This window comes from Henckelia pumila, chromosome 1, assembly GCF_033568475.1.
Source record: "Henckelia pumila isolate YLH828 chromosome 1, ASM3356847v2, whole genome shotgun sequence".
Lineage (NCBI taxonomy): Eukaryota > Viridiplantae > Streptophyta > Magnoliopsida > Lamiales > Gesneriaceae > Henckelia > Henckelia pumila.
The window spans coordinates 129,635,169-129,699,180 of NC_133120.1; the positions used below are offsets into that span (position 1 = coordinate 129,635,169).

The 64,012-nt window shown below is 38.7% G+C and overlaps 1 protein-coding gene across 6 annotated transcripts; it reads right to left on the reverse strand.

Moving 5' to 3' along the window:
• Positions 1–7,204: 7,204 nt before the first annotated feature.
• On the reverse strand, positions 7,205–51,780 carry LOC140874512 (pentatricopeptide repeat-containing protein At3g56550). 6 transcript variants are annotated; one of them, XR_012148137.1, is made up of 14 exons: positions 51,660–51,780; positions 51,352–51,498; positions 50,933–51,141; positions 47,417–47,548; positions 47,191–47,239; positions 46,593–46,699; positions 46,441–46,501; positions 42,750–42,812; positions 42,224–42,308; positions 41,421–41,480; positions 39,959–40,266; positions 39,835–39,885; positions 39,662–39,721; positions 7,205–8,198 (listed from the first exon to the last, which is right to left on the reverse strand). XR_012148137.1 is itself a non-coding variant. In XM_073277818.1 (4 exons), the coding sequence occupies exon 4, from the start codon at positions 50,060–50,062 to the stop codon at positions 48,605–48,607; it is 1,458 nt and encodes a 485-aa protein (XP_073133919.1). In that variant the 5' UTR covers positions 50,063–50,219; positions 50,933–51,141; positions 51,352–51,498; positions 51,660–51,780; the 3' UTR covers positions 47,614–48,604. The 6 variants fall into 6 exon arrangements, 4 of the variants coding, with proteins under 4 accessions (XP_073133919.1, XP_073133907.1, XP_073133923.1 ...); XR_012148138.1 differs by lacking the exons at positions 7,205–8,198; positions 50,933–51,141 and having other exon boundaries at positions 39,415–39,721; XM_073277818.1 differs by lacking the exons at positions 7,205–8,198; positions 39,662–39,721; positions 39,835–39,885; ... (6 more) ...; positions 47,191–47,239; positions 47,417–47,548 and adding an exon at positions 47,614–50,219.
• Between the last annotated feature and the right edge of the window lie 12,232 nt (positions 51,781–64,012).

The window sequence follows — 64,012 nt, forward strand, 5'->3', positions numbered from 1 at the left end:
ATTGCAAGAGCACAAGACTGCTATTGGATGGACCATAGCAGACATCAAGGAAATTAGCCCTTCTACATGCATGCACAGAATTTTGATGGAGGAAGGAGCGAGTCCCTCGCGTCAGCCACAAAGGAAGTTGAACCCACCCATGATGTAGGTGGTCAAAGCTGAAATTCTAAAACTACTTGAAGTTGGGGTCATCTACCCAATTTCTGACAGTCAGTGGGTCAGTCCGGTCCAAGTGGTACCCAAGAAAACCGAAATTAATGTGGTGAAAAATAAGGATGAAGAGATGGTTCCCACCCGTATTCAAAATGGGTGGAGGGTTTGTATTGATTATAGGAAGCTGAATGCCGGAACCCGAAAGGACCACTTTTCTTTACCCTTTATTGATCGAATAATTGAACGTTTAGCATATCACCCTTATTATTGTTTTCTTGATGGGTATTCTGGTTATTTTCAGATTGCTATCGCGCCAGAGGATCAGGAAAAGACGACATTCACTTGCCCGTTTGGCACCTTTGCATATCGACGAATGCCTTTTGGACTATGCAATGCATCGGCCACTTTCCAACGGTGTATGGTTAGTATCTTTTCAGATTTCATTGAGCATATCATAGAAGTTTTTATGGATAATTTTACTGTCTATGGTGATTCATTCGAAAACTGTCTGTCTAACCTTGCGTTTGTCCTTAAGAGATGTGTCGAAACCAACTTGGTCTTAAATTCTGAAAAATGTCACTTTATGGTTGGGCAAGGTGTTATATTGGGGCATGTCATTTCATCTAAGGGAATAGAGGTAGATAAGGCTAAAATTGATATTATTCAGTTTCTCCCTTATCCCACATGTGTGCGGGAAGTGCGTTCTTTTCTTGGCCATGTAGGTTTCTACAGGAGGTACATTCAGGACTTCGCCAAGATCGCATCCCCCATGTGCAAGTTGTTGCAAAAAATGTCCCGTTTGAGTTTGATGAACCATCAAAACATCTTTTGATAAACTCAAAGACTCCTTGACATATGCACCAATAATCCAACCACCGGATTGGAGCAAGCCATTCGAGATTATGTGTGATGTCAGTGACTATGCAGTTGGCGTTGTTTTAGGCCAAAAAGTTGGGAAAGCATCGCATGATATATACTACGCTTCGCGTATTCTGAACGATGCCCAAAGGAACTACTCTACCACTGAAAAGGAGCTTTTAGCTGTAGTTTTTGCATTAGAAAAATTTTGCTCTTATTTACTTGGTGCTAAAGTCATTGTTTATTCTGATCATGCAGCTCTTCGCTTTTTGATGGCGAAGAAGGAGGCAAAACCAAGGCTGATAAGATGGATACTAATTTTGAGCGAATTTGATGTGAAAATCAAGGACAAAAGAGGGACCGAGAATCGAGTTGCTAACCACTTGATTCGCCTAGTTCATGTTGATGAGGAGCTGAATTGGCGAGAAGAATTTCCTGATGAGCAATTATTTTCAGCAAGCGTCGAATTACCCTGGTACGCAAATATTGTTAATTATTTAGTGACTAAAGGGTTTTCTTCTGAATTTTCTAAGGCGCAAAGGGACAAAGCGCGGAGCGATACAAAGTATTATGTATGGGATGATCCATACTTATGGAAACACTGCGCTGATCAAGTTATACGTCGATGTGTACCCGCGAGCGAGGTAATTCCTATCCTCACGTTTTGTCATTCGTATGCATGTGGTGGCCATTTTGGAGCAAAAAGGACAGCAAGAAAAGTGTTAGATTGAGGATTTTTCTGGCCATCTTTATTTCGAGACGCTTACGTGTTCTATAAGTCGTGTGCTCAATACCAAAAGATAGGTAATATCTCCCAATGTAAGGAGATGCCCCAGCAACCTATTTTAGTTTGTGAAATCTTTGATGTTTGGGGCAGCGACTTCATGGGGCCTTTTTCTAGTTCATATGTTTATATATATATATATATATATATATATATATATATATATTGCTTGTTGTGGACTATGTCTCGAAATGGGTGGAAGCAAAGGCCACCCGTACTGACGGTCAGATTCTAAAGTTGTTGCAGAATTTATCAAGCACAACTTTTTCTCTAGGTTTGGGATTCCACGAGCTATCATCAGCGATAGAGGTACACACTTTTGCAACCGAGCTGTGGCTAGTTTGCTTAAAAAGTACCATGTGACGCATAGGATCTCCACTGCATACCATCCACAATCCAACGGTCAAGCTGAGGTATCGAATAGAGAAATTAAATCCATCCTAGAAAAGACCGTGAATCCAACAAGAAAGGACTGGAGCTTGCGTTTGGATGATGCTTTGTGGGCATATAGAACCGCATTCAAGACGCCGATTGGAATGTCTCCATATCTGCTGATTTTTGGAAAACCATGTCATCTGCCAGTGGAATTGGAGCATAGAGCCTTTTGGGCTATCAAAAACTTTAACATGCAGATGGATGAAAGTGGCGAGCACCGAAAGCTGCAGTTGCAAGAATTGGAAGAAATCCGCAATGATGCTTATGCCAGCTCCAAGATTTACAAGGACAAAACAAAGGTCTTCCACGACAAGATGATCTCTAGACAAAACTTCGAAGTCGGTCAGAAAGTTTTGCTCTATCATTCACGACTTCGGTTGTTTCCAGGTAAGTTACGTTCACGTTGGAATGGACCGTTTGTTGTAACTAATATCTTTCCTCATGGTGCAGTCGAAATTCAAAGCTTGGACACATCCAAAAAATTCAAGGTGAATGGCCACCGGCTTAAACACTACTATGAAGGAGTCCAAGCGAACGTAGGAGGGGACGAGCATGATATCACTCTAGATGCTCCACCAAATGTCGACTAAACCGCGGCATGCAGTCGAGCTATAGACTGACTGTAAATTTAGCGCTGACTGGGAGGCAACCCAGTGGTTCTTTCCCTTTTGTTTTTATTTGATTTTATTGTTTTTTGGTTTATTTTTTCTTTAATTTGTTTTTCGGAAAATTTTGGAAAATTAACAAAAAAAAAAAAAAATTAGCATTGTGCGCTCGATCCTGCGTACTCACGCGATCGGGCGCACGTTATTTCCCTAGTTCTCTGCCCGGATTTTTTATAGGGCACGCTCGATCCTGCGTACTCACGCGATCGAGCGCGCGGTTTGACCCTTGTTCTCTGCCCCTGATTTTTATGAAGCGCGCTCGATCGCACGAACTCACGCAATCGAGCGCGCGCCCCTGTGCGTGTTATTTAATTTCTTTTCTTTCTTTTTCCCCCCACTTTTTTTTCCCCCTTACTCGGTTAAACTCGAACCCTAAACCCCCAAATTTCGAATTTGTTCAATCTTCACCAATTTTTCCTCATCTCTTGTAGGCATCATTCCAAGGATTGAATTAATCGTCCCTTCTCTTCTCTCCACTTCTCCATCGCACAATTTTGCTCAGAAACACCGGAAACTTTGGTGCCCCCCAAGTGTTCGATAAATTTCCCCGGTCAAGTTTCTTGCTCTTCTCACACCATTACGGGCCCTAAACGCACTCGGGAGCTTGGCGAATCTTCTCGCCAAGGAACAAGGGATGCCCATGAGTCACTCAACCTTTCCGGCCGATTCGTAAACCAAGCGGCTCGAGAAAGGTACGATCATGCGAAAACCCATCGCTCCCCTATTACTGAGAGGGGTTTTGATATAGCGGCTTACGACAGCGATGTGGCTAACCAAGTCGTGAACCGTGGGTGGGAAGAATTTTCTCGACAACCATCTCCGGCTATTGTCCCTATTGTGAGGGAATTTTACGCTAATGCTGTGGAGCGCGTGGATAGTAAGGCCATCGTTCGAGGCATTTTGCTTTCATATGCGCCCCAAGATATGAATAGCCTTTTGGAGACGCCCGACGTCCATGATAGTTTGTACCAGAGCATAGCCTTAACCCCGGATTTGCACGAGGTCATTCAGCAATTATGCATGGTAGGGGCTGTCTAGCAGGATCCTGTTACGTTCAAGTGCTTTAAAAAGAAATACCTACTGATGGATCCGGCCACTTGGTACATTTTTGTAGCCCGCTGTCTGATGCCCATTTCACACACGAGTGAAGTGCATATTGAGCGTGTCGTGCTCCTCTACGCTCTTGATCTCAATCTGCCGGTCAATGTGGGCCGAGTGATTCACGCACAGATGCGGTATTCCATCGCTACCAGGACATCGGCTCTTTTCTTTCCGATGATCATCACGCAGCTGTGCTTGCGTGCCGGTGTGACACATCGACCCGACGGGGAATGGCTGCCACCAATGCGCCCTATTGACAGCGCGACTATCAATGTCAAGCGTGCATATTGGATGAGCCAGTTCACGGTAGACGCTCGATTCGTGCCGGTCCCCGATCCAGTACGCCCTCCGCCGCTCCCCCGCCGAACTACTACTGTCACTGTTAGGGAGTTGGCCAACTATGCTCAGCACCAAAACATGTTTAATGCGGCGGTGGCCTCGAATTTTTAGGCCTGGGACTTCATTTGCCGAGGCATTTCAGAGCGACTCGGGATCGATCCCACCACGCTGCCACCAGCTACTCCATTCCCACCTATGTACAAATTTCCAGGCGCCGATCCTGTCCTTCCTCCCGAGCATGAAGAGGAAGACGCCGCCGACCATTGAACCAGGGGAGTTTCGTATTACATTTTCGCATAGCATTTTGTTTACGTTGTTTGGTTGTGTTTTGTGTTGGGATGCATTGGGGACAATGCTTAGTTTAAGTGTGGGGGGGTTGCATTGCATGCATTTTGTTTCCTTTGTTTGTATTGCATTTTCTTGTTTTGTTTTTGCATAGTGTTGTTGTTGTCGTTTGTATGTTTGTGTCTTGTATGCATGAGTTGAGAATGAAATTGTTAGCCTATGACGAGGTAGTTGAAAAATAATGAATTTTTGAAAAAAAAAATTTAACTCTTGATCGGATTTGAGAAACCGTAGGTTGTTTGTTGAATATTTCAAGCACATTTGTTTAACCGGTGAATTGTAGCGATGTATTAGATATCGTGGATGTCTGTTGGACCATTGCACGACAATAGGCATTTGTGGAACTTGATAGTGCTTGAATCTTGATGATTTTTTTTGATATGGCATACACTTTCTTGGGCGCGCCTAAAATATTTTGTTTTGAAAAAAAAGAAAAAAACAATTTTTGGAAACCAATTAACTCCATCCGGGTTGCGAGCAATATGTTTGAAATTCTATTCATCTTGTTTGTGGCTAAGTATGCGGATTACATGGGGTTAATCTTTTTAAAAAAAAATAAATAACTTTTAATTACATCCGAGCTTGGAAAGTGATTGAAATTCTAGTCACTAAACATAGCTAAGTTTGCGGACCTAATGGGATTGTAGTTCCATCCGGGCTATAGACGAGGGGATTGAAATTCGAATCCTATCTAGTTATAGCTAAGTATGCGGGTAATTATTGGGACTTTAAAAATGTCGGGTGCAAAATCCGATGGTGCGTAATTATTTTCAAGGAAGTTATGTTGTGTTGAAGGATTGTTGAGAGGAGGGTTCTTGATTGTGAGACTTACACTGAATTGTTTTAGGTCGGCGAACAGTCTTGAAGCTTTGTTTTTTGAAGTTGCATGTAACTGGGGTAACATGACACACACACACGTTTGCATTCGACTTAAGGTGTATCATTGATGATTGAGAGTAGCTATGAACTTGTTTTGGATGGAAGTGGTTTTGTCTGAGGCTATCTTATGCATGATCGTCCTTACTTATGTGTTTGTTTGTCGTTTCATTCTGTTTTTGCATGACTTGCTAGAGGGCGAGCAAGGATTAAGTGTGGGGGTATTTGATAGTCGTGTTTTGTTTGTGTATTTTGATGTTATTTTATTAGTAGTTTGCATGCATTTATTTGCTTTTGTTCATGTTTTATCTTAGTTTTGTCTTTTGCATGCATTTAGCTTCATAACATGTTCTCGGGTTTAATGTGTAGGAGATATCAAATTTGAAGAAAGAAAGCAGAATTTTGGTAAAAGTCCATGCGCTCGATCCCACGAACTCATAGGATCGAGCGCAGCATCTGAAGAAACAAGGCAGTGAGATAGCAATTTTTAGCGCGCTCGAGCGGACGAACTCACGCGATCGAGCGCGGCCATGGAATTTCAAGACAGTGAGATCGCATATTTTAGTGCGCTCGAGCGGACGTACTCATGTGCTCGAGCGTGCAAGTCTGTTCGGGAAGAATTTTGTAATTTTGGAAACTCTTTTATTTTGGACTCTAGGCTTTATTAGGCTTTTAATTCCGTTTTTGAGGGAGAATTATCAGACTTTGACATTCTCTCTTGGCGGCTAGGTTTTATTTTCCATCTCTCTCTCAAGTTTGCTTCTCTTCTTTTGAATTTTTATTGAGTTTTTGATGAATCGTTGTAGCTAAACTTTTATACTTGGTTGAGGGAGACGAAACCTTGATATAATTTATTCATGAGATTCGATTTGCAGTGTTTAATTCTTATTAAGTATCAATTTTTGATCTGTTTTATTTCATGTTTGTGTCCGAGATTTTAGGATTGGCCATCTTAGGATTTTGTTATACAAACTATAGCTAAATTAGAATTCAAATCCGTAATTGTTTGAATTAACTAATTTGCGAAGCAACTACATTTGATATTTTCTGCTGTTGAACTTATTAAATTGTAGGGTCAACTATTGACTAGGCTAAATACAACCGCTGGTGTTTGTGTTGTCTAGGTTCGTCAGTTTTACTAGTTTGAATGCTACCGTAAATTTAAATCTAGATCACTAGAATCTGGGTTAATTTATTGGTAAGGGTTAATTTAGAATGGTGTTTTCTAATTAGCTAAAATTAAGGTGAAATAGGAATCTGATTTCCAATGATGAATATTTGATATGATTAATTATTTTTAGGGAATCGATGATGGAATGAATATCAAGGGTGTAGTCGGCTGATACCAAGTCTCGTCTCTTATTGATTTCTCCTGTTGAATTTTCATTCTTGCATGATGGTGATAATTTTAATTTTAATTGCTTAAAATTTTCAGTAGTTAATCTCAAATCTCAAAACCCCCTTTTTTGTTTATTTAGAACACATTAATTTGGGTGCGACACGACTAAGCGTTACCAAAGTGAGTTGAGCAATTGTGATCCCGATTTAACTTGCTAACTGATAATAGGTTACAATCCAAATCAGGTACAAACAAAACAGAATTTAAGCAAACATCCTTAGAAAGATTTACAGTCCCGGAGCCAAAAAATTTGGAGCAAGAGCCATTTGCGATTCTGACAGAATGAGAGTCCTTGACTGGGCAGTAAGAATACAAGAGCTTAAAATTTCCCGTCATGTGCTCTGAGGCGCCGGAGTCAACTATCCAAGAAGAATATAGAGCATGCCGCGAGAGTAATGCAAAAGAAGAATTACCTTTATGTGCAACACTGCCAGCCCCAATAACAGAAGGATTGGGTATTGGAATGGACTATCCAAATAACTGTTGAAGCATGTCGAGTTATTCCTTACTGAAGGGTTGTGATTCCAGTACAACAGATTCTATTGTAGCATTATTTGCCCGTCTGTCACGAGAAGGTTTCCAATTGGCCGGTTTTCCATGAATCCTCCAGCACGTTTCCAAGGAGTGATTAGGCTTTTTGCACTTTTCGCACCAAGGACGGTCTTGCCGCTGTTGGCTGTTGGGAGGTTGTGAAGTGTGCTTCCCAAAGGACAAAGAAAATGGGTTACGTTTACCAGAACTTGGAGACGATGAATCTCCAATCTGTGGAAAGATAGCCCGCTGAGAAGTGAAAGCCGAAGCCTCCAAAGGTGAGGAAGAAGGTGAGCCAAGCATCAATTTACGTCGACTCTCCTCATGGCGAACCGCAGAAAAGACATCGCGCAGGGAAGCCATGGGCTTCATAGATAAGATGTGTCCCCTAACTTCATCCAGTTCATTATTTAGGCCCATCAAAAATTTGAAAACCCTTCGCTTTTCCAAGATGGCCTTATAACGGGCCTCATCATCCAAACACTTCCAATTATGGGCCTCGAATAGATCCAATTGCTGCCATAAATGGGTAAGAGAATTAAAATATGTTGTGGCAGGCCCATCACCTTGCTTTAGATTGTGAAGGAGACTTTCAACTTCGAACAGCTCCGCTGTATTTTCTTTGCAAGAGTACGAGTCACGGGCAGCCTCCCAAATTTCTTTTTTCATGGGATAAAGCAAGAAATCCTCTCCAATTTCATTCGTCATCGAACTAATTAGCCAAGACATCACCATATTATTCTCAGATTGCCATGTTTTGAAGCCTGAATCGGTTTTCTTAGGGCAGGCAGCAGTTCCAGAGATAAAGTCGTCTTTCCCTTTGCCGCAAATATACATCATCACGGACCGGGACCATTGTAGATAATTATTCCCGTTCAATTTGAGGTTTGTGATGGGAATAGAAGTATTATCTGAGATTTGAGTGGGATGCGAGGTAACCTCCGATGAGGAGGAACGATCTGATGCTGCCATGTCGTATTTAACCATGGATCACCGTCGTCTCTGATACCATGTCGTAAGTGATGAAAAACAGCATGGAAGAAAGTAAAAATAGTTTCTGATATATCCAAAAGTGACGATACTGTAGAAACTTTAGAGAGTTAATTATTTATCTATTATCCTAAGTCTAGATAAGATAAGATCTAGATACAAAATTTAAATACAAAGAAGAGATAAAGATTTGATATCTTCAACAGTTATTTTTTTGATTTTTAGCAGGGCACGGACCCCGTGCCTACATCCGTGCCTGGGTCCGTGTACCTTCGCTATTGAGATGGATTTATTTTGTTCATGCACGAACCCCGTACATGCATCCCATACATGCATCCGTGCATGGGTCCGTGTGAGTTTTTGTTGAGGCAGTAAGTTGGAAATTTTGATATGTTGTGCACGGACCCGAGCACAGAAGGGGCACGGAGTCCGTGCAGAAAACAGAGAGTTGGCTTTTTAGTGTATTTGATTAGTACGGACCCTGACACGGAGGTGGAACGGGGTTAGTGTACCTTGCAGCCGTTGATCCTTGGCTACAGATTAATGCACGAACCTGAGCATGGAGGTGTGCACGGAGACCGTGCATGTTTTATAAAAAATTCTTTGCTTTATGCCTTGACTCTTTGTTGATGCTTGAATGATTTATTCTTGATTAGATGATTAGAACCGAAGTCCTCACATTAAAAGATATAACAACTAACTCACCGACTCACCTGATCGATGTGGATGATGTATATCTCAATCCTCTAGAATCTTGAGAAACTATAAGAAGCATTCTAGATCTTGGAAGAACTCAACAACCAAGGTCACTCCGATATAGTCCCCAAATATTCTAATTCCAAAAGAAATCAAATAATTCGGCTCAAGATGAATGCATATGAAAATCGTAATACATTCAAGGATAATTCAAGTAATTCAAATAACATGCAAGTATGAGATTTTGGGAAAACTCAAAAATCAATTTGAATTCGAGTATTCGTCCCTTTTCAACTCGATGTCAACTTATACCTTATTCTCGATTCAATGTGCTCCACACTTGGATAATCAAATTATAATCTCATATCAAAACTCATTCAAATTCATATCAATCTTCAAAAAAAAATCAACACAATACCGGGCTTCAACTCAATCGGTTCGAATTCTAAATGTAGTGACCCTTAACGAGATCACCTACTAAATAGAACTTAGGCATGCAATTAACTTAATCAAACAGTAAACCAGAATAAGCTGCGGAAACAATAAATATTAATACAATCCCAAGGAAAGGAATCTGTAAATACTCAAAGTTATACAAACAAATCGAATAGTGTATAAACCCAATAACAACAGCAATAAAATCCTAGGCGAAGCTCCAGCTGGCCAACCACAGCCTAGCCACTCTTGGATCCACCCGCCTCATCCAATCGCAAACCTTCCCCATGGAATAGGGTGTCCAGAAATACAGAGTACGAGACGTGAGCATAAAACTCTCAGCACGAGAGTATGAGTATACATGAATGCAAGTGTACCGCCTACTGACTAGAGGTCAAGAATCAGATAACAAAGACAGACCGGGCCCTGGTATGTTGCACATTGTGTCGTCGCTTCAGGAGGTGGCTCACATACCGAAAATACCAGTGGATACGTCGGACCCAACTTGTGGCTAAGGGCCTTTATGACTCTATATGTAAACAATCTTTGTTTAATATAATTTACACTTTTATATTGGCTTTTGCTTTATCTTTTATCATATTATTATGTTGTGACGTACTATACGATGTTTAGATAAAGACCTTGAGTATACTAGAGTGCATGTAAGATGTGATAGTAGATTTGAATGACTGTCATGAAACACATCTTATAATCATTGTATATTCTAAACAGTTCCTAGTCAATTGAGCCGTCCGCAAATAAGGATAAGGATCGCTCGATATTGAGACTAGCATTTGCGATGCCAAGTACCATGTTTCATTGGTATGGAACATAGAGATGTTCGAAGCATGCAAATGGATATTCATTTGATGGATGATCGAACTACCCTATTCGGACTTTCCAAGTGGTTTTCACTAATTGAGTGGATAAGTCCGCGGTTTTGGTTGTACACCATTAGTCCTTACTACTTGAAACATCATGGAGACTATATATGCTAGTACTGTACTTTGACTCGTTTATCGACTCTATGAGGGTCAACAGGTGTCGAGATTGGGTACAGTTACGACACATATAGGATTCGATGCTTTGTTGTCAAGGATTCATCACATGCTTGCGAGTGTGGATATCCTATGCGATCTGAGGAGATATTAGTGTGACAAATCTCTGGCCAGAGTACATGATGTGCTTTAGGTTACTTGGTTTCCTAGTTGCACATGCGATGTCACTATTTGAACTTCAAGATGTATTGCATAGTTATCGAATCTCGAACGACTCTCAATATACCAATGGTTGTTGATTCGATCGGGATATATGGATGAAGGGACCGTACTGTACGCTAACCAAAACCTACTGGTTCTTGCAGGCACTATCAGTGATACCTAGGGAATCATGGGGCGATGTTGCTAGGCGCTCTTACCATGATTCGATGGGTAAGTCAAAAATTGTTGTTCCGAGTAACAAGGAGTTGTGGGCCCACGGCTAGCTGTATCCCTGAACCATTGAGGGTTACACAAGTAATAGTTTTCTAATCCCCGTTGAGATAATTAAATTTAATGAGTTAAATTTAGTGTATGAGAAGTAGAACTTCTTATTAATGAGTAGAGGGAGTGAGATTTCCTAAAATGACATAGGGATGTCATTTTTGGAAACCACTGAATTCGGATTCAGAAAAATTATCTTGACTTTAAAATATGCAGAAAAGGTTTCTGTACACATTGGTAAAATTGGTTTATCAATTTGAATCACGATGAATTTTATATTAATTTTTGAACATGCGGGCTTTGCTTGTCAGGCTTGAACTTATGACTAATGGGCCCTAAGCTGTTAGCAGCCCATATTATAAATAAGTTATTGCAGTACAGAAATTAAACATATTTAAGCTCATAATTTTCGAAAAACCTAGAGTGTTCTCTCTAGGGTTGGCTGTCCACCTCCCCTCTCCTGTTCGAAAATATCAGTCTGCAATTTTCAAAATTGCAGTCTGATTTAACAGATCAAATCTGTTCATTCTCTTCGTAGAAATTTCTGATAGACTTTCGAGTGCAGTCTGTCAGAGGGATTAAGAATTCTGTTCGTGGACCTGATTCAGGAGTTGATCGAGCGAGTCATCAGTTCCTGTGATATACAAAAAGAGCAGAGTAATCTGTTGGAGTCCATAACCTCAAGTTGAGACTTGAGAGGTAAAATTTAATTCTGTTTTATTTTACTTATTTGTTTTAATCGTTAGGATTTGATACCAATGATCTGGAATCGTTCCAGATCAGAAAATAAAAATTTTTAAACTTCCGCTGCTACGGGTATCACATCTCACTGATCCGAGAACGTGTTCCAACAGTGGTATCAGAGACAGGTTGCTCTCGGATCAAACGATTAAAATTTATCGATTGTACAAAGCCTCGATTTTTCAGAAAAATAAAACAAAAAAAAAATATTTTTCCGGGAGACTGCCCGGGCAGCGGGCAGCCGCTGCCCTGCGCGCAGATTGTCTGCGCGTAGCTGGGCCGCGGGTGCGGCCCAGCAGCCCAGCGTGCTGGGCTAGGGCAAACGTTTCCCTAGCCCAGCGCGCAGCTGGGCCGCACTCGGCGGCCCAGCGCGCAGGGCTGGGCTCCCAGCCCGACAGTCGGGGGGCTTCCCGGGATCGTCCCGGGCAGCCCAGAAAAATTAAAAAATTTTATTTTGAAAATTTTGAATTTCGGCCCGTTAATTGTTATCGAGCCCAGTTTTTGGCCCGATTGAAAATTATTTTAGTTGATCCACGAGGCAATGTGTCAAAATTGTTTGAGCCCAAAATTTTAAGAAAATTAATTTTTGGATAAATTTTGAATTTTGAAAATTTATAAATTTAATCCAATAAATTAAAATTTTTAAAATTAATTATTTTGGTACAATTGATTATAAAATATGATTTTATATATATAATTAGATTTTATATATAAAATATGATTTTATGGATAAACTAGATAAAATATGATTTTATATATAAAATAAGATTTTATGTATGAAATGTGATTTTATCTATTTACAATTATTGCCACTTTGAATTGCATGTTATCCAATCATTTAATTGAATTAAATAATTGAATAAAAGGATGATCGATTACCATGACCAAGTTCTTAGGTGTATGTTAGGTTGTTTACATTTGGTTTTTATTATAACTGTTGGGTTTATTATTGTGCTTGGTTTATGGCCCAATTTGATTTATCATTTGTAATAAAAGTGGGCCTGGTTCATGGCCCATTCCCACCCTTAAATATGTATCCCTTACTTGTCATCGAAATTTATTGTAAATTTATTAGACTTAGTGGGAGATAAAGATTTGAAAACAATGGTGGGCCCAGCAGACAATAAAGACCGAAAAAATATAAATTGGAAGCTGAATGTAATAGAATTGCATTGCATACTTGCATATCACCTAAGATTGGACTTAGACTCGTGATTGGCAACCACGGGACAAGTAGATCTAGGCATCGATCATCCTTTATATATAATATTTGATATTATTATTGTATGCATGTTTTGACTAAATTGCATGAATCCAGCAAGCATACAAATTTTATATGATGAGACAAATATTTTCAAAATTAAAAAATCCCTCATTTTAAATATGATTTAAAATTGATATCAAGATTAACAAAAGAATATTGTTTAAATGTTCCTACCTTCCATCAACGAACAATGTATGAGATGCTACCCGCGGGCATGGTCCGTCTCATAATATTGGGGGGCCCGTTCGTCGGAAAGTTGTACATTGAATCGACACATGCTGTAAGTTGGGTGGAACTCCCGTAGGATCGGCTCATATTATTGGGGGATCCATACGGCGACCGTCCATCACAACTTAATATTGGTCGGTCATCTTGGCATGTCACAATAAACAGCGTCATATTATTGGGCTCTTATTGGACATGAGGTAAAAACATGGGGATTGTTTTGGAAGCAATTGGGCTCTACATTTTGAAAAATATGGTTGGCTGATATTATTCGGGACTATGATTTGTCAATTGGACTCCATGTTCCCACTAAGGAAACCAATTTCTCGTTTTTACTAGAGGGTGGTGAAATCGTTAAAATAGTGGGAGTGTAATTCATAAAATTATTCTCGCCTTATTTTATGTCTTAGTAAATTAATTAAACAATCACTGATTATTGTCTGTTTCTTTTCAGTATTTCATTATGATGAATTTGCGCAATCCACTATTCTCTATTCTCGAACAAAACAAACTGACTGGCGCTAACTATACGGAATGGTTCCGTAAGTTAAAGATTGTTCTAAGTTCGAAAAAGGTTTTCTATGTGATAGAAAAGTCTCCTCCGAAGGAATCCCCGGCTAATGTGAGTCCGGAAGAGTTGGTCAAACTTGATAAATGGTAGGACCATGAGATCAAGGCCAAATGCTACATGCAGGCTTCGATGTCTGATGAACTTCAGAGGCGATTTGAGGATGCAGTGAATGATGCTGACATTCACAAGACCCTCAAGGAACTTTTTGGAGCTCAGTCGAGATCCGAGAGGTATGTCACTGTCAAAGAGCTCATGACTTGCCGCATGCGAGATGGGACTTCGGTCCGTGAGCATGGGGTACACATGATTGGGCTCATTGAAAAGTTGGTAACACTCGATTTGAAATTGGAGCACGAACTGAATGCGGACTTATTACTTCTCTCTCTTTCTTCGTCGTTTGACGATTTTGTGATGAACTTCAATATGAACAAGATAGAGGTCACCCTTGAAGAGATGGTCAATATGCTTGTCACTTATGAGGCCACATTAAAGAAGGATAAACCGGTACTTTTGGTAGGCTCCTCTTCTAACTCTAAGAAGGGACCAAGTGCAAAGGGTAAGAAACGTTCTGCCCCACCCAAGAAAACTGGACCCAAGAAGAAGAACAAGACAAAGGCTTCAAACGTGAACAAATATGAAGATGTTTTTCATCACTGCAAGAAACCCGATCATTGGAAACGTAACTGCAAAGAATATCTCGAGCAGTTGCGAAGTGCAAAGGGTATGTTTTATATTGAAATAAATGTTTCACTTAATACTACTTTTTGGGTATTGGATATCGGATGTGGATCTCACATTTGCAATGACTTGCAGGTGATGACAAGAAGTCGTAAGCTTAGGATGGGTGAGACCCAGTTGAGGCTCGGAAATGGTTCTAAAGTTGAAGCCAAAGCTATGGGAGACGTTTATTTAATTCTGCAGAACAATTTTAAGTTAATTTTGATAGATGTTTTATTTGTGCCAGATTTGGTTAAAAACATTATTTCTGTTTGTATGTTTGATAGAGATGGTTTTTCTTGCAATTTTGTGAATGAGATTTGCAATATTTACAAGAATGAATGTTTAATTGGATGTGAAAAACTTGAAAACGATCTATATAACTTGAAATTGAAAGACGTACCAGTTAATTATGTTGATAAACCGGCAACAACAATTAAAATGAAAAACGATAGTCAAACCCGGCAAACCTTTGGCATGCTAAGCTATGTCATATTTCCTCACGAAGGATGAACAAGCTAGTGGGAGAGGGAATGTTTGATTCGTCAGATATAAACTCTCTACCTACTTGTGAGTCATGTCTGAAAGAAAAAATGACTAAAACACCTTTTAAGGGAAAACCTAAGCGTAGTCAAAATATATTGGATTTGATCCATACAGATGTTTGTTGCCCATTTAGTATTGGTATTAAATATGGTCACATCTACTTCATTACCTTTACTGATGATTATTCTAGGTATGGGTATTTATATTTAATGAAATATAAATCTGAATCGTTTGAAAGGTTCAAAGAATTCAAGAATGAAGTAGAAAATCAGCTAGGTAAAAGTATTAAAGCACTTCGATCTGATCGAGGCGGTGAATACTTAAGTACCGAGTTTTTGGACTATCTGAAAGAAAATGGAATTCTTTCTCAGTGGACTCCTCCTGCCACACCTCAGCTTAATGGTGTAGCAGAGCGTCGTAATCGAACTTTGTTGAACATGGTTCGATCTATGATGAGCTTCACTGAGCTCCCACCCTCGTTTTGGGGCTATGCACTTGAAACGGAGGTATTGTTATTGAACAATGTCCACACTAAAGCAGTGAACAAAACACCATATGAATTATGGACTGGCAAAACTCCTAAGTATTCGTACTTGAGGATTTGGGGATGTCCTGCTTACTTGAAGCAGACAGTGGGAGATAAGTTGGATAATCGATCCACTTTATGTTATTTTGTAGGGTATCCGAAGAATTCGATCGGATATTATTTCTATCATCCTACTGAAACAAAAGTGTTTGTTTCTAGGAATGCCACCTTCCTTGAGAAGGAATTCTTACTTGATAGAAAAGGCAAAATGATGGAACTCGAAAAAGTTCGAGAAGAACCCGAGATACAAAATAGCAACCTCACACCTCAGGAACCAATAATTGACACGCCACCTCTTAGAAGATCCGAAAGGACTTCTAGACCTCCTGATCGACTTAATCTCCTACTTGAAGGGGATCAAAGTGAGCCCATCGTTGGATGTGATCCAAAAAACTTCAAGGAGGCAATTTCTGATGACGATTCAAATTTATGGCTTGAAGCCATGCAGTCTGAAATAGACTCCATGCATGCAAACCAAGTTTGGTCTTTGGTAGATCCTCCCGATGGAATTGTTCCTATAGGGTGTAAATGGATCTACAAGAGAAAACTTGAGCCTGATGGTAAGGTGCTGACCTACAAGGCACGATTGGTTGCAAAAGGTTATACACAAAGACAAGATGTTGACTATGATGAAACTTTTTCACCAGTTGCAATGTTCAAGTCCATAAGAATCTTAATTGCCATAGCAGCATGGTATGACTATGAGATATGGCAAATGGATGTGAAGACTGCATTTCTTAATGGAAACATTAAGGAAGAGATCTATATGATGCAGCCCGAGGGATTCACATCCATGGGAAGCGAGCCTAAGGTATGCAAGCTTCAGAGATCAATTTATGGTCTCAAACAGGCATCAAGAAGTTGGAACCAGAAATTTGATGAAACAATAAAGGACTTTGGTTTCATCAAGAACCCAGAGGAACCGTGCGTGTACAAGAAAGTGGTTAAGGATGCTGTGACATTCTTAGTGCTTTATGTTGATGACATCCTACTCATTGGGAATGATGTAGGGATGTTGCAGTCAACAAAGATATGGTTGTCAGGTAGATTCTCGATGAAGGACTTGGGTGAGGCATCCTATATTCTAGGAATACAGATCTATAGAGATAGATCTAAGAGAATGATAGGACTCACTCAAGCAACCTACATCGACACCATATTGAAAAGGTTTTCTATGGATGAGTCCAAGAGATGACATCTACCTATGTGCCATGGACTTTTTCTATCCAAGTCAATGTCTCCAAAGACTGACGAAGAAATAGAGAAAATGGCACACGTACCATATGCGTCAGCCATAGGTAGTATCATGTATGGGATGATATCTACCAGACTGGATGTAGCTTTTGCTCTGAGTGTCACGAGCAGATATCAGGCCAACCCCGGTCAAATGTATTGAAAAGTTGTGAAGGATATTCTTAAGTACTTGAGAAGGACTAAGAATATATTCATGGTTTATGGGGGAAGAGAATTGAAATTGAAAGGCTATACCGACTCTAGCTTCCAAAGCGACATGAATGACTCGAAATCAACCTCTGGATTTGTATTCATGTTCAATGGTGGTGCTGTCTCTTGGAAGAGTTCCAAGCAGGACACCACAGCGGATTCCACCACCGAGGCAGAATACATTGCAGCATCAGCTGCTGCTAAAGAGGCCGTTTGGATGAGGAATTTCGTCCAAGAGTTGGGGGTCATTCCTGAAGCTGTTGGTCCAGTCCCGGTGTACTGTGACAACACGGGTGCCGTTGCTCAGGCAAAGGAACCAAGGTCTCATCAAAGATCCAAACACGTACTGAGGAAATACCACATCATCCGGGAGATTGTGGAAAGAGGAGACATCACTATCGAGAGAGTGGCCTCTGCAGACAATATCGCTGATCCACTTACTAAGCCCTTGCCAGGACCATTATTTGACAAACATCGCGAAGCAATGGGACTGCGTAGTATGACTAGTTGGCTTTAGGGCAAGTGGGAGATTGAAAGAGTGGGTGCCCTGTTAGCCAACTTGTGGCTAAGGGCCTTTATGACTCTATATGTAAACAATATTTGTTTAATATAATTTACACTTTTATATTGGCTTTTGCTTTATTTTTTATCATATTATTATATTGTGACTTACTATACGATGTTTAGATAAAGACCTTGAGTATACTAGAGTGCATGTAAGATGTGATAGTAGATTTGAATGACTGTCATGAAACACATCTTATAATCACTGTATATTCTAAACAGTTCCTAGTCAATTGAGCCGTCCGCAAATAAGGATAAGGATCGCTCGAGATTGAGACTAGCATTTGCGATGCCAAGTACCACGTTTCATTGGTATGGAACATAGAGATGTTCGAAGCATGCAAATGGATATTCATTTGATGGATGATCGAACTACCCTATTCGAACTTTCCAAGTGGTTTTCACTAATTGAGTGGATAAGTCCGCGGTTTTGGTTGTACACCATTAGTCCTTACTACTTGAAACATCATGGAGACTATATATAAGAGTATTGTACTTTGACTCGTTTACCGATTCTATGAGGGTCAACGGGTGTCGAGATTGGGTATATTTACGACACATATAGGAGTCGATGCTTTGTTGTCAAGGATTCATCACACGCTTGCGAGTGTGGATATCCTATGCGATCTGAGGAGATATTAGTGTGACAAATCTCTGGCCAGAGTACATGATTTGCTTTAGGTTACTTGGTTTCCTAGTTGCACATGCGATGTCACTATTTGATCTTCAAGATGTATTGCATAGTTATCGAATCTCTAACGACTCTCAATATACCAATGGTTGTTGATTCGATCGGGATATATGGATGAAGGGACCGTACTATACGCTAACCAAAACCTACTGGTTCTTGCAGGCACTATCAGTGATACCTAGGGAATCATGGGGCGATGTTGCTAGGCGCTCTTACCATGATTCGATGGGTAAGTCGGAAATTGTTGTTCCGAGTAACAAGGAGTTGTGGGCCCACGGCTAGCTGTATCCCTGAATTATTGAGGGTTACACAAGTAATAGTTTTCTAATCCCCGTTGAGATAATTAAATTTAATGAGTTAAATTTAGTGTATGAGAAGTAGAACTTCTTATTAATGAGTAGAGGGAGTGAGATTTCCTAAAATGACATAGGGATGCCATTTTTGGAAACCACTGAATTCGGATTCAGAAAAATTATCTTGACTTTAAAATATGCAGAAAATATTTCTGTACACATTGGTAAAATTGGTTTATCAATTTGAGTCACGATGAATTTTATATTAATTTCTGAACATGAGGGTTTTGCTTGTCAGGCTTGAACTTATGACTAATGGACCCTAAGCTGTTAGCAGCCTATATTATAAATAAGTTATTGCAGTACAGAAATTAAACATATTTAAGCTCATAATTTTCGAAAAACCTAGAGTGTTCTCTCTAGGGTTGGCCGTCCACCTCCCCTCTCTTGTTCGAAAATATCAGTCTGCAATTTTCAAAATTGCAGTCTGATTTAACAGATCAAATCTGTTCATTCTCTTCGTAGAAATTTTTGATAGACTTTCTAGTGCAGTCTGTCAGAGGGATTAAGAATTCTGTTCGTGGACCTGATTCGGGAGTTGATCGAGCGAGTCATCAGTTCCTGGGATATACAAGAAGAGCAGAGTAATCTGTTGGAATCCATAACCTCAAGTTGAGACTTGAGAGGTAAAATTTAATTCTGTTTTATTTTACTTGTTTGTTTTAATCGTTAGGATTTGATACCCATGATCTGGAATCGTTCCAGATCAGAAAATAAAAATTTTTAAACTTCCGTTGCTACGGGTATCACATCTGACTGATCCGATAACGTGTTCCAACACTAAACGCATCCTTCTCTCAAGCTCCCAAGTAGCTTCTTCAGTGCCTCGACGCTGCCACTTAACTAAAACCAGAGGAATGACTTTATTCCGTAAGACTTTATCCTTATGATCCAGGATACGAATAGGTCTCTCAATATAGGTCAAATCCGCATCCACCTGAACTTCAGACGGTTGTAGAATGTGAGACTGATCCGCCACATACCGTCGCAACAGAGATATGTGGAACACGTCGTGAATACTGTACATATACGGTGGCAAAGCTAGCCGATTAGCCAAATCGCCAATGCTCTCCAAAATCTCAAACGGACCGATAAATCTGGGAGACATCTTGCCCTTGAGGCCAAATCTGAGAATCCTGCGGAAAGGTGAAACTCTCAAAAACACTTTCTCCCCTACATCGAACTGCAAAGGCCTACGCTTAGTATTAGCATAGCTGGCCTGACGATCCTGTGCAGTCTTAATTCGTTTCTTGATTTGATCAACAATATCTGCTGCCTGCTGGATTAACTCTGGTCCCTCAACCTGTCTCTCCCCCACTTCTTCCCAAAAGAGTGGAGTGCGACAACTTCGTCCGTACAACGCCTCAAAAGGTGTCATCCCAATACTACTATGATAGTTGTTGTTGTACGCGAACTCAATCAATGGCAAATGATCCTGCCAGGCTTAACCAAAATCCATAACGCACGCTCGAAGCATATCCTCCAAAGTACGGATGGTGCGCTCTGACTGACCATCTGTTTTCGGATGATAGGCAGTACTCAAACTGAGAGTAGTGCCCATCGCATGCTGAACACTCCCCCAGAACCTAGAAGTAAACTTGGGGTCTCGATCGCTGACAATGCTCACAGGCACTCCATGAAGTCGAACGATCTCCTGAATGTACAACCGAGCCATACGATCCACATTGTACTCTTGGCTATAGGAAATAAAATGAGCTGACTTGGAGAGTCGGTCCACCACAACCCAGACAGCATCACAGTTCCTCGAAGATACCGGAAAATGTGTCACAAAGTTCATCGTGATAAACTTCCATTTCCACTCAGGAATAGGCAGACTGTGAAGCAAACCTCTAGGTCGTCGGTGCTCTGACTTAACTTGCTGACACACCAAACATCTCGAAACATACTGATACACACTGCGTTTCATTCACTTCCACCAAAACCGAGTACGTAGATCCTTGTACATCTTATTGCTCCCCGAATGAATACTCAACTTAGTGCGATGTGCCTGAGATAAGATCTCCTCTCGCAACTCTTCATCCTCTGGAATCACAAGCCTACCAGACAAACATAGAAAACCATCTGACTTATAGTGAAATCCAGATGTGCTACCCTCGTTGGCTAGACGATCCAAACGCTGGGTCTTCGAATCAGACATCTGAGCATCCCAAATCCGCGAATACAAAGCTAGCTCAGAAAATATCGCAAACATCTGGATACTCTGCATACCTTTCTTGTGATTGAAGGTATACCCTGAAGAACAACACTCCCTGATCGCACTAGACATCGAACAAGTCTGAAGTGCGGATAGTCGCACCTTGCGACTCAAGGCATCAGCAGTGAGATTAGAAGCTCCCGAATGATACTTAATCTCACAATCATAGTCCTTAAGCAAGTCCATCCAACGCCTCTGCCTCATGTTCAACTCAGCTCAAGTGAACAAGTACTTGAGACTCTTGTGGTCGGTGAAGATCTCAAATTTCTCGCCATACAGATAATGACGCCAGATCTTCAAAGCGAACACAATAGCTTCCAACTCCAAATCATGGACCAGATAATTGTCTTCGTGCAACTTCAACTATCTAGAAGCGTACGCAACATGCCCATTCTGAGTCAAGACACAACAACCCCTGAAGAGAAGCATCTGTGTAAACCACATACCCTCCAGATCCTGATATTTATGCCAACACTGGCGCAGAAGTCAACCGTCGTCGAAGCTCACAAAAATTCTCCTCACACTCAGAGGACCATTCGAAATCAACACCCTTGCGGGTAAGTTGCGTCAACGGTCGAGCTAACTGTGAGAAGTTCAAAATGAAGCGACGATAATAACCTGCTAGACCCAGAAAACTACGGATCTCGACAACCGTCGTCGGACGTGACCAATTAAGCACAGCTTCAATCTTGCTTGGATCAACAGAAATCCCCTCCCTGGATATGATATGGCCCAGAAATACCACTCGATCCATCCAGAACTCACACTTGTTCAGTTTGGCGTACAACTGCTCATCCTGAAGAGTCTGCAGTACCAACCGCAAGTGAGAAACATGCTCGTCCGCATTACGCGAATACACCAGGATGTCGTCAATGAAGACCACGACAAACTTGTCCAAATACTCCCTGAAGACACGGTTCATCAGATCCATAAATATAGCCGGTGCATTAGTCAATCCAAATGGCATCACTAGAAACTTGTAGTGCCCATAGCAAGTACGGAATGCAGTCTTGGCTATGTCCTGATCTCGGACTCTCATCGGATGATACCCAGATCTCAAGTCAATCTTGGAGTAAACCGACGTACCCTGCAACTGATCGAACAAGTCATCAATACGAGGCAAAGGATACTTGTTCTTCACAGTAACTCGGTTCAGCTGTCGATAGTTAATGCACAACCGCATAGACCCATCCTTCTTCTTCACAAAAAGAAAAGGAGCTCCCCAAGGAGATACACTAGGACGAATGTACCCCTTGTCCAAAAGATCCTGTAACTGGTTCTTCAACTCTCGCATCTCTGATGGAGCCAGATTATACGGTGCTTAAGAAATAGGAGAAGTATCTGGCATCAACTCTATGCCAAACTCGACTTCCCTAACAGGAGGAAAACCCAAAATCTCATCAGGAAATACATTTGGGAATTCATCCACAACCGGAATACTCTCTATCTCAATGCTCTCAGCGGACAAATCAACTGCATAGATGAGGTAACCTTCTCCGCCAGACTCTAGAGCTCGACAGGCTCTCAAAGCTGATACCAATGGCATCAGGGATCGCGCTCCCTCACCATAGAAAAATCAGCTATCACTCCCGTCCGGATGAAAGCGTACTAATCTTTGATAGCAGCCCACTGAAGCTCGATAGGTAGTCAGCATATCTATCCCCAGAATACAATCGAAGTCGTTCATCGCAAGAACCATGAGATTCGATATCAGAATGTTTCCTTCGAACTCTAAAGGGCAACCCATCACTAGACGTTTGGCCAAAACAGACTGACCCGTATAGAAACAGATACACTACGTCTAGTGCAATGCATGGTAATTTATGTCTCTTAACAAAATGTGCATAAATGAAGGAATGAGATGCACCAGTGTCAATAAGTACAAGATCAGGTATGCCATATAACAGAAATATATTTGCGATGACCTTCTCATTCTCCTCCACTGCCTGATCATGCCTCAAGGCAAACACCTGGCCAGAATCCCGCGGCTTCAAGTGAGAACTCCCAGCAGACTTTCTCTGCGACCTATGCTGAACGGTAGCCTGAAAACCTGATCCTGAACCACAACCGCCTCCCCCAGCTAGTGGAAAATCCCTCCGAAGATTACCAACCTCTCCACAACGGAAACATGCCCCAGAAGCTTTACGGCATCTGTCGGTCAGATGGTTCTTCCCGCAATGGTCGCACTTCTCCTTCTTCCCAAAACGAACAACACCACCGGAACCAGAGGAAGAAGAAGTAGATCCGGACTTCTTGAAAGACTGAGCACGGGGACCCAAAGAACTCGCAAGCCTAGACTCAGAAAAAAACCTGTTACGACGAATTCTATCCTCCGCCTGGTGACAACGGCTCACCAAACCCTCGTAGGACATATTATCACCGACCGCCACACGGTCATGAATCTCCGGGTTAAGGCCCTGAAGGAACAGATTGTACTTCATCTCAGAACTATCAGCGATCTCGGGGCAATAAGACAACAGATCAAAGAACTTCTGCTGATACTCCTCAATAGACATAGAACCCTGACGCAAGCTCAGTAACTCACCCGCCTTCGTCTGACGGAGTGCAGGAGGAAAATACAGCTTCTGAAAAGATGTGCGGAACTCGGCCCAGGTGGCAACTCCTCTCGCCACAACAAAGGGTGCAGAAGTAAACCTCCACCACCTACGGGCTCGCCCATCCATAAGATAACCAAGCATCTTTATCTTCTGCTCCTCAGTACAGTGGAAAGTCTGAAAATTAGTCTCCATGCGATCTAGCCAGTTCTCCGCATCCTCCGGAGTCTCGCCTCCAATCAAGGGATTAGGACCAATAGATAAGAATCGGCGCACACTGAAACGCTGATCATCATGACGACGATGATGGCGTTCCCGACGACGCTCCCGGTCAGCATCGCCCCAATGTCCACCTATACTGCCATGGCTACTCTGATCATCGCGATCTGCCATCTACAAAAATTATCTCGCGGTTATCTTATGCAAAATCTAAATCCCAAGAATACTATGCATGCTTTGATACCATAAATGTAGTGACCCTTAACAAGATCATCTACTAAACAGAACTTAGGCATGCAATTAACTTAATCAAACAGTAAACCAGAATAAGCTGCGGAAACAATAAATATTAATACAATCCCAAGGAAAGGAATCTGTAAATACTCAAAGTTATACAACCAAATCGAATAGTGTATAAACCCAATAACAACAGCAATAAAACCTTAGGCGATGCTCCAACTGGCCAACCACTACCTAGTCCCTCTTGGATCCACCCGCCTCATCCAATCGCAAACCTGCCCCATGGAATAGGGTGTCCAGAAAGACAGAGTACGAGACGTGAGCATAAAAATCTCAGCACGAGAGTATGAGTATACATGAATTCAAGTGTATCGCCTACGGACTAGAGGTCAAGAATCAGATAGCAAAGACAGATTGGGCCCTGGTATGTAGCACGTTGTGCCGTCGCTTTAGGAGGTGGCTCACATACCGAAAATACCAGTGGATACGCCGGACCCAATTCGATGGAAGTCCATCCACTAACAGGATAGGGTAAAACCTTACTAACAGACATCTCAAAGAGATAGCTCAATATGCAAATTTATGCAGCATATAAATCATGCAGTCACATAATACATGCATACTCAGTCAGGATATCTCGAACAGTACTTTCGTACCTCAAATACCAGGCAAGCTCTACCAGCTCTAAGTCCACGCTTATAGTCTGCACTACACTGCAAAATGATACTAATATCATTATAGTGCTCTAAAAGCCTTAACTAAGCTATTGCATACTCCTAAATATTTTTAGGAAGCAAAATCTATACCTTCGTTCGTCATCAGTCCTTTGCTGTCGATTGCCTCAAAACTAGGCCACAGCTCCGCTATGACACCTGGATCGCTATGCCACTTCCGGATTCCCAACAGGACGCATAGAATGCCCTAGATCTAAGCTGAAAGACCGAGGAATCGAGATAAGTGAGGTGAAAGGTGTGCTTGGAAATGAATCTCGGCACCTCTATTTATAGACATCGAACGGAACATCCGTTCCTCCATCGTTGCGTCCGTTCGCCATCGTTGCGTCCGTTCGACGAACATTGCGTCCGAACGTCACATCATGTGCGTAAGCAATGACGTCAACTTGCTGACGTCACGGATGACATCAGCTGACCAGAACTGTAACGACCCATTATATCAAGACGAGTCTTTTCAGCGTGCTTATATCCTCACTCACACGCACCCTGAAAAACTTTCCAGGGGGTCACCCATCCTATAATTGCCCCAAGTCAAGCACGCTTAACTTTGGAGTTCTTATGTGATGAGCTTCCGAAAAAAAGATGCACCTTCTTGATATGAGCAGTACATATGAAATCTTTTAAACTCTCTTTAACTATGTAGTCTCATACCTACACAGTCTCAGAATCCCCTCTCATTTCGGCACGGGGTCGGTTCATTCATATGTACTGCTCATATCAAGAATGAACCGATCCCGTGCCGGAATGAATTTTTATTCTTGTTTTTGTTTGTTTTCTTTTAGTGTTTTTGTTTTTTAGGATTTTCTGTGTTGTGTCTGAAAGAGTGGGTGCCCGGTGAGCCAACTTGTGGCTAAGGGCTTTTATAACTCTATGTATAAACAATATTTTGTTTAATATAATTTACACTTTTATAATGGCGTTTACTTTATCTTTTATCATATTATTATGTTGTGACATACTATAAGATGTTTAGATGAAGACCTTGAATATACTATAGTGTATGTAAGATGTGGTGGCACATGGGGATGGATATCATGAAACACATCTTATAGTCACTGTATATTCTAAACAGTTCCTAGTCGATTGAGCCGTCCGTTAATAAGGATAAGGATCGCTCGAGATTGAGACTAGCATTTGCGATGCCGAGTACCACGTTTCATTGGTATGGAACATAGAGATGTTCAAAGCATGCAAATGGATATTCATACGATGAATGATCGAACTACCCTATCCGGACTTTCCAAGTGGTTATCACTTATCGAGTGGATAAAGTCCGCGGTTTTGGTTGTACACCATTAGTCCTTACTACTTGAAACATCATTCAGACTCTATATGCTAGTACTGTACTTTGACTCGTTTACCGACTCTATTGGGGTCATCAGGTGTCGGGATTGGGTACAGTTACGACACATATAGGAGTCGATGCTTTGTTGTCAAGGATTCACCACATACTTGCTAGTATGAATATCCTATGCAATCTGAGGAGATATTAGTGTGACGAATCTCTGGCCAGAGTACATGATGTGTTTTAAGAAATGGTTTCTTAGTAGCACATGTGATGTCACTATTTGATCTTCAAGATGCATTGCATAGTTATCGAATCTCGAACGACTCTCGATTTACCAATGGTTGTTGATTCGATCGGGATATATGGATGAAGGGACCGTACTGTACGCTAACCAAAATCTATTGGTTCTTGCAGGCACTATCAGTGATACCTAGGGAATCATGGGGCGATGTTGCTAGGCGCTCTTACCATGATTCGATGGGCAAGTCGGAAATTGTTGTTCAGAGTCACAAGGAGTTGTGAGCCCACGGCTAGCTGTATCCTTGAACCATTGAGGGTCACACAAGTAATGGATTTTTAATCCCCGTTGAGATAATTAAATTTAAAGAGTTAAATTTAGTGAATAAAGAAGTGGGACTTCTTATTTAAGAGTAGAGGGAGTAAGATTTCCTAAAATGACATAGTGATTGACATTTTTGGAAACCACTGAATTCGGATTCAGAAAATTTATCTTGACTTTAAAAGGTGCAGAAATGGTTTCTGTGCACATTGGTGAAATTGGTTTATCAATCTGAGTCACGATGAATTTTATATTAATTTCTGAACATGAGGGCTTTGCTTGTCAGGCTTGAACTTATGACTAATGGGCCCTAAGCTGTTAGCAGCCCACATTATAAATAAGTTATTGCAGTACAGAAATTACACAACAGAGGCATAATTTTCGAAAAACACTAGGGTTTTCTCTCTAGTGGCCGCCGCCCCTCTCCTCTCTCTGTCAGAAAATCCAGCCTGTGAATTTCGAATTTGCAGTCTGGTTTAACGGATCAAATTCGTTAATTCTCTTCGTAGAAACTTCTGATAGATTTTCTAGTGCAATCTATCAGAGGGATTAAACTTCTGTTCGTGGACCTGATTGAAGAATTGTTCGTCCATCAGTTCCTGGGATATACAACAAGAGCAGAGTTATCTGTTGGTATCCATAATCTCGTTTCGAGATTCAAGGTAAAAATTTAATTGTTATTTAATTTTTACACGCACAATTTAATCGTAAAGTTTTGATACCCATGATATGGAATCGTTCCATATAAAATTTTAAAACTTCCGCTGCACCGGGTATCAATTCTAATTGATCTTAACACCGTTTTCCAACAGTGGTATCAAAGCCAGGTTGCTCAGATCAAGCGATTAAATTAATCGATTGTACAAAAATTTTAAGCCTTGGTTTTTGAAACAAAAGGATTTTAAAAAATTTAAAATTAATGGGCAAACTCGGGGCAGCGAACGTCGCTGCCCATGGGCAGCGATGTGACCCGCGCTGCGCAGGGCAGCGCACGGCGCTGCCCAAGGGGCAGCGACGGGCTGCCCGGCCCGAGCCCCTTTTGGGGCGCGGGCTGCCCAGGATCGTCCCGGGCGGCCCGGGAAAATTAATTTTTTATTTTTTAATTAAAATTTTAATATGTTAAAATTCTATTTTTGGTACGATCGAAAATTGTTTTTGATTGGTCCACGAGGCGTCGTATCGAATTGTTCGAGTCCGAAAATTTTAAAATTGATTTTTGGATAAATTTGAATATTTGGAAAATTTATAGATTTTATCCGTTAAATCAGATTTTATGAAATTAATTATTTTTGGTACAATTGATGATAAGATATGATCTTATGGAAATATTGAGTAAAATATGATTTTATGTATAAAATTGGATTTTATATGTAAAATGTGATTTTATTTGATAAAAAGATAAAATATGATTTTGTATGTAAAATAAGATTTTATATATGGAATATGATTTTATCCTTTTTAATTTAATTGTCATTGCATGTTATCCAATAAATTAATTTTGAATTAAATATTATTGGATAAGGATGATCGATTGTCATGATCAATTTTGTAGGTGTATGTTAGGGAATTTACATTTGTTTTTATTGTTGTTGGATTTATTAATGGGCCTGGTTATGGCCCAATATGAATTGTCATATGTAATAAAAGTGGGTCTGGTTTATGGTCCGTTCCCACCCCTTAAAATGTATCCCCTACTTGTCATAGTTATTTATTGTAAATACATTATACTTAGTGGGAGATGAAGATTTGAAGACGGAGGTGGGCCCAGCAGACAATAAAGACTGAAGAAATGTAAATTGAAAGCACAATGTAATAGGATTGCATTGCATACTTGCATATCACCTAGGATTGGACTTAGACTCGTGATTGGCAACCACGAGTCGATTAGTAATGGAATCGATCATCCTAAAATATAATATATGATATTATCATTGTATGCATGTTTAGACTAAATTGTATGAATCCCGCAAGCATACAAATTTTAAATGATGAGACAAATTTTCAAAATTAAAATCCCTCATTTTAAATATGATTTAAAATTGATATCAAGATAAACAAAAGGAAATTTTAAATATTGTTTAAATATTTCTACCTTCCATCAACGATCAATGTATGTGATGCTACCCGCGGATACGGTCCGGCTCATATTATTGGGGGGGCCGTTCGTCGGAAAGCTGTACATTGGATCGACACATGTTGTAAGTTGGGTGGAACTCCCATGGGATTGGCTCATATTATTGGGGATCCACATGGCGACCGTCCATCACAACTTAATATTGATGGGTCATCTTGACATGTCACAATAAACGGCGTCATATTATTGGGCCCTTATTGGACATGAGATAAAAACATGGAGGTTGTTTTGGAAGCAATTGGGCTCTACCTTTTGAAAATTATGGTTGGCTGATATTATTCGGGACCATAGTTAGTCAATTGGACTCCATGTTCCCACTAAAAAAAATGTTTCTCGTTTTCACTAGAGGGTAGTGAAATCGTCAAAATAGTGGGAGTGTGATTCATAAAATAAATTTTGCCTATTTTATGTCTTAGTAAATTAATTAAACAATCACTGATTATTGTCTGTTTCTTTTCAGTATTTCATTAAGATGAATTCGCGCAATCCACTATTCTCTATTCTCGAACAAAATAAACTGACTGGCGCAAACTATACAGAATGGTTCCGTAAGTTGAAGATTGTCTTGACCTCGGAGAAGATGCTCTACGTGTTAGAAAAATCTCCTCCGAAGGAAGCACCAGCTGATATAAGTCCGGAAGAGTTGGCCAAACTTGATAAATGATGGGACCATGATATCAAGGCCAAATGCTATATGCAAGCTTCGATGTCTGATGAACTCCAGAGGCGATTTGAGGATACCGTGAATGCTGCTGACATTCACGTACAACTCAAGGAACTTTTTGGGGCTCAATCGAGAGCTGAAAGGTTCGCTACTGTAAAAGAGTTAATGACATGTCGCATGCGTGAAGGGACTTTGGTCCGTGATCATGGGGTACGCGTGATTTGGCTCATTCAGAAGTTGGTAACGCTTGATTTGGTATTGGAGCATGAACTCAATGTGGACTTATTACTTCTCTCTCTTCCTTCATCGTTTGACGGTTTTGTGGTGAATTTCAATATGAACAAGATAGAGGCCTCCCTTCAAGAGATGGTCAATATGCTTGTAACTTATGAAGCCACTTTAAAGAAGGATAAACCGGTTCTCTTGGTGGGCTCCTCTTCTTCTGCTAAGAAGGGGCCAAGTACAAAGGGTAAGAAACGTTCTGCCCCATCTAAGAAAATCGGACCCGAAAAGAAGAACAAGACAAAGGCTTCAAACATGGAAAAGTCCAAGGATGTTTGTCATCACTGCAAGAAACCCGGTCATTGGAAACGTAACTGCAAGGAATATCTAAAGCAGTTGCGAACTGCGAAGGGTATGTTTTATATTGAAATAAATGTTTCACTTAATACAACTTCTTGGGTATTGGATACCGGATGTGGATCTCACATTTGCAATGATTTGCAGGTGATGACAAGAAGTCGCAAGCTTAGAATGGGTGAGACCCAGCTGAGGCTCGGAAATGGTTCTAGAGTTGAAGCCAAAGATGTGGGAGACGTTTATTTAATTTTACAAAACGATTTTAAGTTACTTTTGAGAGATGTTTTATTTGTTCCAGACTTGATTAAAAACATTATTTCTGTTTCTATGCTTGATAGAGATGGTTTTTCTTGCAATTTTGTGAATGGAATTTGCAATATTTACAAGAATGAATGTTTGATTGGAAATGGACAACTTGAAAACGATCTATATAACTTCAAATTAAAAGACGTTCCAATAAATTATGTTGATAAACCGATAACAACCCGGCAAATCTTTGGCATGCTAGGCTAGGTCATATTTCCTCAAGGAGGATGAACAAGTTAGTGGGAGAGGGCATGTTTGATATGTCTGATATTAACTCTCTACCTACTTGTGAATCCTGCCTGAAAGGAAAAATGACTAAATCTCCATTCAAGGGGAAACCTGAGCGTAGTCAAAATCTGTTGGATTTGATCCATACAGATGTTTGTGGTCCATTTAGAATTGGTACTCAATTTGGCCACACCTACTTCATTACCTTTACTGATGATTATTCAAGATATGGGTATTTATATTTAATGAAATATAAGTCTGAAGCATTTGAAAAGTTCAAAGAATTCAAGGCTGAAGTAGAAAACAAGCTAGGTAAAAGTATTAAAGCACTTCGATCGGATCGAGGTGGAGAATACTTAAGTACCGAGTTTTTGGACTATCTAAAAGAGAATGGGATTCTCTCTCAGTGGACTCTTCCTATGACACCTCAGCTGAATGGTGTATCGGAGCGTCGTAATCGAACTTTGTTGAACATGGTTCGATCCATGATGAGCTTCACTGAGCTCCCACCATCGTTTTGGGGCTACGCGCTTGAAACGGCGGTGTTGTTGATGAACAACGTCCACACCAAAGCAGTGGATAAAACACCATACGAGTTATGGAATGGCAAAGCTCCTAAGTATTCGTACTTGAGGATTTGGGGATGTCCTGCTTACGTGAAGCAGACAGTGGGAGATAAGTTGGATAGTCGATCCTCCTTATGTTATTTTGTGGGGTATCCGAAGAATTCAATCGGATATTATTTCTATCATCCTGCTGAAACAAAGGTGTTTGTTTCAAGGAATGCCACCTTTTTGGAGAAGGAATTCTTATTGGATAAGAAAGACAAGATGATGGAACTCGAAGAAATTCGAGAAGAACCCGAGATACAAAATAATGATCCTACAGCTCAAGAACCATTGATTGACACGCCTATTACTAGAAGATCCGAAAGGACTTCTAGGCCTCCTATTAAATATGGTTTTCTTCTTGAAGGGGATCAAGATGAACCCGACGTTGGATGTGATCCAAGAAACTTCAAGGAAGCAATTTCTGATGCGGATTCAAATTTATGGCTTGAAGCTATGCAGTCGAAAATAGATTCGATGCATACAAACCAAGTTTGGTCTTTAGTAGATCCTTCCGATGGAATTGTTCCAATAGGGTGTAAATGGATCTATAAGAGAAAACTTGGGCCTGATGGAAAGGTACTGACCTACAAGGCACGATTGGTGGCAAAAGGTTATACTCAAAGACAAGGAGTTGACTATGATGAAACTTTTTCACCAGTCGCAATGTTCAAGTCCATAAGAATCCTTATTGCCATAGCAGCATGGTATGACTATGAGATATGGCAAATGGATGTAAAGATTGCATTTCTTAATGGAAACATTAAGGAAGAGATCTATATGACGCAGCCTGAGGGATACACATCCATGGGAAGCGAGCATAAGGTATGCAAGCTTCAGAGATCAATCTATGGTCTCAAACAAGCATCAAGAAGTTGGAACCAGAAATTTGATGAAACAATAAAGGATTTTGGTTTCATCAAGAACCCGGAGGAACCGTGCGTGTACAAGAAAGTAGTTAGGGATGCTGTGACATTCTTAGTACTTTATGATGACATCTTACTCATTGGAAATGATGTAGGGATGTTGCAGTCAACAAAGATATGGTTATCAGGTAGATTCTCGATGAAGGATTTGGGTGAGGCATCCTATATTCTAGGGATACAGATCTATAGAGATAGATCTAAGAGAATGATAGGACTCACTCAAGCAACCTACATCGACACAATATTGAAAAGGTTTTCAATGGATGGGTCCAAGAGAGGACATCTACCTATGTGTCATGGAGTTTCTCTATCCAAGTCCATGTGTCCCAAGACTGATGAAGAGATAGAGAAAATGACACATGTACCATATGCGTCAGCCATAGGTAATATCATGTATGGGATGATATCTACCAGACCGGATGTAGCATTTGCTCTGAGTGTCACGAGCAGATATCAACCAATCCCGGTCAAATGCATTGAAAAGCCGTGAAGGATATTCTTAAGTACTTACGAAGGACTAAGAATATGTTCATGGTATATGGAGGAAGAGAATTGAGATTGGAAGGCTACACCGACTCTAGCTTCCAAAGTGACGTGGATGACTCGAAGTCAACCTCTGGATTTGTGTTCATGCTCAATGGCGGTGCTGTATCTTGGAAGAGTTCCAAGCAGGACACCACAGCGGATTCCACCACTGAGGCAGAATACATTGCGGCATCAGCTGCTGCTAAAGAGGCCGTTTGGATGAGGAATTTCGTCCAAGAGTTGGGCGTCATTCCTGAAGTTGTTGGTCCAGTCCCGGTGTACTGTGACAACACGGGTGCCGTTGCTCAGGCAAAGGAACCAAGGTCTCATCAAAGATCCAAACACGTACTGAGGAAATACCACATCATCCGGGAGATTGTGGAAAGAGGAGACATCACTATCGAGAGAGTGGCCTCTGCAGACAATATCGCTGATCCACTTACTAAGCTCTTGCCAGGACCATTATTTGACAAACATCGCGAAGCAATGGGACTGCGTAGTATGACTAGTTGGCTTTAGGGCAAGTGGGAGATTGAAAGAGTGGGTGCCCGATGAGCCAACTTGTGGCTAAGGGCTTTTATGACTCTATGTATAAACAATCTTTTGTTTAATATAATTTACACTTTTATAATGGCGTTTACTTTATCTTTTATCATATTATTATGTTGTGACATACTATAATATGTTTAGATGAAGACCTTGAATATACTATAGTGTATGTAAGATGTGGTGGCACATGGGGATGGCTATCATGAAACACATCTTATAGTCACTGTATATTCTAAACAGTTCCTAGTCGATTGAGCCGTCCGTTAATAAGGATAAGGATCGCTCGAGATTGAGACTAGCATTTGCGATGCCGAGTACCACGTTTCATTGGTATGGAACATAGAGATGTTCAAAGCATGCAAATGGATATTCATACGATGAATGATCGAACTACCCTATCCGGACTTTCCAAGTGGTTATCACTTATCGAGTGGATAAAGTCCGCGGTTTTGGTTGTACACCATTAGTCCTTACTACTTGAAACATCATTGAGACTCTATATGCTAGTACTGTACTTTGACTCGTTTACCGACTCTATTGGGGTCATCAGGTGTCGGGATTGGGTACAGTTACGACACATATAGGAGTCGATGCTTTGTTGTCAAGGATTCACCACATACTTGCTAGTATGAATATCCTATGCAATCTGAGGAGATATTAGTGTGACGAATCTCTGGACAGAGTACATGATGTGTTTTAAGAAATGGTTTCTTAGTAGCACATGCGATGTCACTATTTGATCTTCAAGATGCATTGCATAGTTATCGAATCTCGAACGACTCTCGATTTACCAATGATTGTTGATTCGATCGGGATATATGGATGAAGGGACCGTACTGTACGCTAACCAAAATCTATTGGTTCTTGCAGGCACTATCAGTGATACCTAGGGAATCATGGGGCGATGTTGCTAGGCGCTCTTACCATGATTCGATGGGCAAGTCGGAAATTGTTGTTCTGAGTCACAAGGAGTTGTGAGCCCACGGCTAGCTGTATCCCTGAACCATTGAGGGTCACACAAGTAATGGATTTTTAATCCTCGTTGAGATAATTAAATTTAAAGAGTTAAATTTAGTGAATAAAGAAGTGGGACTTCTTATTTAAGAGTAGAGGGAGTAAGATTTCCTAAAATGACATAGTGATGGACATTTTTGGAAACCACTGAATTCGGATTCAGAAAATTTATCTTGACTTTAAAAGGTGCAAAAATGGTTTCTGTGCACATTGGTGAAATTGGTTTATCAATCTGAGTCACGATGAATTTTATATTAATTTCTGAACATGCGGGCTTTGCTTGTCAGGCTTGAACTTATGACTAATGGGCCCTAAGCTGTTAGCAGCCCACATTATAAATAAGTTATTGCAGTACAGAAATTACACAACAGAGGCATAATTTTCGAAAAACACTAGGGTTTTCTCTCTAGTGGCCGCCGCCCCTCTCCTCTCTCTGTCAGAAAATCCAGCCTGTGAATTTCGAATTTGCAGTCTGGTTTAACGGATCAAATTCGTTAATTCTCTTCGTAGAAACTTCTGATAGATTTTCTAGTGCAATCTATCAGAGGGATTAAACTTCTGTTCGTGGACCTGATTGAAGAATTGTTCGTCCATCAGTTCCTGGGATATACAACAAGAGCAGAGTTATCTGTTGGTATCCATAATCTCGTTTCGAGATTCAAGGTAAAAATTTAATTGTTATTTAATTTTTACACGCACAATTTAATCGTAAAGTTTTGATACCCATTATATGGAATCGTTCCATATAAAATTTTAAAACTTCCGCTGCACCGGATATCAATTCTAATTGATCTGAACACCGTTTTCCAACAGTGTCGACGGTTGGATGACTTACTTTAAATCAAGTAGTGTGTTGTGTTGGGAAATTGAGAATTGTTTTGTGGGTATGAGATGGTTTTGAGTTTTGATCAAGAATCATGAAAGAAATGAAAAAATTGGTCAATGATGCAAACTTTTTGCTTTTATCTCAAATCCATGATCGTAACCTTCTTAAAAGAATTTTTGTGTTGGTGAACCAATTAGATGAATGAATTCCTATATATTCTGTTATGTGTGCTTAAGTTTGAGTTAAAACATACAAACATATAAATGAATGAGACATTTTTGGATCCTTGGGCTTAATTTTCGTTGGAACTTATCCTTAGTTGCCCTTTGAGCTTTCACGATATATATGAGTACTCTAGGTACTTTGTTCCGAATACTTGTTGAAGATCATCGTTTACTGCTGATGATTGCTTATTTTCTGCACTGGTGAAAATTCATGTGATTTACTTGTGAATTGAGATTGTCTAGAACTAGTTCGGACACCCTTCAAGGCGAAATACGGGCATAACTGTGACTAGAAATGATTTAGGCAATTTTTTTGAAATCGTTTGTGCCTTTCAAGCTACCTACTGATTCAATTATCCCTAGTACCTTGTTTGAGCTTAATTGAAAAACGAATTACATGCGTGCAAACGTGTGATAAAACCCCCATTCGGCAATTTTTTTCAAAGTCCCACATTCACTACCGGATGAATAGCTTATACACTAATTCCTACTTTGAGAGAGTAAGTAATGCATGAAAGTTTTTGTATGCTCCTAATTTTAATTTGAACGATGGAATGGTGTGATGGAAAATAAATGAAACAAATGAAGGTAGTAGTGAAAAGAAACAAAGAAAAATGATGAAAAAGGGATTGAAAAGTTGAGAAAAAAAGGAACAAATGTTGTAAAAAAAATGAAAAGAATAAAAAAAATCAATGGGGTGAAGAAAAAGTGTGAAATTTGAATGAAAATGAGTGGAAATTAGAGATTGAACATCATTTACTCCCTCTTTTGAATTCTTATTCCTTCGTTTGTAGCCATGAGTCGGGCTTTACGTTACAAACCAATTAAGTCCTATTGACCGAGTCACAGTCGCCCAATATACTATTGGAGAAGGGTTGCGAGAATCTAGCCTATGGATGATTGATTGACACTTTTAATGAATACGAATTTTTGGTCGAAACATGCACATACTATTCTTTTTGTGAAATAACTGATTGTGAGTGTTTTCAATTGAAGCTTATCATATTAATTGATCATTTATACCCTAGAAAGTCCTCATGATCTATGAATGTGTGAATTGAATTGGATAAGAGTATTTTGAACGTGAGTTGCGGGATTTGTAAGTCTTTGAGGTTCACTAACATGTGTTTGTTTGAAGATAAAGATTGATAGGTTCGATATGATTGGATGAAAAATGTTATTCTGAATATATTGCTGAGGCCATTGATTCATAGTATTTCTTGGTTGGTCTTGATTTGTTTGAGTGAGTATTTTGTGTTTTGATTTTTGAGTTATGAGTTTTAATTGGTTTTTGCTCGGGACTAGCAAACATTTAAGTTTGGGGGAATTTGATAAGTGCATTTTGTGCACTTAGATTGAATTTATATTATTGGATAATTGTTTGGTTTCGAGCAGAATTATGTGGGATTTGTTGTTGTTTGTGTTGGATGTTAGGAAATACAGGATATAATGAATTAATTATGGTTCAAAGGAGTCAAGAAAAAGGCAAAATGAGCGAAGACGGTCCAAGATTTTGAAGGAAAAAATGAAGAAGAACCCGAGCTGTAAGCGCGCCCGCGCGCGCTGCCTTAAGAGATTTTAGAGTGATGAGACCGAGGCTTATGCGCGCCCGCGCGTGTTCGAGATTTTTGAGTTGTGGAACAGATTGTTGTGCACGCCCGCGCGTCGTGAATTTTCTGCCAAGGAATTTTGCAATTTTTGGAAACTTTGGGAAATCTTTGGGTTGATTTTGGACGACTTTTAAGGAGTATAAAAGGGAGTTTTTCAGACCTAATAACGGGTTATCAGCCGTTGCACACTACAGCTTTTTTGAGAGAAAACTTTGTGAGATTTTTTTAGGAGTTCGAGAATTGAAAATTGCTTGGAACGAAGACGGAGCTTTTTCACCGGACACGGAAGAAAGCTTACGGATTTGTTACTTCTTCTTTATTGATTTCGTTTGATTGTTAAATTATGTTTTACATCTTAAACATGATTTGGTTTGCTTTGAATTTTGCTATGAACTAAAATTTTTAAGTCTAGAGGTTGATGTAGCCTGGTCAAGACTGTTTATGAATTTTTGATTTTATTGAATTGAGTTTTTTTCTAAATTAATTGTGATTCTAGTTTTGAAAGTCTTTTCAATTTACTGGCCATAAATTGATTTGTCATATTTATTTAGAATCCGGCACTTGGGAGAGGGGATTTAGAATAGGGTCGATAGAATTCTGTCATGGTCCCAGGGTTTTGATAACATTATGGGGCGATTTAAGGACTGATCATAATTCATGATGTTTGAGGCTCGTTAGAGAGAACCTCGCGATCTCTTGGTTTAAAGGCTCGTTAGGAGAGAACCTTAGATCTCGTAACACAAATTGTGATAAATTTTCCTGATAAATTTTATTAATAAAATCACACTCTATTTATAATAGAGTACAATGATTCAATTAGAGAAAATAATATCCTAACATAAATAAAAGATCACTCTAGCTATGGAATGATCCTATTATTTAAAACTAAATAAAAGACAAGATAACAATGAATCCTACAAAAGATTATGACAGAATAATCTTTTGGGCTTAAGAATTTTCCTATTGGTGCAATGGAGGCTCATGACATTACACCCCCCTTGGAGATCATGGTTGTCCTCAACCATGTGAAAAGTGCAGATTGCTGTAAGAGTACGTCAAAGATTAGGTATAGGTGGCGGTGGTTTTTAAATTTCTCCCACTGGAACCATGGACGACCTTGTTCCAACTCTAAGAAACGAAGTTGGGCATTGCTCTCAAGATAAAAAGAAGCCAATCCACCCTTTTCTTTTTTCGTTGTTTGTGGATGACAAGAGAATTGTTGGCATTGGTTTAGCCCTCTTAGTAGATCAGACATCCATGTGTTGCCATATGCTGATCCGCTCCCAGGTAGCTCCGTGTTTTGCTGGTGATCCAAACCTTCCGTACAGCTACCATCATCCTTGTTGGACCATGCTAATGTGCTGCCATTTGTGGCTTCGTCGCCACTCAGCTCCTTCGTACTTCTGCCCTTGTCCTTACCCCCTACTGCTTCGGTTCTGGTTGCAGAGATAGCCAAGGATAATGCTTCCAGCTGGGCATGGAGTTATTGCTGCCGACGCTTGTTTGCAGCCCTATCTTCCATGTACATCTGGATAAATGCTTCGAATTGCTGCTGCAAGGTGTGAAAATCCCCCATAACAGTTGGCTTTGATACCAATTTGTCATGGTCCCAGGGTTTTGATAACATTATGGGGCGATTTAAGGACTGATCATAATTCATGATGTTTGAGGCTCGTTAGAGAGAACCTCGCGATCTCTTGGTTAAAGGCTCGTTAGGAGAGAACTTTAGATCTCGTAACACAATATTGTGATTAATTTTCCTGATAAATTGTATTAATAAAATCACACTCTATTTATAATAGAGTACAATGATTCAATTAGAGAAAATAATATCCTAACATAAATAAAAGATCACTCTAGCTATGGAATGATCCTATTATTTAAAACTAAATAAAAGACAAGATAACAATGAATCCTACAAAAGATTATGACAGAATAATCTTTTGGGCTTAAGAATTTTTCATATTGGTGCAATGGAGGCTCATGACAAATTCACACTATTGATTGTTTATATGTCTCGGGAGAGCTTATAACTTTAATAGAGCCTAGAAAGAACATTGTCTTACACATATCATTACAAGTAGATTTTTAATAGGGATATTAAATTGATCTGTAATTGATACACTCTATTTGATACTCGGAAGAGGAAAATAGTATAATCTATGTGTTCTTGGTTATTAATTGAAATGAACTCATGAAAATAGGTTAATTAGGAAGGAATATTGTCGAGACCAGGTGAAATCAAAACTTCTAAACTATTTCTCTTTGTTTGATAATCTCTCAAGGATTGCGTGTGCGTTCTCTTTGCTTGATAATCTCTTAAGGATTGTGTGTGCGCGCGCTTTACAAACTTTATTATTTATTTAATTTGTCAGCAAATCTCTAAAGTTTAATTTTTTAAATAAAATTAAGACTATTTTAATTACAAGTATTGAATATTTTCAATTTACTCCTTGTGGGAACGATACTTGATTCATTACTTTATTAAAACTTGACACTCGTACGCTTGCGAGTATTTTTCACAACATGGGTCTTACAAGAAACATACTATTTTCCACACCAACACCTTGTGGGATAAGCTTAAACATTCTCCTCTTGACAAGTTCAGCAACTACAATGACACATTGTAGAAACATATTTATATACCCTTCATGGGTCAGAGGATCGTTATTCAAAGCTAATGGAAGATTCTATATTCAAACCTCCTAGGAAGTGCCAGTCCTATTTACAATAAAGATAATGAGACTTGTCTCCGTTTTAGCAAATAGTACTGACTAGTGACTACTAAAGGAAAGCCATTCTCTTTCATAGAATTGATTTCTAGATTCCACATTGGTACTTGACTATTTACATTAGGACAAGAACGCACCTTCATGTCTCATCTAATCTGTTCCTTCCGTTTATTAGCATCAGATATGTGAAACATAAGCTGCATGTTTAGATTAGAAATCAAATTAAACAGAATCAAGAAACTAAGGATTAAGTTTTTTTTTTTTAGCAAGAAACTAAGGATTAAGTTAATAATCTTCCTGGCCACTTTACCTTGGATCCAACATAAAATGAAACTAACAAGACCACCGAGCATAGCAAGTCCTGTAAAACTCAGAAAATTGTCGTTATTCATCAGTAGATATCATTTATAAAAACAAGAAGTAAGAGAACAAACCTTCTTCCTGGAGGAATCCAGAAACCAACCAATTAATGACGGATGGCCCAATGACAAACCCAACAAGATTAGCCACCTTCTGGAAAAAAAATCTAAATTACTTTTCTCCTGATTTGAATTATGAGTGTTCATAATCAACAAAGCTAACATATGACATTCATTTGACTTTCAAAGCGTAAAATGTTGCTGTCTTCCATAAGCTCCTTTTCTTCATTGTCTTCCATAATTTCAAGTAAAATTTTGCAAAGATCCCAGAATCGGAAGTAGCGCCGGATCAGCAAAAAATTTAACCACGTGAAGTTTAGAACCTGTTAATATCAATATACGATAAGGTTATGAACATTATACCATGATTAAACATTCAAAATCCAGAAGAATGCTACAGAAAAGAGAGTAATTAAATCTAACACCAGTCCAAGAGCTTCAGATATAGTGCACAAGGAATAGCCTTTTACACTTTAAATTAGTTTGGTTAATGACATCATCTAATCAAATAGAATATCACAGAAAACCTGTTCAGGTTCTAGAAATTACTCAAACCTTACTTGTTAGTGATAAATATCCAATTTAGTAATCGAACAGAGAAAAAAAACTTTATTTAATGTACAGCTCCTACCTCTGCCAATTCCCTCACTCGCACCTCCAACCACCCAAGCAACCTCCTCCAACATACACCATCCCAGCCCCTCCACCCAACCCAATCTAACCACTTTACTGTCCTTCATGCAAAGTGCATGATTAATTGGTAAAAGTGGAGTAGACTTTTCATGAACTCAGATTTTTGGTTGCAATTACTGAGTGCCAATCCAGAAGCATCAGTGGGTTGGAGAAAGCAGATGTTTTTTCTCTATGCTTACAGTGACATGAAAGAAGTAGTAAGGCTAATAGGAGAGGGGCTAGAGTCTGGGATTGTTCGGTCTGGCATCAACCTATACTCGAATACAATAATTCTACCTCAAAACAAAGAGGGAAATTGTTGGCCATGTATAGATTATCGAGCACCAAAAGAGGCAACAATGGAAGGATGCTGGCAAAAAAAAAATCAAATTCCTTGCTTCAACCTTGAGGACAAGGCTGATTTTCAATAGGGTTGGTAATATATGGGCTCAGATAAATAATAAATTGGACCTAGGAGTCATTTGGGCCAGGGGGAAAGGCTGGCAGAGGAGAAAGGGAAATATACTACATTGGAGTTTGTTAGAAGGAGCATTCAAGCTTTATTTTCCTGTTTGGCTAGCTTGAGCTAGGGCAAGAGAATATTGTATTGTCTGTTCTAAAGGAATCATTTCCTTGGCTGAGTAACAATACTCGGATTGTGAATCAATCTATCTCAGTATATATTCGTTACTAGAATTCTCTTGCTATTCTTGTTGTTTTCAAGTGCCAGAAAAAAAAAATTGATCCTAACATGAGTCAGGTTAAAGTCAAGAAGAATCTGTACGAATCAAATGTCAGCACCTACCCCATATCCAATGATAAAGATGTCCATGGGAGATAATTGTTGATTTGTTTCCACATGCCACTACAAGTAAAAAAAGTTGGATGATTTTCAAAGTATACCAGTTAAATAACTGAGTGCCAACAGCAGTACGCTTATTTGATTTACAAGACTCGCCTATTGGCAAAGGCATTACAGTAAAAGAAATGTGACATCAATTCCATCAAGACTAGAAACCCAACGAAATCCATACAAAGCGCCTTCATGAGATGAGTAGATTGATTGCGGAGGATTTAGATGCCACAAAGATGAGTCAGTCATATTTTCTTTTCTGTCACATCAATCATGGTACAATAAGATATTGTTCACAAGGAAATTTAGATTACTTTAAAATACCATTTGCAGTAAAGATAAGCGCATAACAATATGGTATTTTTTTCAGATTGGATATTAAAAATCATTTACAACTACATGAATGGATAGAACTTCACTATCACTTGGCCTAAAATCAATATTTCCTTCTGGAGTCTCTTCTATGAAGCAGGATCGGAGAGAAAATCATAGCCATATAATGAAATTTGATTAGTTTGAGACGTGAAACCCTCATTCAACAAGGTAAACCAAAATTGATACCCAGATGGGAAGTCACTCATGGTCCATGGAAATGACAAACATAGAAAAATCCATTTCATGGTATATGGAAGAAAATTTAAAAAAAATAATAATACAATCAACATAATATATAATAATAAAATGAAAGAAAAATCTCCACAGTACAACCCTCCATAACAACAAAATAGAATAAAAAATTACTTTATTCAGAATACCTGTGCAACAAATGCATTGAAGCTAATGATTGGACCAGCACAAGTATTTTGAAAATGAGAACTTGTCATTTGTGACACTTCGCTCCTGGAAAATGTAAGATTAGAGTTCATCCTAAAGAATTTAATATATACAAGCATAAAAAAGGTTGAAGTATGTTACAGACCCAATAGTTGAAGGCCCAATTAGTAAGAATGAAAAGCCCATAATAAAAAAGGTCTACACCAGGAGAAACAAAAGAGTGAACGTGGGATAATCAGGGGGTTAAAAGGTGGGGGGAGGAAGTTTGTAGGCAGTTATCGTGTTTATCTTTGTGGTTATGTGATACTAACATTGCTAGGGTTAGACTTATCTTTTGTACAGAGAAATTATCTCTGGGATTATAAATTTGATATTGTATTTCACTGTATTTGAAAGTTGCAAGAGTCAATTTCTGTCAATATCGTGGCTAGAACCAGCAAACCTAACAAAGTAATTCAACATATCTATTTAATTACAAGCATAACTCTTGCTAAGAAAAAAATTTACCTGTAAGAACAGATAACAAGTCTTGCCCGATGAAGAATGGTCACAATGCTGATGAATATGCTTCTTCAAATGGAAAAAGAAATACATTATCATAAAGGTACCAGAAAGTAGAAGTATGCATTTTCCTCGGTCAATATTGTTAGGAATAGTAACTAACACCAGACTAGATGATATATAGTAAGATTATGTAAATAGATTTCGGGGTTATTTTAAACTAATTAGCAATGTTTTGATGAATCGAGAATCGTGACAAGCGCTTTTTTCCTAACTAGCAGTATAAAGAATTAAAGATGCATACGGCATGCCTCGCATAAATGATAATCCATGAAAAATAAAATGTACTGCTTACTAAGAGTTTTTTTTCCCTATTATAGAGTCTAAAGCAGCTCTGATTTATATGTCTTCATGTTTACGGTACAAGGCAAAAGTGTAGAAAAAAGTTTCAAAACATTAGCAAACTGATGTGTCCATCAAAAATTGCCATCTTGTCCTTGAGGTGTGGCATACTGACTTTTCTTGCTGTAGGTGCCTGATCAGATTGAAGACCTCACGAAAGAATTTCCAACTGAATGGATATTTTAGACCATGCCACTTCCTCATGACCTTGAGGGTACAGCATGGATATAGGTGAATTATTTTTCCCAACACATATACCACGTTTTTTGTGAGCCGGATGTTCTCCAAAGGGCATAGATCAGAGAAAAATGGCAGGGCAAGAAGCCAATAGAAATGCAAGTCTAAAATTACTGATATCCACAAAGTCACAAAATTACCATGTGATCCATTTTTTGGTTCAGAATTCAAAAGAATAATGAACATGTTGCAGGTTTCAAAATTTGTATGTCACCTTTAGTTGTGTTTAGTTGGTTGGATAAAATTATTAATCCTATCCAATCAAATGTTTAGTTCCAATTTTTGTATCTTCATTGTTTATCCCACATCGATCAAATCATCAATTATTTATCTTGCATCAATCAAATCAATAATTAAAATTACAATATTACTTTTATATCTTTATTTTATTTATATTCATTATTTATTTTAAAGGATATAAATGTGATTTACGGTCTTATTCCAAATTTAATTCATTCAAACCAAGCATGTTATTTATTCCTTACTATTACACATCTTGCTCAAATATTTTAATAATTACAATATTTATTATCTATACAATCATATCATATCCTATCAATCCATCAAACGCTTAACACACAACATTATTATAAACACATTGCAGATCCTAAAGTCCATCAATTCCTTTGTAAAAACCTTGAAGCACTTCACTGACATTAGAGCACATTGTTAGACCCAATTAAGCTGGGCTGACTCAAAAGCAAGAACCATGGAATCCAATATTATGGGAATGATTTGGAGCCAAGAATCATGGATTAATGGAAGATACATGATTTCAGGAGTGATAGCTCCTAGATGAGGTTGTAATTAAAGGCATGCACATATGGAAAATTGGAAGAAATTGGTAGACAAGAGAGAAAGTAGAAATTGTTTGGAGTTGGCCATGATTATCATTTAATCTATGTAGCGTGGACACTCCAATTTTTTTTTTTTTTGGAAGTGTCGGACACGGACACGACACGCAAATACGCGTGTCAGCTACGACAAAACCCGTGTCATTGACTTTTTTAATGTTTGACCAGTCGGATACGGCTAGGATAAGGATAAGACATGGCTAGGACACGTTTCCGGATACGTTTGGGCTGAATTGCAAAATTCTGAGGACTAATTAATAGATAAATTAAAATAAATTGTGCCTAAAAAAGTCCTAAATTATTCATTCTTTCTATGGTCTTTCTTGTTCCCATTTCTTTCCTGCTCTCGTTCTTTCATCATCGATCATCACAACACCACTCGTTCTTTCATGATCTCGTTCTTTATATATATATATATCATATTTTTATATTTTTTAGTAATCGTCGTATCCTAGCCTTATCGTGTCGTATGTTTTCAAAATTTTCCGTATCGCCGTACCCGTGTCGTATCCGATACGATACCCGTACCCGTATCCATGCAAATAGCATTTAATGTAGTTCCTCGGTGGTTACGTTGTTTTCCATTGTAGATTCCCAGCTTTTAAGTTATTCATAGCTCCCCAACTCTTTTTTTAGCTTTCCGTCTTCAAATAAAGTCGCTTTTGGAATCACGTTTGCCAACTTGTCATTCTCCTCATTCTAATTCTGTTTTTTTTTCTATTTATAGGTGGAGCATAACAAGCACTTTCATTGTCAATATCACTATAATCACACAAGATCTGCAGAAGTAGAGAAATAGTGCTAGAACTATAAAACTAGCACTGTACAAGAAATATAACTGCCAAATCTATTTCAGTTGTTATAGAAAAAACATCACCTACATCTGTCAAAATGGAGTCTTTAACCTCAACACATTCAATTTTTATTATTCTCAAAAAGATCATTTTCTTTTCAGTTTTGTTGCTAATTTATTTCAATTCAGAAACAAACCCAAGCAAGAACAAAAACAATAAGATGTTTGGCTAGACTTTCAACTCTACTAAATTAGAAATTACAAAAAAAAAAAAAAAAAAAATTGGTATATTTTTTGAAATGTTGTTTGGACAAAAGAGGTCCAGAAAATATATTGAATGAAATAACATGTTTTAGATAATTGTTTCAAAATGTAAGATAATGATTTGATTGAAAAGCTTAAAAAATCCAACCAACTGAAGGTTTTGAATGTATAGAATTGTTATTAAAAGCTCATTAGGAGAGGCATAGCAAATGCTATTGGCATTTCAAGGCACACCTTTTGGGTGAAGCGTGCACGCACCTTGGCCATGAAGTTTGTGCCTTTGTGCACCGTGCTTTCAAGTTTTAAATGAAATCATATATTATAGACTTGCATATTTGCTTCTATATTAATGAATATTTGTTTTATAATAATTCAATAATATGCAAAGTTCATATTACAAGATATATGATATACTTTTCTTAACATAGATATCATTTTACAGTATGTCTCACTGTAAGGAAAGGATCTGAGGTAGTGCCTCAAGCTTAGGCCCCAAAACTCATGTCTGTTTTAGGGCCCCTTGTGCTTTAAAAACTCTGATGCATAATGAATTTTAAATTGAGCTGAGTTTGAGAGCTCAACTCTCAATGTGATTACAGCAAACTCAATAAACTAGAAAGATACAAAGTTTTGTTTTGATTTTCAAAAAATATAACTGGAAGACGATATGTGTAAATGATTCCTATATCTCTACGTAACAGAGAAGTAAAAAACAACACCTCATAAATTTTACCTTAAGGTTAAGTAAAGACAAAAACCTAATGCTTCACTCCATACCTTTTGATCAAAACGATTATATTGTTCAGCCCAATGGTAAGCGAAGCTTATCATACACGATTATATATATATATATATATATATATATATATATATATATATATATATATATATATATATATATAGAAGTTTTAAGTTGTTCAACAAATTTCTGCCTACTTCATCCCCGACCACTAAAACCCGGTGGTGGGTTAAAACCCACCACCGGGGGCAGCTTAAAATTTCTATATATACACACAAAAGAGGCTATTGCATTTAAAGCATTCGAAAACATCTCTTCAGGGTAAAGGGAAACCATAGTATTCATGGGTGGAACAAAAATATTAACTTATTAAGATAAGATATTCTAAATAAATGGGGAGATTGCTACCAAAGTTAAAGCAGATATGCCATCTGAACGTTCCCCGACAGTTATCCAAGGCCAATGCTCCCTGCAACAAGTAAAAAAAATTGGCACGATTATGAACAAAAATATTTAAAACACATTTTTTTATGTTCAGAAAGATCAGATGGAAAACAAACCTAAGCAAAACTGGAGAATCTATATCCCTCGTAACACGATTAAATAATAGAAAAAATAAGTTAAAGCTCCAGAGTACAAACGGGAAATATCTTCTTCTTCCAAATATCTGTAGAAAAAGGGTAAAAATAAGTGGATCAGAAGTTCTATTATTACATGCACAAGAATAGCAGCTTCACCTAAAAATATGAACAGCAATCACAATGAAAAAGTGAACCCCACCAACTCATGAAACTTTATTAAAGTTAACAAAGGGCAATCCTAAATGACTGAGCCTTGAACCAAATAAAAAAGAGCAAGTCATCTAAAACAGAGAATTTTTTGCAACCAAATATATTTATTCCCTTTGACATTTTCAGGTCAAATTAACTCTTTTCGTGATGTTTACACAATATTAATTGCTCAATATAAAACAATGTTATCCCACCAAAATAAAATTAAATAACTAAATCATACGCCACGCTTTAATGATTCATAAAAAGATGAGCATATAAATAAGTGAAGATTATAAATATCATCAGTATTCTACGAATGTGTAGAACTTTTATATAAATACAATACGATGGCAGAGAAAATATCGACAGCTAGAAGAAAACGAACCTTTACTATAAGAAAATTAAATGAAGCAATGGTAATTACAAAAATAATGCTGCAAAAAAAGGAGACAACATTATAATGGCACGTCTTAAAATATATAAATGCTGCAAAAAAGGAGACAGCATTATAATGCTGCAAAAAAAGAGACAACGTATATATCTTATAATGACAATACATACCAGGCTCCATTGAGATACAATAAATAAGCTAAAGAAATCAGAACCCATACCATAGACAGCCCCTTCGCTTCTAAACAAAATGATCTTCTGAAAATGTTGGCCACCAAGGTGAAAATCCCAAAAGCCAAGATGAGAATTGGTCAATTCCCTCTAAAATTTCTCCATTGGGCATCAGAGACATCCTATATAACAAATAGGAGAGAAGCAAAAAGTACAAAAACTAATGCATAAGAAAATTCAATAAGCCCAAATAACATACGAATCAATCAAAAGGGGAGATATACTTAGCTAAAGTAAAAAAAAAAAAACAGCATTGACGAGTACCCGAAACCAACAGAATCAAATAAAAATCTATCCAAAATTAACTTGAAGTTCAATAACTAGCATCAAAATGCTGACATACATCATCTTCTAGTTCAAAAGGCACAAACTTGTTTCAAATCAATAAGAACAAAGAAAAAAGTTAGGAATTAAAACTACTCAAGAACAATTCAAATAACAAAAGCCAATATAGCTAAATTGGCATACATTAAGTCGTCGAGCAATCCATCCATGGCCCATCTTCACCATTGCTTGCATTGAAAATTGAATCTGCTCTCCTACATATTATACTCGGTTCCCATATATAGTGTGTGTATATGTATCATTATCATAATTCATATGTGAGTGTAGGTGGGATATATATAGAGAGAGACACACACAATCGCGTATACAAATGATTACTTGAAGAATTCTAGCTCCTTGCAATCACATGAAATCTTACTAATTCATAACAGCGTTGAAATCTTTATGTTAAACAATTAAAAGGGAAAGCACTAAATTAGGGATAACCTAGCTAGCGCTAGTGGGAATAATATTAAGAAAAAGGCGGGGTGAGAAAAAGGTTTTGGTGATATATGAATTTGATAGGATATATATATTGAGGATTTAATACAATTTGTCGGATAAAGTAAAATACTGAAACAAGTTTTTAAAAAAGAAATTGGTGTGACCTAAGTTTCGTAGAACAATTTATTTTAACAGCTTAAAAGCAGTTTTAGCGTTTAGTATATGAAGATATTTTCTTTGCAAATACGGAAATATGAGATTCAGACCCACGTGACAAAGACAAGGCCCTTAAAGGATATTTTAACTAACATTTTTTATCACCAAAATAAGGTTAAGTGATCTGTTCGCAGTGGATATTAGTTCAAAATTTATACATCAAATTGTGGGCAAAAGTAACCACATTTTGGTTCTCACCAATAATCTTTACAAGAACACAAACCATTCCTAAAATGATGAAAACGAACTCGATCTCGAACTATAATCTCTCTGTTGTACGCTTTCGCAACAAACTTGGTGAATGAGTGGCAATCTTTACACACTCTCAAGTTCTTCACTATCCGCAGGCAAGTTCCTTCTCCAGTTTGTGCGATTCCAAAAGCTATTGCTAGCTTTTCGCTGTGACATGAACTGAACCTCTCCCAAGGTTGATCCATATCAGGATGACAATCAAAAGTAGACGGGTCTCTGATGTAACCAGCAAGAATAGCATCATGTGTAATTTCTTCTAGTTTACAATAAATTTCCTCGGTATCAATCTTGGATCTGTCATTTACTAAAAACTTATGGATTTGGCCATTAATTTCAATCCAACTCCAACTTGGAGTGGTCTTAATGTCACTATATTTGATCAATTTCCTCATTCTTGCAACACCATCAAGATCTTTGGCTTCAGCATATATTCCAGCGAGAAGTGCACAATCTCCACCATTCAGCACCCCAAGTTCACTCAACTTTTGCATTGCTTTCTCTCCATTATGGATGTCTTTATGAACCTTGCAAGAACCTAAAAAGGTTCGCCAGAGGATGGCATTGTTGGGAAATTGGGAGTTTTCAATAATCCCGAGTGCCTTTTCTAGCTTCCCAGAACGCCCAAACAGATCAACCATGCACCCGTAATGCTTGACCTCCGGTTTTAAACCAAATTTTGAGCTCATCGATTCAAAAACTTCGACCCCATCATCCACCAAGCCTTGGTGACTGCAACCACATAACAAGCCAAGAAATGTTATGGAGTCTGGTTTCATTCCATCCCTCATCATTTTCGTGAAAAATGAAATTGCTTCATCTCCAAAACCGTGAACTCCGTATCCAACTATGATCGAATTCCACGAGTAGATGTCTCTCTTTTTCATCGAATCGAACACACAGACAGCGTCAGCTAAGCTACCACATTTGGCATACATCTCAATTAGTGCATTCCCCACGAAAACATTCTCCAATAGACCCTTTTCGCGCCCCAACTCATGCAACTTCAAACCAACATTCAACGTCCCTGCATGAGCACAAGCAGATAGCAAACTCACGAGACTAAACCCATCAAAACCCACATCCATAAACTTCATTTCCTCAAATAATTTCAATGCTTCATCATGAAATCCCATCTGGGAATAACTTGAAATCATTGAGTTCCATGACACCAAATCCCTCTTACACGTTTCATCAAACACTCTCCTCATTTCCTGTACTTCCCCGATTGCAGCATAAGCTCGAATCAAATTGGTACAAACAACCACATCAAATCCAAAACCCAGTTTCAACACCGATCCATGAATCTCCTTACATTTGTTTCCAACCTTACCCCTCTCACATGCCTTGAGCAACAGCGAGAAGGTCTCAACAGCAGGTTGCGAAGATGAACAAGAAAGCATATGATTATAGTATTGAATGGCTTGTAGAGCATTTCGGCTCTGAGAAAAGAGCTTAAAAATTGCATTCCAATGTTGAATCTGGGGGATCTTGATCTGGTGAAAGAGAGTTCTACTCAACAGCAAAGAATCGGTGCCGATGGCGTAAGATTTCAAAAGCCTGCATGAAACGGATGGAATGGCGAATAGGCCGTTTGTTACAATCTTTGCATGTACTATTACTAGCGTTCGGACATCACCGCATTGATTGAGGAGGTTAAGGATTTGTTGGGATTTGCTCATTAGCGCTGACTTCTGCTCGTTTAGTAGATAACAGCATTATGTTCATTTGCTCAAAAAATGTGACAAACACAAATTCTTGGAATCGGGACAATTTTTTAAAAAGCTGCTGTGAGTGTTTTTTTTCAAAAAGAAATAGCCCTTCCTGTCTATTTCACTGTCCATCTTTGTCTACAAATATTTTCTCCTCACAAAAGATATTCTACTGATTTAAAGCACAATCTAAGATATCCCAATAATTTTTGCAGCAGAATCTCTAATAGCCCAGACTCCATTAAGCTACTGAGGTCATTAAAAAATAAACAGAAATGAGATATCAAAAAGGAAAGGGGGAAAAATAGAAGGAAAAAAAAAACTTCAATAGAACCTTGTATCATATTCACATGGTCAAAACTACAATTTAAAGAAAAAAAAGATGAAAGAAGACCTCAATGAAGTAATCTATGTTTTTTATAGATATTATTGCTAAACTCTAGCCAAGAGATACGGGAGTGTGCTCCCATGTTTGGTACCATGTGTCTTTTGTCAGACAGAGGTCACTCTCACCAAGGCATATGACATTCGTGAAAAGGTTGATTATTAAAAAACACTTACCGGTATCTTTTTTTGCTCAGAAAGTTACAAGCATGGAAAAAAACACATTTTTCTCTCTGTAAAGAACGTGAAAAACCATCCTGCCTTCAACAAAAATCTTGAATGTGCCTATCGATGCAATGGTGAATTAGCATGCTGATTCTTGGGCTTCTGATTCATGTATCTCCTAATCATGGTGGGTCATAACAATCGGAAGGCCATCGTGGAGCCTACAGTTCCAGTTCCATGAACATTTCAAAAACGCCGGCAATTTTTTTCAAAAAGAAATTAGGAATTTTGGTAAATTTTTTAAAAATAATTGAGGAAAAACTAGGAAAAAAATTCAAAACTTGTTATGCAACGGGCACGATGGCTGTTACTTTCCGCCACTTCAAAGAAATCCACAAAAAATGGCATTAAAGTAACACAGCATTTTAAACCTGCAATTTTGACATGGCAGCTGGCATTTCCGGCTGTTCCTCCGCAGCAGTGTCGAACCATGCTCCTAAGTCCTAACCCGTTCAGTATCTTGCTGTGGAAGAAGAACGAACACCAGGAAACAGAACTTTGTCCCAAAATTTACCCACCTACACAAACAAATACATATTCACCCACCTACACACACCAATACATATATACACATACATATGTATACAGATAACTACTCTCCTCGCAATTACATGAAATCTCTATAAATTCATGACTACATCTAAATATTCTTAAACAATTGACGGAGGAAGCACTTAACTGGGAATTAACTCGGATATCGTCTTGAAATTGAAGGCTTGCGCTAGTGGGAACAAAGGAGAAATTGTGGAAGATGGAGATACGTAGGCGGCGAAATTTGGTGTGCCCGGTGAGAAATAGCAAATTTTATTTTTTTTTAAAAGAAAATATCAATTTTTTTTTACAATGCAAGTACAATATTTTATCAATATTACAACTACATGATACAACAATGTAATGAAACACGATATAACAATGTAATGAAACTGCCCGCACAACCGACGGGACTTGAGCATGACTCGATACTTGCTTATCTCGAGCGATGAAACTACTTAAATCTACCTAAATAAATTAGGAAACCTACCCGCCATCAGCAGGAATCGAACCTGAGACCAATTGGTCTCAGGGCCTCACCCAAGAAATAGCAATTTGATCGAGGGTTTAAACTAAAATTTAACGGGTAATAAAGTAAAATATTGAAATAAGATTTTAATTAAATATAATTTGTAATCGACCATGTCAACATTTTCGACATGAGCAAGTTGACGATGGACGTAGATATAACTCTAGACTCTTACATATCGTTTGGTATCATGAATGGGATGTATGAGAGATGAATAGAAGTGTGATAAAAAAAATGATAAATATGGATAAGCAATACATAGATATGAATAATATGTTGTTTTGTATGTTTTAAATTTTGTAGGATTATTGTGTTTATTACTATGGAATCTCTTAATTGTCATTGTCAATTTCACATATATGATACTCATCCTCCACTAATACCATAGGTTGGAAGTGATTTTTCATCAAGTCCACATATAATGTCATACCGGGTCATGAGATGATATTGGGTTAACAAAAAAATGAAAGAAACATGGGATGAGTAAAAATTTGTGGATCATCACACGTTCATCCAATGTACTAAACGGTATCTTAGTAGCTATTGCGAGTAGATATTAGTCTAGTTAAAACTTTTAGATAAACTATAGGGATATGGTACTCACTTGAGTTTTAGGCTTTGACTATAGACAATGTTCAGCTAGACCAGCAGCTGAGGTACGTAAGTACATATGAGATAGTCAGCTGAGTATGCATATTTATATGTTGTCTTATTATGTGTTGCATTATTATCTGTCATGTGATTCATGTTATTACTGTGCATGATATTGTATGCGGCACTAGCATACCATGTTGAGTCTGTTATCATTTCGAGATAACATGTTGTTCTAGGATCGCTCGGCCCTAGTGTTACCATGGACACCCCATTCGATTGGGTTGTATAATTATTTTCTTTAGGTTTCAATTTTATTTATGGTTGTATTATGTCGGGTTATCATTTGGTTTAGGTTTTTATGCTTACTTTGATTATGTTTTTTTGTTTAAGTTTAATTGCATGCCTAAATTTCTGATTAGTTGGTGATCCGAAACGGGTCGCACACTATCAAGTACCGTGTGTAAGAGTGGGTGCCCAGTGAGCCAACTGTGTGGCTATGGGCTTTGATGACTCTTTGTATAAACAATCTTTTGTTTAATATTATTTACACTTTTATGGCAATGACTTTATATTACTTCATATTGTTATATTGTGATATACTATTGTTGTTTTGATAAAGACCTTGAATATACTATAGTGTATGTAAGATGTGGTAGAACATGGGGATGTCTATCATGAAATACATCTTATAGTCACTGTATATTCTAAACTGTTCCTAGTCGATTGAGCCGTCCGATAATAAGGATAAGGATCGCTCGAGTTTGAGACTAGCATTTGCGATGCGGAGTACCACGTTTCATTGGTAGGGAACATGGAGATGTTCGAAGCATGCAAATGGATATTCATAGGATGAATAATCGAACTACCCTATCCGGACTTTCCAAGTGGTTATCACTTATCGAGTGGATAAAGTCCGCGGTTTTGGTTGTACGCCATTAGTCCTTACGACTTGAAACATCATGGAGACTCTATATGCTAGTGCTGTGCTTTGACTCGTTTACCGACTCTATGGGGGTCATCAGGTGTCGAGATTGGGTACAGTTACGACACATATAGGAGTCAATGCATTGTTGTCAAGGATTCACCACATACTTGCGAGTGTGGATATCCTATGCGATCTGAGGAGATATTAGTGTGACAAATCTCTGGCCAGAGTACTTGATGTGATTTAAGAAATGGTTTCTTAGTAGCACATGCGATGTCACTAATTTGATCTTCAAGATGTATTGCATAGTTATCGAATCTTGAGCGACTCTCGATATACCAATGGTTGTTGATTCGATCGGGATATTTGGATGAAGGGACCGTACTGTACGCTAACCAAAATCTACTGGTTCTTGTAGGCACTATCAGTGATACCTAGGGAATCATGGGGCGATGTTGCTAGGCGCTTTACCATGATTCGTTGGGCAAGTCGGAAAGTGTTGTTCCGAGTCACAAGGAGTTGTGAGCCCACGGCTAGCTGTATCCCTGAACCATTGAGGGTCACACAGTGTAATGGAGTTTTAATCCCCGTTGAGATAGTTAAATTTAAAGAGTTAAATTTAATGAACTAAGGAGTTGGACTTCTTAAATAAGAGTAAGGGAGTAGGATTTCCTAAAATGACATAGGGATGGACATTTTTGGAAACCACTGAATTCGGATTCAGGAAAATTTATTTTGACTTTAAAATGTGCAGAAATGGTTTCTGTGCACATTGGTGAAATCAGTTCATCAATCGGAGTCACGATGAATTTTATATTAATTTCTGAACGAGCGGGCTTTGCTTGTCGGGCCCCAGCTTATGACTAATGGGCCCTAAGGTGTTAGTGGCCTGCATTATAAATAAGTTATTTTAGTACAGAAATTACACACAACAGGTCATAATTTTTGAGAGCAAAAATCGAAAACCCTAGTTCCTCTCAAAGATTGTTTCGGCCGAACCCTCCCCATACTCTGCCCGAGATTTTCCGGTCTGTGATTTTGAATCGCAGTAAGGAATAACGAATCAGATTCGTTTATTCTCTTCGCAGAAAACTTCTGATAGATTTTCTAGTGCAATCTATCAGAGGGATTAAACCTCTGTTCGTGGACCTGATTGAAGGAGTTCATCGGTTCCAGGGAGAGACAACAAGAGCAGATAAAATCTGTTGGTGTCCAGTAATCTCGTTGCGAGATTGAAGGTAAAATTTAATTAATTGTTATTTGAATTTTACACACACAATAATTTAATCGTTGAATGGTTGATACCCACACCATGGAATTGTTCCATGATAAAAATTTTAAACTTCCGCTGCACCGGGTATCAATCGTGATTGATCTGACCGCCAGTTTTTTTCCAACAGTGGTATCAGAGCCAGGTTGCTCAGATCAAATGATTAAATTAATCAATTGTACAAAATTTTTGAGTCTCGGTTTTTTGAAACAAAATAAATATTTTTAAATAAAAAAAAAAAAAAAAAATTTTCGGGGCAAAACCCGGGCAGCGATTGGATCGCTGCCCGGTGGGGCAGCAATTGTTGCTGCCCCGGGCGGCGCACGGCGCCGCCCAGGGCAGCGCTGTGCGCTGCCCAGCGCAGCGCTGTGCGCTGCCCAGCGCAGCGCTGGGCGCTGCGCAGGGCAGCGCTCGGCGCTGCCCAGGGGCGGCGCTCGGCGCCGCCCAGGGGCGGCGCCAGGCGCTGCCCTAAGGGGGCAGCCGGGCTGCCCCCGGCCCGCGCCCCGGGTGCGGGCCGGCCCGGGAGTGTCCCGGGCGGCCCGCGGGAAAAATTATATTTTTATTTAAAAATTAATTTTAATATTTAAAATTTTATTTTTGATCCGGTCAAAAAATTGTTTTTGATTGGTTCACGAGATTTCGGATCGAATTGTTCGAGTCCGTAAATTTTAAAATTGATTTTGGATAAATTTGAATTTTTGGAAAATTTTAATATTTTATCCGTAAATTGAATTTTGAAATCAATTATTTTGGTACAATTGATGATAAGATATGATCTTATGATATATTAAGTAAAATATGATTTTATTTGTAAAATTGGATTTTATAGATAAAATATGATTTTATTTGATATAGAGATAAAATATGATTTTATATGTGAAATGAGATTTTATATATAAAATATGATTTTATCTTGTTTAAATTTGAATTGCCACAGCATGTTATCCAATAAATTAATTTTGAATTAAATGTTATTGGATAAGGATGATCGATTGCCATGACCAATTTTGTAGGTGTATGTTAGGAATTTACATTTTGTTTTTATTGTTGTTGGTTTTATTAATGGGCCTGGTTTATGGCCCGATATGAATGTCATATGTAATAAAAGTGGGCTTGGTTTATAGCCCGTTCCCACCCCTAAAAATGTATCCCCTACTTGTCATTGTTATTTATTGTAAATACATTAGATTTAGTGGGAGATCAAGATTTGAAGATGGTGGGCCCAGCAGACAATGAAGACTGAAGAAATGTAAATTGGAAGCATATGTAATAGGATTGCATTTGCATACTGCATATTACCTAGGATTGGACTAAGACCCGTGATTGGCAACCACGGGTCAATTAGAAATGGAATCGATCATCCTATATAATATTTGATATTATGATTGTATGCATGTTTAGACATAAATTGCGTGAATCCGGCAAGCATGCAATAAAATGAATATGATGAGACAAATATTTTTATAATTAAAAATCCCTCATTTTAAATATGATTTAAAATTTATATCAAGATAAATAAAGGAAATTTAAATTTGTTTAAATGTTCCCACCTTCCATCAACGGTCAATGTATGTGATGCTACCCGCGGATATGGTCCGGCTCATATTATTGGGGGGGCCCGTCCGTCGGAAAGCTGTACATTGGATCGACAAATGTTGTAAGTTGGGTGGAACTCCCATGGGATCGGCTCATATTATTGGGGGATCCACATGGCGACCGTCCATCACAACTTAATATTGATGGGTCATCTTGACATGTCACTTTAAACGGTGTCATATTATTGGGCCCTTATTGGACATGAGGTAAACACATGGGGGTTGCTTTGGAAGCAATTGGGCTCTACCTTTTGAGAATTATGGTTGGCTGATATTATTCGGGACCATAAGTTTGTCAATTGGACTCCATGTTCTCACTAAGGAAAAAGTTTCCCGTTTTCACTAGAGGGTGGTGAAATCGTTAAAATAGTGGGAGTGAGATTCATAAAATAAAATTCGCCAATTTTATGTCTTAGTAAATTATTTAAACAATCATCGATAATTGTCTGTTTTATCTCAGTAATCCACATGTTTCTGTTCTCCAACAAAACAAACTTATTGACGCAAACAATACAGAATGATTCCATAAGTTAAGATTGTCCTAAGTTCGGGAAAAGATTTTCTAAGTGTTAGAAAAGGCTTCTCCGAAAACAGCCCCGGCTGATGTAACTGCCGAAAGGTTGGCCGAATTAGAGAAATGGTTGGACCATGATCTCAAGGCCAAATGTTACATGCAAAATTGGACAAGTCTAAACAAGTTTGCCATCACTGCAAGAAACCCGGTAATTGGAAACGTAACTGCAAGGAATACCCCAAGCAGTTGCGAACTGCAAAGGGTATGTTTTACATTGAAATAAATGTTTTTCTTAATACTACTTCTTGGGTATTGGATACCAGAAGTAGATCTCATATTTGCAATGAGTTGCAAATGATAACAAGAAGTAATAGGATAAGGATGGGTGAGACCCAGTCAAGGCTCGGGAATGGTTCCAGAGTTAAATCCATAGCTATGGGAAATATTTATTTTTGCAGAACGGTTTTAAGTTACTTTTGATAGATGTTTTATTTGTGCCAGATTTAATTAAAAACATTATTTCTATTTCTATGCTTGATAGAGATGGTTATTCTTGCAATTTTGTGAATGGGATTTGCAATATTTACAAGAATGAATGTTTAATTGGAAATGGACAACTTGAAAACGATCTATACAACTTAAAACTAAAAGACGTTCCAGTGAATTATGTTGATAAACCGGCGACAACAAACAAAAGGAAAATCGATAGTCAAAACCCGGCAAACCTTTGGCATGTTAGGCTAGGTCATATTTCCTCAAGGAGGATGAACAAGCTAGTGGGAGAGGGCATGTTTGATATGTCTGATATTAATTCTCTACCTACTTGTGAATCCTGCCTAAAAGGAAAAATGACTAAATCTCCTTTTAAGGGGAAACCTGAGCGTAGTCAGAATCTGTTGGATTTGATCCACACAGATGTTTGTGGTCCATTTAGAGTAGGGACTCAACATGGCCACACCTACTTCATTACCTTTACTGATGATTATTCAAGGTATGAGTATTTATATTTAATGAAATATAAGTCTGAAGCATTTGAAAAGTTCAAAGAATTCAAGGCTGAAGTAGAAAACAAGCTAGGTAAAAGTATTAAAGCACTTCGATCGGATCGAGGTGGAGAATACTTGAGTACCGAGTTTTTGGACTATCTAAAAGAGAATGGGATTCTCTCTCAGTGGACTCCTCCTATGACACCACAGCTTAATGGTGTATCGGAGCGTCGTAATCGAACTTTGTTGGACATGGTTCGATCTATGATGAGCTTCACTGAGCTTCCACCTTCGTTTTGGGGCTATGCGCTTGAAACGGCGGTATTGTTGTTGAACAACGTCCACACTAAAGCAGTGGACAAAACACCATACGAGTTATGGAATGGCAAAGCTCCTAAGTATTCGTACTTGAGGATTTGGGGATGTCCTGCTTACGTGAAGCGGACAGTGGGAGATAAGTTGGATAGTCGATCCAGCTTATGTTATTTTGTAGGATATCCGAAGAATTCAATCGGATATTATTTCTATTATCCTGCTGAAACAAAGGTGTTTGTTTCTAGGAATGCCACCTTCTTGGAGAAGGAGTTCTTATTGGATAAGAAAGGCGAGATGATGGAACTCGAAGAAGTTCGAGAAGAACCCGAAATACAAAATAACGATCCTACGCCTCAGGAACCATTACTGGACACGCCTGAACCTAGAAGATCCGAGAGGACTTCTAGACCTCCTGTTCGATATGGTCTTCTTCTTGAAGGGGATCAAGATGAACCCGACATTGGATGTGATCCAAGAAACTTCAAGGAAGCAATTTCTGATGCGGATTCGAATTTATGGCTTGAAGCTATGCAGTCAGAATTGGATTCGATGCATACAAACCAAGTTTGGTCTTTAGTAGATCCTCCCGATGGAATTGTTCCGATAGGGTGTAAATGGATCTACAAAAGAAAGCTTGGGCCTGATGGTAAGGTATTGACCTACAAGGCGCGATTGGTGGCTAAAGGTTATACTCAAAGGCAAGGAGTTGACTATGACGAAACCTTTTCACCAGTTGCAATGTTCAAGTCCATAAGAATCCTAATTGCCATAGCTGCATGGTATGACTATGAGATATGGCAAATGGATGTGAAGACTGCTTTTCTTAATGGAGACATTAAGGAGGAAATCTATATGAAGCAGCCTGAGGGGTACACATCCATGGGAAGCGAGCATAAGGTATGCAAGCTTCAGAGATCAATTTATGGTCTAAAACAAGCATCAAGAAGTTGGAACCAGAAATTTGATGAAACAATAAAAGATTTTGGTTTCATCAAGAACCCGGAGGAACCTTGCGTGTACAAGAAAGTAGTTAAGGATGCGGTGACATTCTTAGTACTTTATGTTGATGACATCCTACTCATTGGGAATGATGTAGGGATGTTGCAGTCAACAAAGATATGGTTATCAGGTAGATTTTCGATGAAGGATTTGGGAGAGGCATCCTACATTCTTGGGATACAGATCTATAGAGATAGGTCTAAGAGAATGATAGGACTCACTCAATCAACCTACATCGATACCATATTGAAACGGTTTTCAATGGATGGGTCCAAAAGAGGACATCTACCCATGTGTCATGGAGTTTCTCTATCCAAGTCTATGTGTCCCAAGACTGATGAAGAGATAGAGAATATGACACATGTACCATATGCGTCAGCTATAGGTAGTATCATGTATGGGATGATATCTACCAGACCGGATGTAGCATTTGCTCTGAGTGTCACGAGCAGATATCAGTTTAATCCTGGTCAAATGCATTGGAAAGCCGTGAAGGACATTCTTAAGTACTTGCGAAGGACTAAGAATATGTTCATGGTTTATGGAGGACGAGAACTCAAATTGGAAGGCTATACCGACTCTAGCTTCCAAAGTGATGTGGATGACTCGAAGTCAACCTCTGGATTTGTGTTCATGCTCAATGGCGGTGCTGTCTCTTGGAAGAGTTCCAAGCAGGACACCACAGCGGATTCCACCACTGAGGCTGAATACATTGCAGCATCAGCTGCTGCTAAAGAGGCCGTTTGGATGAGGAAGTTCGTCCAAGAGTTGGGCGTCATTCCTGAATTTGTTGGTCCAGTCCCGGTGTACTGTGACAACACGGGTGCCGTTGCTCAAGCAAAGGAACCAAGGTCTCATCAAAGATCCAAACACGTACTGAGGAAATACCACATAATCCGGGAGATTGTGGAAAGAGGAGACATCATTGTCGAACGAGTGGCCTCTGCAGACAATATCGCTGATCCGCTTACTAAGCCCTTGCCAGGACCATTGTTTGACAAACATCGCGAAGCAATGGGTCTACGTAGTATGACTAGTTGGCTATAGGGCAAGTGGGAGATTGTAAGAGTGGGTGCCCAGTGAGCCAACTGTGTGGCTATGGGCTTTGATGACTCTTTGTATAAACAATCTTTTGTTTAATATTATTTACACTTTTATGGCAATGACTTTATATTACTTCATATTGTTATATTGTGATATACTATTGTAGTTTTGATAAAGACCTTGAATATACTATAGTGTATGTAAGATGTGGTAGAACATGGGGATGTCTATCATGAAATACATCTTATAGTCACTGTATATTCTAAACTGTTCCTAGTCGATTGAGCCGTCCGATAATAAGGATAAGGATCGCTCGAGTTTGAGACTAGCATTTGCGATGCGGAGTACCACGTTTCATTGGTAGGGAACATGGAGATGTTCGAAGCATGCAAATGGATATTCATAGGATGAATAATCGAACTACCCTATCCGGACTTTCCAAGTGGTTATCACTTATCGAGTGGATAAAGTCCGCGGTTTTGGTTGTACGCCATTAGTCCTTACGACTTGAAACATCATGGAGACTCTATATGCTAGTGCTGTGCTTTGACTCGTTTACCGACTCTATGGGGGTCATCAGGTGTCGAGATTGGGTACAGTTACGACACATATAGGAGTCAATGCATTGTTGTCAAGGATTCACCACATACTTGCGAGTGTGGATATCCTATGCGATCTGAGGAGATATTAGTGTGACAAATCTCTGGCCAGAGTACTTGATGTGATTTAAGAAATGGTTTCTTAGTAGCACATGCGATGTCACTAATTTGATCTTCAAGATGTATTGCATAGTTATCGAATCTTGAGCGACTCTCGATATACCAATGGTTGTTGATTCGATCGGGATATTTGGATGAAGGGACCGTACTGTACGCTAACCAAAATCTACTGGTTCTTGTAGGCACTATCAGTGATACCTAGGGAATCATGGGGCGATGTTGCTAGGCGCTTTACCATGATTCGTTGGGCAAGTCGGAAAGTGTTGTTCCGAGTCACAAGGAGTTGTGAGCCCACGGCTAGCTGTATCCCTGAACCATTGAGGGTCACACAGTGTAATGGAGTTTTAATCCCCGTTGAGATAGTTAAATTTAAAGAGTTAAATTTAATGAACTAAGGAGTTGGACTTCTTAAATAAGAGTAAGGGAGTAGGATTTCCTAAAATGACATAGGGATGGACATTTTTGGAAACCACTGAATTCGGATTCAGGAAAATTTATTTTGACTTTAAAATGTGCAGAAATGGTTTCTGTGCACATTGGTGAAATCAGTTCATCAATCGGAGTCACGATGAATTTTATATTAATTTCTGAACGAGCGGGCTTTGCTTGTCGGGCCCCAGCTTATGACTAATGGGCCCTAAGGTGTTAGTGGCCTGCATTATAAATAAGTTATTTCAGTACAGAAATTACACACAACAGGTCATAATTTTTTAGAGCAAAAATCGAAAACCCTAGTTCCTCTCAAAGATTGTTTCGGCCGAACCCTCCCCATACTCTGCCCGAGATTTTCCGGTCTGTGATTTTGAATCGCAGTAAGGAATAACGAATCAGATTCGTTTATTCTCTTCGCAGAAAACTTCTGATAGATTTTCTAGTGCAATCTATCAGAGGGATTAAACCTCTGTTCGTGGACCTGATTGAAGGAGTTCATCGGTTCCAGGGAGAGACAACAAGAGCAGATAAAATCTGTTGGTGTCCAGTAATCTCGTTGCGAGATTGAAGGTAAAATTTAATTAATTGTTATTTGAATTTTACACACACAATAATTTAATCGTTGAATGGTTGATACCCACACCATGGAATTGTTCCATGATAAAAATTTTAAACTTCCGCTGCACCGGGTATCAATCGTGATTGATCTGACCGCCAGTTTTTTTCCAACACGTGTGACACCAACTGGATCGACGGGTTAGCATGTGCGATTTACTCAAGATGGTGATAGTCCAAGATCGGGTTGAGTATGCGTGGCACCACTTGGATCCTTCGAAGACAGAGTACGCATACTGGTGATGCCTACGTTTTGAGCAGTATTTTTCAAAGTTTGATCTCTTTTTACCAGATCATTTATATTTCATGTTGCATGCATCACATTAGACCAGCATAATCATATTTGCGTAATAGGTGTTAGCGCTCACATCTTTGTTGTTATCTCGGACACCTCATTCGACGGGACAAGTTTTTAGGTTGACTAGGAGCTAGATAGATGTTTGGTTGGTGACCAGTGCTTGGTTGCAGGGGTCGCTGTTGGTTTCAGTTTAAGTTGGCTACTGGTATTTATTTTATTCGATTGGATTGTGTTATTGTTCTTCTTGGGTTCTCAGTCAATTGTTTCGGTTGTATTCTGTCGCATTAGTATTTGGTTAAGTTTTCGTGATTGCTCTAATTATTTTTTATCTGTTTAAGTTAATTGCATGCCTAAGTTTCTGATTAGTATGTGATCCGGGACCGGTCACTACAGATATAGATTGGGTCGACTCATATCACAAATATAGATCCGTGAAACAGTCTCATAAAAAAACATACTCTTTTTGGTTTATGGTAAGTATTCCATGAACCGAAGTTAGTTATTCTAAATTTCTCAACTTTAATAATATAATAATAATATATTATCTTTTGATGTTCATAAACATTAAAAGTTTTTAACAATTATAAGTTAGAAATTATTGCTAGCACTAACCACCCCACTAACAGGCCCACTGACTATTTAACTGTTTTGACTTGATCTTCTTCTCACTCTTTTTGCTTGGTTGCTGGTTCCCGAGTCAGTTCCTCAACTGTTCAAATCCATTAGCTCACTACTTGCAGCACTAACCACCCCACTAACAGACCCGCTAACTCGTAATTGTTTTGACTTGGTCATTTCTATTTTTTTCGCTTGGTTCGTCGAGCTAGTTCTCCGAGTGCCCAACTTCATCCTCCCATTACATACATCGTGGGTCTTGAAAGTTTTTGATCAATTCTTTGCAGTTCCTGTAACCTTCTTGGACCTTAATTCATAGAGGTCCGTCAGTAAAAATTTTAATTGATTAAATGATAAATTAATGACCCAAATTAATTTATAGGTCAAACACAATCTTGATGGATCAGACTGGGGGAGCGTCATCTTTCTCAGTTCAAAAATAAGCCAACCCTTGATCACATTCATGTCATATATTGATCTCGAAAACTCAAAAAATTAATCTAAGATGTTGTTTGCTCAAGCTTATTGAAAACAACTTATATGCTAGTAACAAGTTTGATGGATCAGATCGGGGAGCGTCATCTTTCTCAATCCAACAATAAGTCGGCATGATCACATTCATGTCATACATTGATATCGAAAACTCAAAAATTAATCTAAGAGAGTATTTGGTCAAGCTTATTAAAATAGTTTATTAGCTCCTAAAGCTTATAAGTTTTTTATGAGCTTATAAATTGTCACGTCTTATTTTAAAAATAAACTATTAAAGTGTTTGTATAAACTTGTTTTAAACAATTTAAAGATGTTGATTTGTTTAGTATTATAAGATCTTTTTATTGTCAAAATTATCAAAAAATGTATAATAGTATGAAAGTAATGTAAATAATAATTTGTATACAAAAATAGTTTTAAATTTTATCATAAATGTTAAACATATATTAAAAAAATAAAATTATTTTAATTTTAATTTAGAAAAAATTTGATAAATTATATACAAAAAATAGGCCGAGGGCATGGTGGTAAATTTTAAATAGTTTTAAATTTATCATAA

Excerpts from the sequence above, each read along its gene's own strand:
- LOC140874512 (XM_073277813.1), bottom strand. The coding sequence starts at position 50,341 with ATGAGCAAATCCCAACAAATCCTTAACCTCCTCAATCAATGCGGTGAT.